The sequence below is a fragment of the Salmo trutta genome, chromosome 22 (genome assembly GCF_901001165.1).
Source record: "Salmo trutta chromosome 22, fSalTru1.1, whole genome shotgun sequence".
NCBI classification, from domain to species: domain Eukaryota; kingdom Metazoa; phylum Chordata; class Actinopteri; order Salmoniformes; family Salmonidae; genus Salmo; species Salmo trutta.
Genome location: NC_042978.1, coordinates 14,049,790 through 14,120,845, shown reverse-complemented (window position 1 = coordinate 14,120,845; position 71,056 = coordinate 14,049,790). Strand labels below are relative to the sequence as shown.

At 43.0% G+C, this 71,056-nt stretch overlaps 4 protein-coding genes across 15 annotated transcripts; 1 reads left to right on the top strand and 3 right to left on the bottom strand.

Moving 5' to 3' along the window:
- The first annotated feature begins 2,671 nt into the window (after positions 1–2,671).
- On the top strand, positions 2,672–5,277 carry klf2a (Kruppel like factor 2a). Its single transcript, XM_029706770.1, has 3 exons — positions 2,672–3,063; positions 3,281–4,208; positions 4,335–5,277. Exons 1-3 carry the CDS (start codon positions 2,992–2,994, stop codon positions 4,508–4,510), a joined length of 1,176 nt encoding a protein of 391 aa, XP_029562630.1. The 5' UTR covers positions 2,672–2,991; the 3' UTR covers positions 4,511–5,277.
- A 10,780-nt stretch (positions 5,278–16,057) lies between these two features.
- LOC115158151 (epidermal growth factor receptor substrate 15-like 1) lies at positions 16,058–51,240 on the bottom strand. Of its 12 annotated transcripts, none has more exons than XM_029706760.1 (26): positions 51,148–51,239; positions 49,996–50,037; positions 49,725–49,814; positions 49,150–49,197; positions 48,935–49,030; positions 48,653–48,718; positions 48,283–48,468; positions 47,887–48,132; positions 47,631–47,788; positions 47,372–47,549; positions 46,749–46,811; positions 45,579–45,667; positions 42,243–42,315; positions 41,893–42,054; positions 40,028–40,225; positions 38,438–38,602; positions 36,229–36,334; positions 35,760–35,816; positions 34,983–35,122; positions 34,817–34,889; positions 32,679–32,833; positions 32,373–32,466; positions 26,267–26,287; positions 22,205–22,413; positions 20,180–20,196; positions 16,058–19,737 (listed from the first exon to the last, which is right to left on the bottom strand). In XM_029706760.1, the coding sequence occupies exons 1-26, from the start codon at positions 51,172–51,174 to the stop codon at positions 19,668–19,670; spliced, it is 2,829 nt and encodes a 942-aa protein (XP_029562620.1). In that variant the 5' UTR covers positions 51,175–51,239; the 3' UTR covers positions 16,058–19,667. The 12 variants fall into 12 exon arrangements, with proteins under 12 accessions (XP_029562620.1, XP_029562619.1, XP_029562614.1 ...); XM_029706759.1 differs by having other exon boundaries at positions 22,252–22,413; XM_029706754.1 differs by lacking the exon at positions 20,180–20,196 and having other exon boundaries at positions 40,028–40,210; positions 51,148–51,240.
- A 134-nt stretch (positions 51,241–51,374) lies between these two features.
- LOC115158152 (UV excision repair protein RAD23 homolog B) lies at positions 51,375–62,141 on the bottom strand. The gene is made up of 10 exons (XM_029706768.1): positions 61,892–62,141; positions 60,305–60,386; positions 60,130–60,209; positions 59,491–59,876; positions 59,318–59,364; positions 59,086–59,213; positions 58,617–58,758; positions 54,633–54,886; positions 54,275–54,421; positions 51,375–54,146 (listed from the first exon to the last, which is right to left on the bottom strand). The coding sequence occupies exons 1-10, from the start codon at positions 61,958–61,960 to the stop codon at positions 54,033–54,035; spliced, it is 1,449 nt and encodes a 482-aa protein (XP_029562628.1). The 5' UTR covers positions 61,961–62,141; the 3' UTR covers positions 51,375–54,032.
- Positions 62,142–62,784: 643 nt separating this feature from the next.
- On the bottom strand, positions 62,785–67,298 carry LOC115158153 (calreticulin). Its single transcript, XM_029706769.1, has 9 exons — positions 67,112–67,298; positions 66,254–66,355; positions 65,768–65,971; positions 65,443–65,537; positions 65,134–65,343; positions 64,475–64,588; positions 64,086–64,229; positions 63,906–63,998; positions 62,785–63,756 (listed from the first exon to the last, which is right to left on the bottom strand). Exons 1-9 carry the CDS (start codon positions 67,296–67,298, stop codon positions 63,553–63,555), a joined length of 1,353 nt encoding a protein of 450 aa, XP_029562629.1. The 3' UTR covers positions 62,785–63,552.
- Between the last annotated feature and the right edge of the window lie 3,758 nt (positions 67,299–71,056).

The window sequence follows — 71,056 nt, the reverse complement described above, 5'->3', positions numbered from 1 at the left end:
CTATTTACTGCAATATTCTATTGTCATAGAGATGCCTTGACTTTGTGAGTCACTAATATGACTTCACATCACTGATGTTTCACATCAATCTAACCACTATACCAATCACAAGTTTGAGGTGACCCGGGAGACGTGCAGTTTTCACCAACCCTCTCATACACTGGAAACAATGTCTGGCCGTCGAACAAACCGCTTCCCTTGCATAACCGCTCTGAATCATCAAACAAGGGGAAATAGGATCAGGATATTCTTCAATGCACTCTTACTAATGCCGGGGGGGGGGACTGAAAGTGTAGAGAGGGGAGGTAGGTGTGTAAATAGCCGCAGGTCTACTGGGGACGATGTTCATCCATTAGGCCTAGAGTTCCTGTAAGACACGGACTCCGATACTTTTCTGTGCTGTGACCCACCGAGAGCCTTTTAAAAATGTCTTGATAGAGAGTCACAGTAGGTAACGAAATCTTTTCTAATTATGTTGGAATGTCACACATGTACGTGCAGCGTATGTAAACCACATCATCCCAGATTTCCAACCTATAATTAATACACAGAATGTACGTTGGCCTGAGGAAAGAACAGGTTGTAAAGTACAGATTAAAGCCACACCCATGTTTCTTTCTGTCCATGGTGGTTGTTCACAATATAATTACTTGTGTAACTGCTGCTTCTTTCATGCTGTGGGATACAGTTGTATCTGACAATCAGGTCATATGCATATGGATTTTATTCCCTTTTCTCATTTGTTGACAGACTTAATGAGGATTTTCATCCATGGTTGGCTGTATTTAAGGTTATTTAAACAGAGGAACGGCAGCAGTAACATGCATCTTAAATAAATAACAATATTAGGCAGACATTTGCCAGAGCCCAACTGTGAAACAACCAACCGGTTAGCCAAGTTGTACTGGCACAAAGAAATCCCAAATTAGTACCAGTGCTTTTGCAATTTAATTGAGGTTCAACAGATAAACAGGCAAATAAAAGACTAATGGCAGTGGTTACTGGTTGTAGACTTTGTGGCATCGGAATGACCATATTTGGTTGACTGATTAGGGAAGCTCAGATGAATCATTACACGGCCTTTATGGTTAAGACCCAGAGGGATATGAATTATGTAAGGTGGATAGTAAAGGTAAGCCTATTCATGTACTGCCCTTCCTCAACTACTATGTAAACACACAAACTGATAGAAAGTGAGAATGGTTTGACACATGCACACAGTTGACACTTCACAGAAATAGAAACAAAAACACGTTGGTTCCATTGTGAGAAAAGAAAGGTATCGTTCTCATCATTCTGGTGCACCTGCAACTAGCAGTGCACTATTATGAATGTAACAACATAGGCAGTATCAATTGACAAGCAGTGAGGACTAGGACATTTGGATAACAAAATGAAGGTCCACATCCTACTCAGGGCATGTCATTTGAGGATGATATTTGCCGTTTACCTTATCCTTAACTGAAGGCTGTTTGTGAAACTGGCGCAAGAGACCAGATACCAACGTGAATACCTCGCTGGACAAAGCAGGCTCAGCAGCTGCTCATTCAGCCTCATTATTTGCACCTGAATGGGGCTTCCTAGAGGCTAAACGCTTTTTTATCGCGTGTTTACGGGAGAGTTTGAAAGAGTGAAAAGATTCAGATGTAGGCATACTTGGCGCCTGGTGGCTGCAGCGTTGTTTAAAGCCTGCTGCGCTGGGAGACTGGGTTTCTCACAGGCTGACGATGATACGCAAATGAGCTGAGTAGAGAGATGAGTTGGTCAGGTGATGGGAGAGCCAACTTATCTGCCAAATTAAAGCTGTTATCATATGATAAAAGGAATATGGGGTTATCCTTCTATATATATATATATGTTGAGATATTTTACATTTGACTTGAAGTGTAATCGCATTACAACGTGTAGTCTTTTTTACCTTTATTTAACTAGGCAAGTCAGTTAAGAACAAATTCTTATTTTCAATGACGGCCTACGAACAACTGCCTTGTTCAGGGGCAGAATGACAGATTTTTTTACCTTGACAGCTCAGGGATTCGTTCTTGCAACCGTTCGGTTACAAGTCCAACGCTCTAACCACTAGGCTACCTGCCGCCCCAGTCTAGTATCAATAGCACAACACATTACTAAAGTCTCCATATAGCCTATCCTGTAATCACACTCTAATAATCTATTAGTCTACAACTGAGAGGATAACGCACTGTTTCCAACGTCTCCATAACCTACCCTGCAGTATACCTCTTTCAACACGGAGTGCGTTATGCTCTATGCTGCTCGGAGAACTACCCTGCATGTGTATGCGCCTTGGACATGTCTTTCACATGTGTTTGGAGATTAAAAAAAAACGCGTGTTTTGGTTTTTGTGTATGTGTTTTGGTTTTTGTGTATGTGTGTTATATTGGGTTGAAGGAGAAGGTATGTAATGCATTGGGATGTAGTAATATTAGCCTACATTGAAATACAATGCGTAATATTTTATCCAAAATGCGTAACTTTGACTCTCGTACGGTGCGTGCATCTTTCGGTATCATTACCCTATTCGTAATGTGTTAATTGTTTACTATTCTTTTTTCAAGGGGGCGGACTTTGCCAAGCGCAGCATTACGGTTATACTTGTTAAACTCGTTTCTGTGCAGGAGGGGCTTGTATAGAGGTGTCTTTAAAGCTCGCACGAGTGCAAGAGGGAAAGCAAAGAGACTACAAGCGCTCACTGGGCTCACTGGCTTTATATAGGGCTAAATTTAGGGACGTGTAGTGCGTGTTTCCGCCGCTTCGTACAATTGGTCCAGCTTTTCAGCTGCAATATTTATAAGGTATAGGAACTCCTACCAATCAAACTTTCACATGACTCTGAAACAGTACTTGAAGTGAGAAGTAGTGGTTTATACTGCTACAAATAGTTTCTCGTGTGGACTCCAGTCTACATCGTGTTTGCTAATATTTTTAGACAGAAATAACGTTTTTTATTCAAGAAAATTACGACGTATAGAAATGGCCTTAACCGGGACCATTTTACCATCCATCGCTACATTTGCGAACCAAAAGGAAAAATGCTGGGAAAATGTAAGTATATTGGATTATGTATTTAGAGATGTTTGTTGGTTGTTTTACATGTTGTTGGTCAATTTATGTAAAAATAAAGAAATAGCATTTCAGTCCAGATGTAGAATCAACCCATATTTGTTGGTAAAGTTTGGCAATTTAACAGTTAGCCGAAATATATATAGAGTTGTATTTTTTTATATTATAATTTCACTAATGGTATCCTTTATTATTTCAGAGGTGGAAGGGAGAGATGGACAGGTCTGTGCATTCCAGCTGTGCTGTGGTGGAGAGCATGGACAACTGCATGGGCAGAAAAGACGAAGAAGAGCTCGATAAATTCCTGGATCTGGAGTTTATTCTCTCTAACACCACGGGCACAGACAACACTCCATCCTCCGGGACGGGAGTAGAGTACAGGCTAGGAGAGCAGAACAACATGTATCACTCCGGGATGCAGTCTAGCTACCCGCTGCCCGAGATGAGCAGCCCACCTCCACCTTACAACAGCCTGATGGCTGAGCTCCTGCGCACTGAGCTTGACAGCAGCTTCTGCCACCAGCTTTCCGGCAACAGCATCCATGGGAGATTTCTAGTCAGTTCCTCTGCCTTCCCAAATCAGGACTTTGTAGACAACATCAAGGTCGAGCCATCCATGGACAGTTACGGACCGCTTATGGGCATGGTGCCACAGAGCTGCCCAAAGATCAAGCAGGAGGGGAACGTTTCGTGCATGATGTCCTTCGAGCAGCCGAGACTGGCCAACTCTCCACAGGCTGCGGGGAACATGACACCGCCTCTCAGCCCAGACGACCTGATGAGCTCCGAGTGTCAGCCCCAGATGTGCCACTCCATGACTTTCCCCCAGAGCTACCGCTCCGCAGCGGGATACCCTCACTCTCACCCGCCCCAACAGATGCAGCTCCCGTACCAGAGCGCACACCAGTTCGGGATGTATGAAGACGGAATGGGTATGCAGCCCACCAACCAGAGAGTGCTACTCACTCCACCGTCCTCCCCGCTGGAGATGATGGACTCAAAGCCAAAGAGGGGTCGGCGCTCCTGGCCAAGGAAGCGCACTGCGTCTCACACTTGCACTTTCGCTGGATGCGGGAAAACCTACACCAAGAGCTCGCACTTGAAAGCGCACCACAGAACGCACACCGGTAAGGAATATTCCTCATTTTCTCTTTATGCTTATTGCAAACGTGAACTACTTGGCTCTATGTGTTGCAAAGAACTGCGTTTTATGTCAGTATACTTATGGTATTTTCCATTTTGTAATTCAACAGGTGAAAAACCATACCATTGCAGTTGGGAGGGTTGTGGCTGGAAGTTCGCCCGCTCCGACGAGCTGACACGCCATTTCCGTAAGCACACTGGCCACAGGCCGTTCCAGTGCCACCTGTGTGAGCGCGCCTTCTCCAGGTCCGACCACCTCGCGCTGCACATGAAGCGACACATGTGAGAAATCACATACGATTGAGGACTATGCCAAATTATCCAAGAACAACATCAATTAAGATGTCTCCAAAATATGTATTTCGTATTTTAGTTTATTTAAATTTCGGGGGGGGGGGGTGTAATAGGAAAACAGCATGAGAACATAAAACGTGGTCCGACTTGACCAATTAACGAATTCTATATACAAATACTATTTTTGAAATATGTAGCTGGTACTACTTTGTTATTTTTTATCGAATAATATTTCTATAAAAAGGCTTTAAACATGCATTACACGGTGTTTGCATTTGTGAATTCAACTCAAAATATGAGGCTGGCCCTATACACCTCTGAAGCAACTGGAATCTGACAATTACATTGTTTAACATGATGTGTTTTGATAGCCACGATAGTGCCTTCTATTATATGCATCCTACGAGTGCCATATTTTCTAATGGCAAAAAAAACAAAGTTTATGTAAGTGTTATAACTGTAAACAGAACATGAAATAAGCTTTAAGACAATGTTTTGATCTAAAACTGCCTTTCAGTCTTCAGAGGCTAGAATTGAATGTTCTGTGTGTGCATTTATCTGTTGAATAACATTATGTCAGGGTCTTTAAAACTATGGAAATAGTTGTCCATCTCAACATGACAAAGGGCTAAACGTCTTGTGACTTAAAACTGTTCTGTTTGGTTTTCTGAGGAAATGTATTAATGCCATGTAAATACATTTTTATATAATGTAAATAGTTTATTTTAATGTACATATTAAACTAATTGAACAACATTATTCTTGACTTTGAGTGAAATCCTTGTGGCTTTCTTGTCTATTATCCTGACAAAGGAAAATGGAACAGCCCTGACATCTGTGTATCATCATCACACCACACTGTAACATGACACCAGTCATAAACTCCTCAACAATACTTCCTGTATCTTTACATCAACCATAAGCTATAGTTGTCCCTGTGTGAATGGCTTGCCAGCTATCCTATAGGCCAGTTCAGGCCTGAGCAGTTTACAATATGAATGTGAGTGCAATGTTTTCCATCTGTCACAGGACCACTGCCAGAGTCTTGTGGCTCATACAGCCTATAAATACAAACATTACATTTACATAATTACAGAGACTTAATATAGATGTCCCCTCTCTGGGTCTGGGCACAGGGGCACACCGCACTGAAAGAGAAAGGAACCCTAGTCCCTGCCTCAATGAGAAGACCCAATGGGACAGGGTGGAAAGTTCAGTGGGGCTTAGAAGAGAGTGACACGAAGGTTACACATCTGTTAGCCTGGATTTGAGTCTCACAGTGAATGTACTTGTTCCTTAAATATTCTATAGAATCAAACCTCTCACTTCAAGTAGTGCCTGAGTTAGGCTCTATTGTCTTATTTAAATGTTGATAAAAGCATGAAACAGTATTAAGCAGCTATCACTTAAACATGGTTGCACATTCTTGAAAGTACATTTTTAGGTTGGTATGCTCTCCAGAAACGAAGCACCTCCACTCTGGAAGGAGCAAGAAGTTAAAATCACATGAAGTGGCCCAGAGTACAACAACATTTTACCCATGATCCATCTCTTAATCAGGGGCCTTCAGCCTGTGTATTTGGGTCACATGACAACATTCCTGCACAATAAGTCAGGTGTAGTTAGGTGCCTTCAGAATAAACGCTTCTTTACTGTGTTATGGGCCTAATTATGTACTTTGGCTATGTATAAAAACAGACAGAGAGAGAGAGAGAGAGAGAGAGAGAGAGAGAGAGAGAGAGAGAGAGAGAGAGAGAGAGAGAGAGAGAGAGAGAAGAAATGGGCCACCTTTGTGAACTGACAAGCTCACAACAATGTCTCTACATTGGCTCTATGGGGAAGCATAAAAGACCACTTTCTCTTCAAGTGTTACAACTTCTTAGGGACCGTATCGTCTTCTGGGTGCCCATGCCAGTTTAGAGAAAAGAGGAAGTAAGAGTGCCACTATGATTAGCCAATTTACTCAAGTGAAAAATTAAACATTCTCATTTCACTTTTTGCTCAGAGTGTAATAATAACATCTCGAAGTGAGTGTGGGAAGATTGAAGTGTGAGTTAGGGGACAGAGGTCATGTATCCAGATGTTTCATGCATTCTGTCATCCATGCAAGCTGTCTATCTATAAACAAACAAAAAAGAGTGTGTATTCCACAGGCTTTCATTGCTATCTGGTTTCCCCTTTAGATGGCTCAAATTACAGGCTTACAAAAAGGAATTTCCTTCATTACAATATGTTTACATCTATTCCACATCACATACAGAGCACATCATTGTCATTCAGAATTATCTCTGAGTCTGATCTAACGGATGGTGTTTTTCGAAAGTGCATGCCTTGCTTTTGAAACTCCTTTCGGCACAATAACACTCAAGTTACTCTGCTCCAGATTCAGCCGAAAATGTATCTGTATCTCTTACTATGAAACCATTCATAACACACAGCGTTCACTGGCTCTTTGCCATGGCACACCTGAAACTGCATGCTAGAGATCAAAATCAAAGAACATTTACAGAGCCAAGAGGCACGAATGCTGTTATGCCTACTTTGTTGTTGAATTTAGGGTTGGTGTATCAGAGCTGTTCATCTAGTGATAAGTACTGTTCTAAAAGGTCACAGGGGATGATTGCCATAGTTTTAGGACTATCTCCTAATGTTACCATCCTTATGTGCAGATGTACAGGTAACTGCCAAAATAAAGGAAACACCAACATAAAGTGTCTTAATAGGTTGTTGGGGCACCACGAGCCAGAACAGCTTCAATGCACCTTGGCATAGATTCTACAAATATCTGGAACTCTATTGCAGGGATGCGATGCCATTCTTCCACAAGAAATTCCATCATTGGTGGTGGAAAAACTCTGTCTCAGGCACCGCTCCAGAATCTCCCATAAGTGTTCATTTGGGTTGAGATCTTGTGACTGAGACGGCCATGGCATATGGTTTACATTGTTTTCATTCTCATCAAACCATTCAGTGACCACTTGTGCCCTGTGGATAGGGGCATAGCCATGGTAGCCCAAATAATGGCCAAAATAATGGCCTGCCCAGCATTGTTATACACAACCCTAAGCATGATGGGATGTTAATTGCTTAACTATATCAGGAACCACACCTGTGTGGAAGCACCTGCTTTCAATATACTTAGTATCACAAGTGTTTCCATTATTTTGGCAGTTACCTGTATGTAGGCCTATTTCAAGTTATTTTATATTAGGTATACTTTAGTCTGCAGTGAGCACTTTCAGCATTTCTGCCAGGTCAGAGCAACTATCCATAAACATGGTTGGCTGCATTTAGCTGTAGTTTATCATGCATAAATGCTTTACACAGAGTATCTTCACAAGCAACAGCATAATTGTATACAATTCTACAGGGGATGGTTCCATAAAAAAGGTCAACAAAGTAGTAAGTCCATAGAGAGGACATGGAGAAGACAGCTTTTTAAAGCTCTACAGTACAAGCTATAGACACATGTTTGAGTTTTATATTAAAGCTCGGAAAGGGGGAAAGAGCATTGAGTGCTGAAAATGAAGGGAAAGTGAGTGAGTCAAATAAGATGTTATTTGTCACATGCTTCTTAAAACACACAAGGGGTAGACTAACAATAAAATACTTACGGGCCCTTGAGTGAGTGAGTGAGTGAGTGAGTGTGTGGAGATCACTATCACAGCTGGCCTCCAATGGGCAACCCGAGCACACACACATTTCAGTTTCCAGTAATGACGATCGACAGTATATTCACCAAGACTCTGAGAAACACGATAGTCCTGGCCTCCATATTCAATGTGAAGAGCCGACATCTCACATCGACATCCTGTCTGAGTCAAATGTACAACATCAATCATACCAGGAAAGAGTTTATCTCAGTGGATTCCTAGACTTCACGGCAGCCAAGGGCCAATTACCACGTGGGGAAAAGTGGGAATGTCGTGGGATGAGTACACCATCTACTGGAGCTGTTTGGAAGCTCCTCAGTGGAAGACAGTCATCCGGTCTATGGAGGAACAACATGGATTAACTTTGGCACTGGCTAAAGACAGGCCTGTGTAGAGTGATACTATATGTAGAGTGAAGGAGTTGGGTCTTTTCCCAACAGACACATGATATGATGGGTCACCTTTCCTGAGGATCGTTATGCGCTTGAGGTCGGAAATACACAATTCCATCTGTAAGGCACTTGATATATACAGTGGGGGGAAAAAGTATTTGATCCCCTGCTGATTTTGTACGTTTGCCCACTTACAAAGAAATGATCAGTCTATAATTTAAATGGTAGGTTTATATGAACAGTGAGAGACAGAATAACAACAAAAAAATCCTGAAAAACACATGTCAAAAATGTTATCAATTTATTAGCATTTTAATGAGGGAAATAAGTATTTGACCCCTCTGCAAAACATGACTTAGTACTTGGTGGCAAAACCCTTGTTGGCAATCACAGAGGTCAGACGTTTCTTGTAGTTGGCCACCAGGTTTGCACACATCTCAGGAGGGATTTTGTCCCACTCCTCTTTGCAGATCTTCTCCAAGTCATTAAGGTTTCGAGGCTGACGTTTGGCAACTTGAACCTTCAGCTCCCTCCACAGATTTTCTATGGGATTAAGGTCTGGAGACTGGCTAGGCAGCTCCAGGACCTTAATGTGCTTCTTCTTGAGCCACTCCTTTGTTGCCTTGGCTGTGTGTTTTGGGTCATTGTCATGCTGGAATACCCATCCACGACCCATTTTCAATACCCTGGCTGAGGGAAGGAGGTTCTCACCCAAGATTTGACAGTACATTGCCCCCTCAAATGATGCGGTGAAGTTGTCCTGTCCCCTTAGCAGAAAAACACCCCCAAAGCATAATGTTTCCACCTCCATGTTTGACGGTGGAGATGGTGTTCTTGGGGTCATAGGCAGCATTCCTCCTCCTCCAAACACGGCGAGTTGAGTTGATGCCAAAGAGCTCCATTTTGGTCTCATCTGACCACAACACTTTCACCAGTTGTCCTCTGAATCATTCAGATGTTCATTGGCAAACTTCTGACGGGCATGTATAAGTATTCTTGAGCAGGGGGACCTTGCGGGCGCTGCAGGATTTCAGTCCTTCACGGCGTTGTGTGTTACCAATTGTTTTCTTGGTGACTATGGTCCCAGCTGCCTTGAGATCATTGACAAGATCCTCCCGTGTAGTTCTGAGCTGATTCCTCACCGTTCTCATGATCATTGCAACTCCACGAGGTGAGATCTTGCATGGAGCCCCAGGCCGAGGGATATTGACAGTTCTTTTGTGTTTCTTCCATTTGCGAATAATTGCACCAAATGTTGTCACCTTCTCACCAAGCTGCTTGGCGATGGTCTTGTAGCCCATTCCAGCCTTGTGTAGGTCTACAATCTTGTCCCTGACATCCTAGGAGAACTCTTTGGTCTTGGCCATGGTGGAGAGTTTGGAATCTGATTGATTGATTGCTTCTGTGGACAGGTGTCTTTTATACAGGTAACAAGCTGCGGTTAGGAGCACTCCCTTTAAGAGTGTGCTCCTAATCTCAGCTCGTTACCTGTATAAAAGACACCTGGTAGCCAGAAATCTTTCTGATTGAGAGGAGGTCAAATACTTATTTCCCTCATTAAAATGCAAATCAATTTATAACATCTTTGACATGCATTTTTCTGGATATTTTTTTGTTATTCTGTCTCTCACAGTTCAAATAAACCTACCATTAAAATTATAGACTGATCATTTCTTTGTCAGTGGGCAAACGTACAAAATCAGCAGGGGATCAAATACTTTTTTCCCCCCACTGTACAGTATGTTTATATTCATTGATATATGTTATATGTCTCGGTTCATTTTATAGAAATGTATAAATGAAGGATACATTACAGAAAAACATACATACCAACATCAGCTGTGTTAAATGGTGAACATCTCCCCTCCCCAGCTGCATGTAGGCCTAGTATTGCTTCAGTGCATAGACCAAATGATAGATTTCTCAAAGATAAGCGTCAGACTATGAATTACATGGAGTGAGAGAGTACTACAGAGGGTCCATCTGGACTGTTTTAGCCAGCATTCCTCCCCTGACAGTCAGTCCTATTGGGTTTGTTTTTATCCACAACATCCCTGGGGCAGCCCTGCTCCGGAGCAGCAAGCCCCACTCTCTCCCTCACAACAGCTGATTAAATAGACTGGGCTAAGGGGACTGGGACTGCTGCTCCTGCTCCTGAGGACCAGGGCTAATTATGTATTAACTATAGCAGATTGGTTACAGGAGGGGTGGTTCTCTTAACTGTTTTCCTAGCCATTCCTAGTTCTTGGAGCTGAGGCTGAGAAACACTATGGCCACCAGCTAGCTAGCTGTCAGAGAGTTGGGGTCTCTGTGTATCAGCCCCAGCAGGGAGAAGGTCCCCTTACAGATACCTCTGACAGCTAAGGACCCCCAACTCCCCTAAGGGTGTGTGTGTGTGTGTGTGTGTGCGCACATGTGGAGTGTAAACATTCTCCAACATCATGAGGCATTAAACTAGCACTCCAAGCCCCTCCACAGCTGGAAAGGAATATCCTATTATTTCCCAGAAATCTCTTTAAAAGGGGGGGTGTGGTGCCACTATTTGCCTGGTGAAAACACTTGTGTTGAAATATGCTGCTAGTGACAACATGACTACATGTGCAACCTTTCTGCTCATAAAATGTCAAGTGCTTGCTAAGAAAACATGTCAATTCAGTCACTCTCTTTGTAAAAGTAAATGTCAACACTAGCAAATACCCGAAAAAGAAGGCACAAATATGGATACAAACACTGAAGGGACAATTTGTGAGGCGATCATATCTTCAATAAGTCTCCATGACCCATTTTCCTCCTTAAAAGCAATGGCCATTTCATTTCCACACTACCATTAACATAAGGTAAATAAAAACGTACCTAGGAATTTCCTGTTATTTCATACGGACACAGTTAACATTCCAAACACAGGACTTGCTTAGGTTTCAAGTAATATGTCCAAAAATGTAGTCTGTTGACGCAGAATTATTTTCACACTTGCAGCTGTATCCTTGAAATATAGACGACTGTAATTCACTGCACATTTTACTGCCTGGTGTTGCTTTTTTGCAGGTCTGGCGTTTGGGGGACCATCAATGAGCATCTTGTCTAGAGCTTCAGATGTAGTATTTAGTAGTTTGAGGGAGTCTTAATTCAAAAGGTCAGGAAGTATGAACCAACACACCTGGGGGGGTAAATAAAGTCTATGAACCTTTCGTTTGTTTATGTAGATTTACTGTACATACCGGTACTAGATCATAGCAGACTGAGGTTGACATGAAACAGCTAGGCTATTATTATTTATTATGGATCCCCATTAGCTGCTGCCAAGTCAGCAGCTACTTTTCCTGGGGTCCAGCAAAATTAAGGCAGTTTATACCATTTTAAAAACATTACAATACATTCAAAGATTTCACAACACACTGTGTGCCCCTACTCCACTACTACCACATATCTACAGTACAAAATCCATGTGTACGTGTATATATAGTGCATATGTTATCATGTGTGTGTATGCATGTGTCTGTGCCTATGTTTGTGTCCCCACTGTTCCATAAGGTGTATTTTTATCTGTTTTTTAAATTGAACTTTACTGCTTGCATCAGTTACTTGATGTGGAATAGAGTTCCATGTAGTCATGGCTCTATGTAGTACTGTGCACCTCCCATAGTCTGTTCTGGATGTGGGGGCTGTGAAGAGACCTCTGGTGGCATGTCTTGTGGGGTATGCATCAGTGTCCGAGCTGTGCCAGTAGTTCAAACAAACACCTCGGTCGATTCAACATGTCAATACCTCTCATATATACAAGTAGTGATGAAGTCAATCTCTCCTCCACTTTGAGCGAGGAGAGATTGACATGCAAATTATTAATGTTAGCTCTCTGTGTACATCCAAGGGCCAGCCGTGCTGCCTTGTTCTGAGCCAATTGTAATTTTCCTAAGTCCATTTTTGTGGCACCTGACCACACGACTGAACAGTAGTCCAGGTACGACAAAACTAGGGCCTGTAGAGCCTTGTTGATAGTGTTGTTAAGAAGGCAGAGCAGCACTTATTATGGACAGACTTCTCCACATCTTAGCTGCTGTTGTATCAATATGTTTTGACCATGACAGTTACAATCCAGGGTTACTCCAAGCAGTTTAGTCACCTCAAATTGCTCAATTTCCACATTATTTATTACAAGATGTAGTTGAGGTTTAGGGTTTAGTGAATGATATGTCCCAAATACAATGCTTTAAGTTTTAGAAGTATTTAGGACTAACTTATTCCTTGCCATCTACTCTGAAACTAACTGCAGCTTTTTGTTAAGTGCTAAGGGTCATTTCAGTCGCTGTAGTAGCTGGCATGTATAGTGCTGAGTCATCCGCATACGTTTACTCAAAGCCAGTGGCATGCCCTTAGTAAAGATTGAAAAAAGTAAGGGGCCTAGATAGCTGCCCTGGGGAATTCCTGATTCTACCTGGATTATGTTGGAGAGGCCTCCATTAAATAACACCCTCTGTGTTCTGTTAGACAGGTAACTCTTTATCCACAATATAGCAGGGGGTGTAAAGCCATAACACAAACGTTTTTCCAGCAGTAGACTATGATCGATAATGTCAAAACCGCACTGAAGTCTAACAAAACAGCCCCTACAATATTTTTATGATACATTTCTCTCAGCCAATCATCAGTCATTTGTGTATGTGCTATGCTTGTTGAATGTCTTTCCCTATAAGCATGCTGAAAGTTTGTTGTCAATTTGTTTACTGTAAAATAGCATTGCATCTGGTCAAACACCATTTTTTCCAAAAGTTTACTAAGGGTTGGTAACAGGCTGATTGGTCAGCTATTTGAGCCAGTAAAGGGTTTTTTATTATTCATAGGTAGTCAAATGACTTTTGCTTCCCTCCAAGCCTGGGGGCACACACTTTCTAGTAGGCTTAAATTGAAGATATGGCAAATATGAGTGGCAATATCGTCCGATATTATCCTCAGTAATTTTCTATCCAAGTTGTCAGACCCCGGTGGCTTGTCATTGTTGATAGACAACAATAATTTGTTCACCTCTTCCATACTCACTTTACGGAATTCGAAATGACAATGCTTGTCTTTCATAAATTGGTCAGATATACTTGGATGTGTAGTGTCAGCGTTTATTGCTGGCATGTCATGCTTAAGTTTGCTAATCTTGCCAATGAAAAAATCATTGTAGTAGCTGGCAATATCAGTTGGTTTTGTGATGAATGAGCCATCTGATTCAATGAGTGATGGAGCTGAGTTTGCCTTTTTACCAAAATTTAATTTAAGATGCTACAAAGCTTTTTACTATCATTCTTTATGTCATTTATCTTTGTTTCATAGTTTAGTTTCTTCTTCTTTTTATTCAGTTTAGTCACATGATTTATTAATTTACAATACGTTTGCCAATCAGTTGTGCAGCCAGACTTATTTGCCATTCCTATTGCCTCATCCCTCTCGACCATACAATTTTTCAATTCCTCATCAATCCACGGGGATTTAACATTTTTTACAGTCATTTTCTTAATGGTTGCATGTTTATTAGTAACTGGAATAAGCAATTTCATAAATGTGTCAAGCAGCATCTCTTTGCTCCTCACTACACACCACGGACCAACAAAGACTCAACAACATAGGAATCATTACAAAACCTTGCAGCACTGATGGAATCCCTCAGATTCATACTAAGAAAAAACACAATTTCCACTACCTGTATGGTATGTACAGTGGGGGGAAAAAGTATTTGATCCCCTGCTGATTTTGTATGTTTGCCCACTTACAAAGAAATGATCAGTCTATAATTTTAATAATAGGTTTATTTAAACAGTGAGAGAAAGAATAACAACAAAAAAATCCAGAAAAAACGCATGTCAAAATGTTATAAAATGATTTGCATTTTAATGAGGGAAATAAGTATTTGACCCCTCTGCAAAACATGACTTAGTACTTGGTGGCAAAACCCTTGTTGGCAATCACAGAGGTCAGACGTTTCTTGTAGTTGGCCACCAGGTTTGCACACATCTCAGGAGGGATTTTGTCCCACTCCTCTTTGCAGCTCTTCTCCAAGTCATTAAGGTTTCGAGGCTGACGTTTGGCAACTCGAACCTTCAGCTCCCTCCACAGATTTTCTATGGGATTAAGGTCTGGAGACTGGCTAGGCCACCCCAGGACCTTAATGTGCTTCTTCTTGAGCCACTCCCTTGTTGCCTTGGCCGTGTGTTTTGGGTCATTGTCATGCTGGAATACCCATCCACAACCCATTTTCAATGCCCTGGCTGAGGGAAGGAGGTTCTCACCCAAGATTTGACGGTACATGGCCCCGTCCATCGTCCCTTTGATGCGGTGAAGTTGTCCTGTCCCCTTAGCAGAAAAACACCCCCAAAGCATAATGTTTCCACCTCCATGTTTGATGGTGGAGATGGTGTTGTTGGGGTCATAGGCAGCATTCCTCCTCCTCCAAACACGGCGAGTTGAGTTGACGTCAAAGAGCTCCATTTTGGTCTCATCTGACCACAACACTTTCACCAGTTGTCCTCTGAGTCATTCAGATGTTCATTGGCAAACTTCTGACGGGCATGTATATGTATTCTTGAGCAGGGGGACCTTGCGGGCGCTGCAGGATTTCAGTCCTTCACGGCGTTGTGTGTTACCAATTGTTTTCTTGGTGACTATGGTCCCAGCTGCCTTGAGATCATTGACAAGATCCTCCCGTTTAGTTCTGGGCTGATTCCTCATCGTTCTCATGATCATTGCAACTCCACGAGGTGAGATCTTGCATGGAGCCCCAGGCCGAGGGATATTGACAGTTCTTTTGTGTTTCTTCCATTTGCGAATAATTGCACCAAATGTTGTCACCTTCTCACCAAGCTGCTTGGCGATGGTCTTGTAGCCCATTCCAGCCTTTTGTAGGTCGACAATCTTGTCCCTGACATCCTTGGAGAGCTCTTTGGTCTTGGCCATGGTGGAGAGTTTGGAATCTGATTGATTGCTTCTGTGGACAGGTGTCTATTTTACAGGTAACAAGCTGCGGTTAAGAGCACTCCCTTTAAGATTGTGCTCCTAATCTCAGCTCGTTACCTGTATAAAAAACACCTGGGAGCCAGAAATCTTTCTGATTGAGAGGGGGTCAAATACTTATTTCCTTCATTAAAATGCAAATCTATTTATACAATTTCTGACATGCGTTTTTCTGGATATTTTTGTTGTTATTCTGTCTCTCACTGTTCAAATAAACCTACCATTAAAATTATAGACTGATCCTTTCTTTGTCAGTGGGCAAACGTACAAAATCAGCAGGGGATCAAATACTTTTTTCCCCCACTGTATACTGGTTGAAATTAATACAAAGGAGATTTTGAACAGAGCCTAGACAGACAGGGGTATCTATTTGTACATTTGTATTAAGACAACGAACCATATGATATACTCTATAAAACATGTGAAATTAAATGTGATGTCCTAATATAAGTACATAAGTAAAATCAATGAAATTAAGAGAAAAAAACACAAACCCGAGACCTATTCATTTAACTGAAATGTTTATTCTAGTAAACAATGACCATGTACAGGGGATTAGCATTTCAAATAAATCCAAGCGTTTGTATTTTTGCATATATCCTGTTTTAAGTTACACACATTTTTTCACTTCTCATGAAACAAATATAACAGACATAATATACAGTTTGTATACATCTTATACAATGCAGAAAGACAGCAGGATTATTTCTTATTTTCATCTACAGAGGGACAGTCAAAGGCAGGCCAAATGGAAAAGGAATGCACCAAGCTTTAGAAGTCAGATCAGTTGTCAGAAAACCAGAAAACCAAAAGAAAAGCCCTCTACAATCTGTTTGGCTTGTACAATAGATATACAGGCCTCTGCATGTATCCCTATATACACGATCAAACTCGAACACCCGAACAACGAGAAAATAAGAAATAAAATCTATTGCACAATGGCGGTATCAAAGACAAAATACAGCATGAGTGGTAAGTACGTAGAGAACACTAGGTAGTGGATGAGAGAACACTTGGGCTCTGTTTCGATACTCTCAAAATGCATCCTTCCATCCTGCCTCCCTAATCTGACATGATTAGATGGGTGATTGGGATACATCATGGAACCCTTTCTTTCACCAATCTAATAGTGACAAATCAATGATAACTTCAAAGAATGGAGTAAGAAAGGATGGGTTTTTAAGGTATAAAAAGGGGCATGAAGTGACCAATGAACAGGGAGCTGTGGCCTGGCCAACCAAGCACCCTCACTGTGGATTTCCCCTAAACCGAGGACACATTACAGGAGTTCTGACACAGAGCATTCTGGGTAAGGGCGGGAGTGTTGGCATTCCAAGCTTCGGGCGTCTGACCTGTGATTAAAACACCACAGGTAGGGTCGAATGCAGACGACCACAGGTTACCTCAGCTATATACAGCAGCCCGGTTAAAGGTCAGATCTGTACCAGAACAGGTTCTTCTCATAGAATATTATACCACTGTTGTAACCACTACAGCAAAGAAGTTTGATATGTAAACATAAACAAATAAATATCAGGGAGAGATGGTTGCAATTTCCACCTAGTGGCAGTGTTCATGGTCCATACTGCGGAATTGTAACTTAAATCATGTCCTTCCCCAACCCAAAGGGGAACGTAGCTTTAATAATAAATTTTCACAACATATGGCTCAGGATAGGTCTTTTCACTCAGACTACTCCAATAGTAGGGGACAACAACGCATTACATGGAAGCTTATTAAAGGTAATGGACACATGTACAGTAGGACACATATAGTTCAATACAACAGGAGAACATAAAACAAAGGGGCAATGAGTGCGACTGTCATTTTCATATGAGCTACTATTATCATCATCTCTATTCAGTTCAATTCAAAGCTTAAAGGGCAATTCTGCCACTTTTCAACCTCATATTCATTATGTCCAGCACCATACAAGTGTCTACATATGTGAAAAGGACGCGTTTCTATGATCTGTGGTTAAAAAGTTAAAAAATGCTTCTCTGTAGCTAGGTTTCCATCCAATTGGCGACAGATTTTAATGTGAATACTCAAAAATCTGCATAAAGAAAATATGCGCATTTTCCCACTAGTGGTGTGTTTCCACCAAACGGACTTGTTGTGGACAAAAGTCAGTACGTAATGCACATAAAATGTAATTTTTTCGTTTTAAATGTACTGAATAAAAATCAAAAGTTGAATGTGTTTTCATCGCATTTTCAACTCTTCCGATAGTTTTGTCACAAAAACTGTTGCGTTAAATAGCAAATTTGCCCACTCCGGTCTTGGCACGAGCGCTCTAGCCAACAGCTCGCAAGTACAGTGCGGGTAGGCTAGTTTACATAACGAGATTATTATGGATAACAGCGAGAATATTTTTACTTGTCAAACGGCAGACAAGCATCGATCATCATGTCACCAGAATAAGACCCTCGATATTTATTGGAAAGGAGCATCAAGATCACCGTGGCGTGCACTTTCACCACTCTGTGAAGTTTATCAGAACTTATTTCATCTGTAGTGCCGTTTTGACATATGTAGACACTGGTATTGCGCTGTTGATAATGAAAATGAGATTGGAAAGTGGTGGAATTGCCCTTTAAGTTTGAAAGTGAAGTAAGAACCACAGGTTTAATGTGCTAGGCAGTACCATCAGCAAGAAAATCAAGTAAAAGACAATGTGGCTAAAATAAAATACAAGTTGTAACAAACTATGACACACTGTAGCGCAAACCATTGAATATTCACGTTATAGCTGTGAAACTCACGTGACCTAATGAATTTGCATATCATTGATGGTTAGCCCGAAGAAAACCACAAGCCATGTCTTACTTTCTTTGACCTCTCTGCAGCGTGTGCTTGCAGGTTTACCCATTTTTGCAGCGCTTACAACTAGAATTGTAATTAACAATATTGCTTCAGTCCTTTAACAAATACTACATAAAATAATAAAATAACACTTATCACATAATTAAATTAAATAAAAATCGTACATATCTGCAATTAAACCCTCTATAATAAAACATAGTAAAACTTTAAAGAATTTCCCTCATCTAGTCTTTTTTGTGGTTGTTTGATGTAAATCACAGCCTTTTCAACTTACTTAAACTGTCAGAAGAGGCACAACTAAGTATCCATTCCTTCTCCCTATGTTTGCTGAAAAAGCACTGAAATATTGTAAAAAACATCTACTATCTCACACTCGGCGAGAAAGAAAATATATCTGTACAATTTGTTCTGGTCCAAACAGACCTCTCTCTCACACAACACTTACAGTAACCAGTCAGGGAAGCACCCAGCACTGCTCCCATGGCTCACCACATTCACATAATAAACCAATACTCAAATAATGTCTCCATCTTAAAAAGCAACCCGCCGTAACCTTTAGCTATTCCCTTGTTTACGTCTGTCAGAGCTCTAGTCGGTCAGGTGAGGGGATCCACGCTCCCTCACCAGACAGACACATATTCTGCTCATCTTTACATGTTAAGCCAGCCTCTACAGTGCATTTAAACAGTGCATCACTTCCTTCACAAACCATGGGTCATCATCCGTTCCCCTCCCCACCTAGTAAGAGAGGTTGTGATTGCTGGCTCCCAGCCCCCACTCCAACCTCCCACCGTAAAGTCAAATCCAGTTCCGTTTCCACATAAGTTCTGTTCTGATATTGTTTTGCTTTGAGAGTTTGTCGGTCTGGGGAATGTGTGGCGAGGTGTGTGTATCTGTGTGTGCGTATTAGGTGGAGTGTGTATGTGTGTTGTAGCGGTGGTGTGTGTCTGCATGCGTATGTCTGTGTGTGTGTGTGGTTGAGGAAGCGGTCATGTCTTGGGGCACATCGGAGGGAAATGGCCAGCTATGGGTCCTTCACAGTGTGTGGGGTACGGTTTGTGAGTTGTATACGAATGTGTTATGCGTGTGTGTGTGTGTGAGTGTCTGTGTATGTTTATGTACTAGTAACGCTAGTAAGAGTATGTCTATGTGTCTGTTTGTCTATTTGTGTATATCTCTATTTATGTGTGTCTGTGTGTGTCCAGTCCAGGTCACCCGTGGGACATCTCGGCCTTGCTGAGAGCGATGGCCAGCTCTAAGTCCTCTTGCTCCTGCTGCCGGAGTCTCTTCAGCCGCTCCCGCTCCGCTCGCTCACTCTCTCGCTTCGCCCACTCCAGTTGCTGGGCCTCATTTCCAAACTACAGAGAGAAAGAGGAGAGAGGCATTTAACAATGGATTCATCCGTCACACCATGTACAAAGCACACATTAGGAGGTGTTTTGCCAGAGTATTAGATTTGAGTGAACCTTATCCTGTACATTAAGAGTAAACTTCCATTTCTGCCTGGCTACCGTAAGAGGACATAGATGACTGTAGTTTACTATTATAACTATATCATGTACACACACATATTAACACACACAAAAGCATCAACACACACACAAAATATACCCACTACACAGACAATCTAACTGACCTATCCCTATCGGTACTTTAATGTCCAATTTATTTGTTGTTTGCAGTTGGAGGAAAGGTGCTTCTTATTGTTAAACCTGAGTGGTTGTGCTCAGAGCCTAAGTACGTGGGCGAAATACAAAACAAAGCCCTTTTCAATTTGACTGCGTTATTAAACATTCTTACCTTAACTTTTTCTGGTCCTGCGAGAGAAAAATGAATTACAAAACACCAAATAAACAATTCACTAATCGTGTATCACACCATCCATTTTACACCGAGCACACTACGAAACAGCATCACCACAAGGTACAACTAACTATGAGAAGGCGACATGGAGGACCGTTTTCGTTCGTTTCCCAAATGAAAATGAATGAGCAACTAAAAGCCTATTTGAACAACATGCAAAGACGACATGTAGAGAGAAAATGGGAAGGACAGAAATGACATTTTTGATTCTCTGTTAAAGTGATAGTATGAGATCTAACCTAAATCAAGTAGAGCTAGGAACTCTCCCATGCATATCAGAACGCACACACATTCTAAGATACTGCTTTGCCACCATTAGATCTGATTCAAATGAGGCCATTCAATTCTTGGAATCATGCTGACCAAAATAAATATGGAACTGAGTCCATTGAGGCATTTAAGTTCATCTGGTATTTTTCTAGATAATATCTTCAATGTGGAACACAATACCTCTTTAGTTTAATTAATGTATGGGCAGTTGACTCTGTTAAAATAGTTTTAGCAACTTTGGGAGTAGTTTGGTACAAGTCAGAGATGGTAAAGCAGGATCTATGCTACCGATGTCATGCAGCAGACCAACACTAAACAGATTGAGCAAACTAAGCCTAAAGAAAAGACAAAACACTGATGCACACTAATACTGTATCTAAACACTAGTAGGACATACATGACTGACACACAACATAGGCCTAAGGGGTAAGAACTCAGGACTGAGAGCTGAGTAGTGATACTACTGCTTCCCGTGTCAACAGATCCCACCGCCAGACCAGTGGCTTGGAGCTGTCAGTCACTAAACCACACAGGACGGGCTCCCCTTTCCGGCCTAACCTGGCCTAGGGTACGCACCGACTGAGTGACTGTCTGGCTGGCTGACTGCCTTACTGAGTGACTGGCTGGCTGGCTGACTGCCTTACTGAGTGACTGGCTGGCTGGCTGACTGCCTTACTGAGTGACTGGCTGACTGCCTTACTGTGTGACTGTCTGACTGGCTGACTGACTGAATGCTGATGCCGGAAGCTGAGATGGAAAAGGTCAATACTCAGATAAGAAGATCCTGAATACATCCTGGATTATCGCTACACTGTGTGAGACACCCATTGGTTGTTTGAGACAGACAGCCCAGGCCATAGCACCGCACTGGCTGGATTATTCAACCCTAACCTTAAAGAGCCGACTGGCTAGTTGAATAATACTTCACACGGCCAGAATCCACTTATTGGACCGCTAAGAGGTGATGGAAATAATACTTCTCATTTGTGCTTGTTTTGGGAAGCCTCTAGCATTCTACATAACAAACCACATGGCAAAATATAGATATAGATATTTTTATGTTCCAATCGCGGCGTATACATCAAACCACAAAAAGGGCTGACACCCTTTCCTGCACGAGCACCGGGGACCACTTCTGCAATGCAGCTCTGCACTTGACTGCACAATACCGAATGCATTGTAGGTGGTGTGCAACCAACTACAAAGCATAGGTTGAGAACCCCCCCTCAAAAAAAATCATAACACAGTATAGATAAGTGAGTCTTGTGGAACCTTTGACAGGCTTACACTCAGAAAACAGCTAGACGGCAGAAATGTGTGGGAGTTCAGTCATCATTTTAGATATGAGGTAGGGTTGGATCACACAATGAATTAAAGTGACGATCAGATGATCAGTGATCATGAACAGTAGTTATTGCTAGTGATTATGCCATAGCCAACAGTTAGCCTACATGGTGGTTCATTTGCCATGGGTCTGAGCGGGAAGATGCCTGGCTCTGGTCTTTGTGTGGAGTGATGGTAGGTCATTGGGAGGCCAGGACGCAGAAAGATGAGCAGATTAACAGCCAGGGCCTTGTGGTTAGCTCCTCTCTAGATCCTTCAGTTAACGTCGTGGGAACTTAAGCAGAGGTAGTGGCTAGGTATATAAAGACTGGTCTGGACAGAGAGAGAGTATCACTGAGCTCAACTTACAGAACTGAAGTCTGCAAAACCCAAGGAACAGTCTTTAGAGGCTTTACTTGAGGGAGTTGGAGCAAAAGGATCTTTGCCACTAAAGGGGTCTCCGACCCCCTTTTTACTCTGAAAGGGGTCGATGACGTCACTGCCGAACGGCTGGAAGGGGTCGCAGGGCTTGGTCGAGTCGCCCGCTCCTCCAGGCATGTTGACGGGGGTGCTTTTACCTAAGGACATTAAGACAGTAAGGACAGTCATTTCCCCTGCAGAAGAGACCACAGGGTGTGTGGTTATGAAGTCAACTACAATTATTAGGTGATGGTTTGATCACTTTCACCACGGAAATTTGAAGTTTTTCCTGATCAACGCCTGCTCGCTATAGCCTTCCAACCCCCACAAATGCTGCCCCCCCCCCAACTCCACTTTTCGTCTCACGAGAAATAGAGCATTCTATCATGAAAAGCTTTGAAAACCACAGCAGTTTCAGCTACACTCGTGGTGCACCAAAACCACACGCAGCTCAACTTAAACAAAATAGAGAGCACACAAACAATGTATAGATACAAAATTGTGCTGAAACAACATGCCAGCATGGTATGAATTAAACACGCATTTAATGACATGGGGAAATATAGTGCATAAACCCAGTATCAAAATACATGGCGAGAGCTATTTTCTCTTTTATGTTGGGTTTTATGGTGAGCAGATGGGTAGAGTTCATGCCCGCATTACCAACACAGGATTCAGTTCACAAGTTCATCAGATCTCTCCTCAGTGGGTGATTTTCGAGTTTTTGTCAGGCCTAGATGCTACATGCCTAGGGCCAGGAGTTTTTAATGACCACATGACCTGCCCAAGAACAACTAACTATGGCCCAGAGTTATACCTGTTTATCTCAGGAAAAACTCCTGGCCTTAGTTATGCCAACTCATTGTATTCTCTATCTTAATTTCCACATAGCTTAAATACATCAATTATTTCACTGAACCGAGACTACTCTAAAATGAGCCCATGTTAACATGGTAGAGATGTTTCCGAGCTGTTTCTCTGTAGGCCAGTCTATGCTGGCAGAGTCAGTGGGCCGTGGGAATGTAGTACTTACTGGTTGTTGTTGCTTCTGAAGGTGTTAACCACGTTGTCAATCGAGCTGTTATTTATACCAGGCCTGCCAAGGTTAGCAGTTCACAGGCCCACTGAACAGCCAGGCAATCAGTTTCTCTCTTTCAGTAAATGGCACATGCTCTTCACCACAAACCGTCAGCCCCACCCAGCTCCAAAATACCAGCACATTATCAATGCTGTCTATCAATGTGATGCACAAGGCACATCTCAGAGCCCCACAAATAACGTTTCTGACATTATTCTCATAACATATATCCTATGTCCTATTCATGATTGACTGTATCTCGCAGCACAAATCTAAAGTGTTGCTTTGTAATGAATTCAGAAACTACCTAGAAAAATGAGAGATATCTACATCAAACTATCATATGTCGTGACCTTTCGCTTGTTGCAAATTCTGCTCAACCCCTCTAATTTGGATACATAAACCCAGGTGTGAAAGCAGTTTAGATATGGCATTGGCCAGGGCACAGAGTGTGACCAGAGTCGGGCAAGAGGTTGCCAGAGAAGCCACACTGCTCACCCGAGTGTGTGCACACAGTGGAAACAGAGGAAGTGGGGAAGGGTGGAGCTGAGAACATCGGGGGATCTGGTGTCAGCATGGCCAACCACAGATCATCTGTGTATTCCTGAGGCATGTTGCTCTGTGTTCTCACTGCAGCCTGGCATCAGGGTTGATCTCTCAAGCAATAGTCATACAGTCATACAGTTCTACTCATCTAACACTAATCTCAAGCAAGGATTTTACAGATAGGGGATGATTAGCGACAATTCATTTTTTTTCTTTTTCGAAATCTAATGGAAAAGTAAGTAAGCACACAAACCACACACATGCATCAAAGTTGCGACTACTATGCTATAACGTGTACAGTGTACCTAGGCTACAGTGAAATTACACTGCATATTGCATACATGGTTTTACCATAAAGCGGGGCCGCTTTAATAATAATAGGTGGTGAACTCTTGATTATCGTGGCCCATTCAACTTCCTTTGTGAGGTTTAAATGGTGAAATAAGACTTTCACTCAGTAACTTTATGGCTAAAAAGCACATTGAGTGGCTTCTATGTTGAGCAGAGTTACTGCACAGGCAACAACAAAATGGTTCTGTTTATTCAATCTTCAAAAGGAGAATGAAAAGGACACTTGTTTGGCAGAGATGATGAACGTATCTGTACCCTATGAAGTGCCTTTCCTGTTTACAACCTAGCAGAGCTCACGTTGGAGGAAAAAAAAGGGTTTCAGGCCAGTCAAAAACAATGTTTCGGAGCTGCAGCGAGCATTGCTGTTTGATCTATGACTAGCGTATCCTACTTTCATCATGCTGAGGTAAGAAGGCAACACCAGCTGAGTTTAGGCTTCAAAGATTATACAGGTCCCTTACAACAGCTTCTAGTGAACTATGTTCTAACAGTCAGAAGCCCGTATTCAGACCCCTTTTTCCACCTTTTGTTACGTTACAGCCTTATTATAAAATGGATTAAACAAAACGTTTTCGTCATCAGTCTACACACAATACCCCATAATGACAAAGCAACAACAGGTTTTTAGAAATGTTTGCAAATGTATTACAAATAAAAAACGGAAATACCTTATTTACATAAGTATTCAGACCCTTTGCTATGAGACTTGAAATTCAGCTCAGGTGTATCCTGTTTCCATTAATCATCCTTGAGATGTTTCTAAAACTTGATTGGAGTCCACTTGTGGTAAATTCAATTGATTGAACATGATTTGGAAAGGCACACTACTGTCTATATAAGGTCCCACAGTTGACAGTGCATGTCAGCGCAAAAACCAAGCAATGAGGTCAAAGGAATTGTCTGTAGAGCTCCGAGACAGGATTGTGTCGAGGCACAGATCTGGGGAACGGTACCAAAAACCTTCTGCAGTATTGAAGGCCCCAAGAACACAGTAGCCTCCATCATTCTTAAATGGAATAAGTTTGGAACCACCAAGACTCTTCCTAGAGCTGGCCGCCCAAGAACCCGATGGTCACTCTGAGAGAGCTCCAGAGTTTCTGTGTGGAGATGGGAGAACCTTCCAGAAGGATAACCATTTCCGCAGCACTCCACCAATCAGGCCTTCATGGTAGAGCGGCCAGACGGAAGCCACTCCTCAGTAAAAGGCACATGGCAGCCCACTTGGAGTTTGCCAAAAAGCACCTGAAGGACTCTCAGACCATGAGAAACAAGATTCTCTGGTCTGATGAAATCAAGATGGAACTCTTTGGCCTGAATGTCAAGCGTCACGTCTGGAGGAAACCTGGCACCATCCCTATGGTGAAGCATGAAGGTGAAAGCATCATGCTGTGGGATGTTTTTCAACGGCAGGGACTGGGAGACTAAGATTGAGGGAAAGATGAACGGAGCAGAGAGTACAGAGAGATCCTTGATGAAAACCTGATCCAGAGCGCTCAGGACCTCAGACTGGGGCGAAGGTTCACCTTCCAACAGGACAACGACCCTAAGCACACAGCCAAGACAACGCAGGAGTGGCTTCAGGACAAGTCTCGGAATGTCCTTGAGTGGCCCAGCCAGCCATGTCCTTGAGTGACCTCAACCCGATCTAACATCTCTGGAGAGACCTGAAAATAGCTGTGCAGCGATGCTCCCCATCCAACCTGACAGAGTTTGAGAGGATCTGCAAAGAAGAATGGGATTAACTCCCCAATTACAGGAGTGCCAAGCTTGTGGCGTCATACCCAAGAAGACTCAAGGCTGTAATCGCTGCCAAAGGTGCTTCAACAAAGTACTGAGCAAAGGTCTGAATACATGTAAATGTCATATACCTGTTTTTGCATTGTCATCATGGGGTACTGTGTGTAGACTGATGAGGAAAAAAAACAATTTAATCCGTTTTAGAATAAGGTTGTAACGAAATAAACGTGGAAAAAGTCAAGGGGCCTGAATACTTTCCGAACGCACTGTATGTGATAAGCCATGCCATCCATACTCACAACGTTCTTCTGTGTGTTTCACTAGAAGAACAAAACAAAAGAGGGGAACACTTATAGTGAGGTGACAAAGACCACAGAGGGGAAAAGACAAAGGGATAGTAAACAATTACAATTCTATAACACAGATGTCGGATCATAATTTGATCACTCTTTTGTTGCTGAGAATTTTCCTGCACAACAGGAAATACAAACTTGTAGTGTATTTCAGTTATAAAAAGGATTCTAAAGTTTGTAATTCCCAAATTTCAGACTTGATTTGCCCTAACGGAAAATGTATCAACCCCTACAAAAATGTCAATTAAAGGGGAATGGAAACACTTCAGGAAGTTAAGCTGAGCAAAGCGATGTATTCAATCCACTAATAACAAACATGCTTGTAACATAGAAACATCTTTATTTTAAAGTAATTTGATCTTGAACAACGTTTATTAGAGGTATGGGTTGCTCCATCTTGAATTGCCATAGTAACGACTGTTGCTAGAAGTGAGCAAATTGAGTTTTGTCATGGAGACTGAAAGTGAATGCTGCCACCGGGAGACCAAAACGAGGCAAGGTAACTAGCTAGCCTACTTGATTTAGCTCTTCTCTTGTCTTTTTGATGTAAATGTTTTCATTGATAACTGTACAAAATAAAATAGAAGAGCATTTATCATTCGGTATGAGCAAGACCTAGCTAAAACAAACTGGCTAGGGATTAGATTTAGCCAGCTAGGCAGAAGAGAGGGCTGCCGCAGGAGCTACGATCCCCATATAGCTAGGTAGCTACAGTAATTATTAGCTAGCTAGCTAACTACATAGCTAGGTATCTTTGATATATTATGAGTCTTTATATCTGTGATAGCTATGATTCCTAAAAATAGAAAGCCTTCTGGCTGTTGATTGCAAGAATGAATGTACCTAAGCCTGAAGCCTAACCCCATAGCTAGCTTTAATAACTTTTGAAAGCTCAGATTGGTAGTCAATTTGGTAAATTATCCTGGTTCTTTGCTACTTACAGGCATACATTATAATATTATTTCAGTTATTTTACGTTTTCTCAAATGTGAGTGAAAACCTTTGGATAATAAAATATAACTTTGTCACCTTGCATGCCGATTGATAACTTGAACAATTCCCTTCCAGTCATGATACCCTTTTTAATTTGCAGAAGGTTCATCGCTACTTGGGGAAGACGAGGACAAAGAGGATGACATTGAAATGGAGGAGCCAGAGGAAGTTGGAGCCACCACGTGATGCTGCTGCCTCTCAACCAAGCTTTTTGACTGGAAGGTAACTGTCAATGATGTATTATTGTTATGTACTAATAGGCCTATAAATGAGATATTTTAAATACTCTCCCTCTCTCTGTCTCTGTTTGCAGGACACTGTGGTGGACTGTCAGTGCTCAGACCTTTTTGAGAAGATTGACATTATAGACATGTCACCTGTGCACCAGGCAGTCAATAGCTGCCACCACGGTGGCAAGGATAGACAAGGGCTGCAGAGACTGGAGAACATGCTGCTGAGGCTGCAAACAGGGCTGCGGGGAAATCACACCCTCATCCTCACATGACACATAAACTCAGCAAAAAAAAGAAGTGTCCTCTCACTGTCAACTGCATTTATTTCCAGCAAACTTAACATGTGTAAATATCTGTATGAACATAACAAGATTCAACAACTGAGACATAAACTGAACAAGTTCCACAGACATGTGACTAACAGAAATGGAATAATGTGTCCCTGAACAAAGGGGGGGGGGACAAAATCAAAAGTAACAGCCAGTATCTAGTGTGGCCACCAGCTGCATTAAGTACTGCAGTGCATCTCCTCCTCGTGGACTGCACCAGATTACCAGTTCTTGCTGTGAGATGTTACCCCACACTTCCACCAAGGCACCTGCAAGTTCCCGGACATTTCTGAGGGGAATGGCCCTAGCCCTCACCCTCCGATCCAACAGGTCCAGACGTGCTCAATGGGATTGAGATCCAGGCTCTTTGCTGGCCATGGCAGAACACTGACATTCCTGTCTTGCAGGAAATCACGCACAGGACGAGCAGTATGGCTGGTGGCATTGTCATGCTGGAGGGTCATGTCAGGATGAGCCTGCAGGAAGGGTACCACATGAGGGAGGAGGATGTCTTCCCTGTAATGCACAGCGTTGAGATTGCCTGCAATGACAACAAGCTCAGTCCGATGATGCTGTGACACACCGCCCCAGACCATGACGGACCCTCCACCTCCAAATTGATCCCGCTCCAGAGTACAGGCCTCGGTGTAACGCTCATTCCTTCAACGATAAACACAAATCCGACCATCACCCCTGGTGAGACAAAACCGCAACTCGTCAGTGAAGAGCACTTTTTGCCAGTCCTGTCTGGTCCAGCAACGGTGGATTTGTGCCCATAGGCGACATTGTTGCCAGTGATGTCTGGTGAGGACCTGCCTTACAACAGGCCTACAAGCCCTCAGTCCAGCCTCTCTCAGCCTATTGGGGACAGACTGAGCACTGATGGAGGGATTGTGCATTCCTGGTGTAACTCGGGCCGTTGTTGTTGCCATCCTGTACTTGTCCCGTAGGTGTGCTGTTCGGATGTACCGATCCTGTGCAGGTGTTGTTACAAGTGGTCTGCCACTGCGAGGACGATCAGCTGTCCATCCTGTCTCCCTGTAGCGCTGTCTTAGGCATCTCACAGTACGGACATTGCAATGTATTGCCCTGGCCACATCTGCAGTCCGCATGCCTCCTTGCAGCATGCCTAAGGCACGTTCACGCAGAAGAGCAAGGACCCTGAGCATCTTTCTTTTGGTGTTTTTCAGAGTCAGTAGAAAGGCCTCTTTAGTGTCCTAGGTTTTCATAACTGTGACCTTAGTTGCCTACCGTCTGTAAGCTGTTAGTGTCTTAATGACCGTTCCACAGGTGCATATTCATTAATTGTTTATGGTTCATTGAACAAGCATGTGAAACAGTGTTTAAACCCTTTACAATGAAGGTCTGTGAAGTTATTTGGATTTTTACAAATGATCTCTGAAAGACAGGGTCCTGAAATAGGGAAGTTTATTTTTTTGCTAAGTTTAAATAGATCTACATACCATACATACAGTTGAAGTCGGAAGTTTACATACACTTAGGTTGGAGTCATTAAAACTCCTTTTTCAACCACTCCACAAATTTCTTGTTAACAAACTATAGTTTTGGCAAGTCGCTTAGGACATGTACTTTGTGCATGACACAAGTAATTTTTCCAACAATTGTTTACAGACAGATTTCACTTATAATTCACTGTATCACAATTCCAGTGGGTCAGAAGTTTACATACACTAAGTTGACTGTGCCTTTAAACAGCTTGGAAAATTCCAGAAAATGATGTCATGGCTTTAGAAGCTTCTGATAGGCTAATTGACATCATTTGAGTCAATTGGAGGTGTGTACCTGTGGATGTATTTCAAGGCTTTCCTTAAAACTCAGCGCCTCTTTGCTTGACATCATGGGAAAATCAAAAGAAATCAGCCAAGACCTCAAATTTTTTTTGTAGATCTCCACAAGTCTGGTTCATCCTTGGGAGCAATTTCCAAACGCCTGAAGGTATCACTTTCATCTGTACAAACAATAGCACGCAAGAATAAACACCATGGGACCACACAGCCGTCATGCCGCTCAGGAAGGAGACTAGTTGTGTCTCCTAGAGATGAACGTACTTTGGTGCAAAAAGTGCAAATCAATCCCAGATCAACAGCAAAGGACCTTGTGAAGATTCTGGAGGAAACAGGTACAAAAGTATCTATATCCACAGTAAAACGAGTCCTATATCGACATAACCTGAAAGGCCGCTCAGCAAGGAAGAAGCTACTGCTCCAAAACCGCCATAAAAAAGCCAGACTACTGTTCGCAACTGCACATGGGGACAAAGATCATACTTTTTGGAGAAATGTCCTCTGATCTGATGAAACAAAAATAGAACTGTTTGGCCATAATGACCATCGTTATGTATGGAGGAAAAAGGGGGAGGCTTGCAAGCCGAAGAACACCATGCCAACCGTGAAGCACGGGAGTGACAGCATCATGTTGTAGGGGTGCTTTGCAGCAGGAGGGACTGGTGCACTTCACAAAATAGATGGCATCACGAGGTAGGAAAATTATGTGGATATATTGAAGCAACATCTCAAGACATCAGTCAGGAAGTTAAAGCTTGGTCGCAAATGGGTCTTCCAAATGGACAATGACCCCAAGCATACTTCCAAAGTTGTGGCAAAATGGCTTAAGGACAACAAAGTCAAGGTATTGGAGTGGCCATCACAAAGCCCTGACCTCAATCCTATAGAACATTTGTTGGCAGAACTGAAAAAGCGTTTGTGAGCAAGGAGGCCTACAAACCTGACTCAGTTACACCAGCTCTGTCAGGTGGTATGGGCCAAAATTCACCCAACTTATTGTGGGAAGCTTGTGGAAGGCTACCCGAAACATTTGATCCAAGTTAAACAATTTAAAGGCAATGCTTCCAAATACTAATTGAGTGTATGTAAACTTCTGACCCACCGGGAATGTGATGAAAGAAATAAAAGCTGAAATAAATCATTCTCTGTACTATTATTCTGACATTTCACATTCTTAAAATAAAGTGGTGATCCTAACCGACATAAGACAGGGAATTTTTACTAGGATTAAATGTCAGGAATTGAGTTTAAACGGAGTTTAAATGTATTTGGCTAAGGTGTATGTAAACCTCTGACTTCAACTGTAAGTACTAGTAATGGGTCTCTTAGTCTTCACCCAGTAGACTAAATGTTATTTGTAATATGTTCTAGTGCATATATGTGTTTAATATACTATCCAGATGAGAAAGTGTCCGATCACAGAACATTCCATAGAATTCTAGAAAAATACATCCGGTGACTAAAATGGATGTAACTCATTCACAGTAAAAGGTTTTACTATTCTGATCTCAGATGATCAATCCTTAAAAAATAAGGAAAACTCAATATGCTCTAAGTTTTTTCCATTTTCATTAGGAAGTTGTGTAAATGGCAGTTGTTTGAGAAAAATGTCACGTTTACACCCACTCCCCCCCACTCCGGCACTCGACGTCGCCAGCTGTCTCATCATTACGCACACCTGCCACCATCATTACGTGCACCTGTGTCTCATGACACTCACCTGGACTCCATCACCTTCCTGATTACCTCCCCTATATCTATCTCTCTCCTTGGTTCTTTCCTCAGGCGTTATTGACTCCGTTTCTGTTTATATGTTTCATGTCTGTACGCTACTTCTTGTTTTGTTACATGTTTTACATTTTTTTTTAATTCACTCCCTGTACTTGCTTCCCGATTCTTAGCGTACACCTTACAAAAAAACATTTATGATACACATCTTTACAGGTGTTTTTTCTTGACCGATTACGATTTGATTGATGTGGTTCTATTGAATGTCATATCATTTGAACGGGCCGTTTCTTATCTTTCAAAATATGTACCATGTTTTCATACATGTATATGGTTTGAAACATGCAAAGTATGTTCATTAATGTATGCAGAGGTCATGGTCTCAGTAAATTCAGGAATTCTAAAACTCTCCTACCGATGATGCAACAATGCCAATATGGCGAGTTACAGTTAGCTGGTGTTCTATAGCCTAGTGTTTCCATTCCCTTTCATTATAATCCACATAATAATTACAATTTTTGTTGCTGCAGGATTATTTTTCTGCTGTAGCAAACTGGTTCAAATTAAGATCCTACATCTGTAAAATGAAATGGACCTTTGCAAAGAGTAATGCTGCTACAATAATTCATGTAAAACAGTAAATGAATCTATATGATGACATGGCACAGTGAAAGTTGTAGCTGAATCACCCAGATGTGCAGGGCGTTGTATTATTCATAGTGAAACCTAGGTTGGTGGCATATGTCCTTTGTTAACCCACTACCTCCGCCTCATTAAAAAAATGTCTCCTTTCCCTCGCTCTGTTTCTCGTTCTGTCTCTCTGTGGCACAACAATTCTCTTCGTCTCTCTCTCTCTCTCTCTCTCTCTCTCTCTCTCTCTTTCTTGTACAATCACTCTCCATCTCTATTTTCCCACTTACTCCCTCCCTCCACTTCTCCCTGTTTTTCCTCAGGCCTTACTCACCACTGGGTGGTTTGGGTCTGGGTGGAATGCTCTTCTTGGGCGGCAGAGCTGGGCCGTCCTGCTTCCTACTGAAGGGGTCGTCCACGAACCCAGACTGGAGAGGGGGAGGAAAGGACGGCGGGAGAGAGAGGGAGAGACAACTGTCAAGTGCCAACTCATATCAAGACTGATGCATGTGCATTGAAGACGATGAATCAGGAAATTAGTAAAAATACACAAACGGTTCTTTGTGCACCCCTCGGTAGGAAATATGCAGTCTACTGAACGAATAGATGCTATACAGTTCATAGTCCTTGGTAGTAGTACCTGCTGGTACTCTGGAAAGCCTCCTCTTCCTTCCATCGGGTCTCTGACCTTTGACATTTGGCTGAAGTCTGCGAACCCACTGTTACTGCCAAATGAGCTGTTACTGCTTCCAAAGGCAGTACTGCTTCCAAAGGGGTCGAGCGTGCCAAAGAGATCTGAGAAAATGTCAACGTGAAACATTCAAGGATGTGTAGGTTATCGAGAACAAATACACACATATTCAAAAGGATTCTCCATGATACACACGACTGATATGAGCTGTGCGTCCAGAGTCATTGCTCAAAGGTTGGCACACTGTTGCATCAAGGTTTCACTGTTTGACTCCTGAGTGTATGTATATAAATCCTGTACAGTTTCAGTCAAGAAAAAGGAAAAGCTTGAAAAAAGGCAAGACAAAATGAGCTGGTGAAAAAAGAGAGAATTTGAAGTAGTTGGCGTGACACCTTTTCTCTCAGCTCATCATGGTAATAAGCAAACTAACATGAAAACGTGATCCTACAAACATTTTTACATTTAAACTTTATTTAACTAGGCAAGTCAGTTAGGAACAAATTCTACCCCGGGCCAACGCTGGGCCAATTGTGCACTGCCCTATGGGACTCCCAATCACATCTGGATGTGATACAGCCTGGAATCGAACCAAAGACTGTAGCGACGCCTCTTGCACTGAGATGCAGTGCCTTAGACCGCTGCGCCACTCGGGAGCCCAATCATCCAACTGCCACAGTCAACCCAGTGTTCTAGCATGGCTATGGGACTTCAATACTGCATGGCGTAATGTGTTTATATGGACTACAGCAATTTCCTAGGGAAAATAAAGAGAGGACTTTCTTGTGCAACCCGGTAGAAATGAAGAGTTGATTGAGAATGGGACCTACACACTTACACAGTTACAGATCGCCCTGTCCAAGGCCTCTCTAGGCTACAGTATTTCCACCCTTTACAGTTACAGATCGCCCTGTCCAAGGCCTCTCTAGGCTACAGTATTTCCACCCTTTACAGTTACAGATCGCCCTGTCCAAGGCCTCTCTAGGCTACAGTATTTCCACCCTTTACAGTTACAGATTGCCCTGTCCAAGGCCTCTCTAGGCTACAGTATTTCCACCCTTTACAGTTACAGATTGCCCTGTCCAAGGCCTCTCTAGGCTACAGTATTTCCACCCTTTACAGTTACAGATTGCCCTGTCCAAGGCCTCTCTAGGCTACAGTATTTCCACCCTTTACAGTTACAGATTGCCCTGTCCAAGGCCTCTCTAGGCTACAGTATTTCCACCCTTTACAGTTACAGATCGCCCTGTCCAAGGCCTCTCTAGGCTACAGTATTTCCACCCTTCCACAGTTGCAGATTGCCCTGTCCAAGGCCTCTGTAGGCTACAGTATTTCCACCCTTCCACAGTTACAGATTGCTCTGTCCAAGGCCTCTCTAGGCTACAGTATTTCCACCCTTACACAGTTGCAGATTGCCCTGTCCAAGGCCTCTCTAGGCTACAGTATTTCCACCCTTACACAGTTGCAGATTGCCCTGTCCAAGGCCTCTCTAAGCTACAGTACTTACACATTTGCACAGTTGCAGATTGCCTTGTCCAAGGCCTCTCTAGGCTATTTCAGATGCCACAAGCCATCCTCTGGGCCCAAGCCACAATGCATCTCCTGTTTTTACTGGGACTATTTCAAGTGAATTTTAAGTGATCCATGTGCTGCTTGGAATGGGAACCTTCGTAAAAAAATATATATATATAACATCACACAAGAACCTCAACTGTTTCCCAATCTTAAAACCGTTTAGGGTCATTATTTCACCCATCTTATCCATACAAATTCTATCTGAGGCATTGATGTCTTTGAACACTGATATTTGTTAACCACCACACTTCCTGGCATTATGGGAGATTTTTTTACTGAGACCTATGCTAGGCCTAAAAACGTGAGAAAAACAAGGATTCAATGGTTGAAAACGGATGTTAAACATGGGAACACTTTTCACAGCTATTTGACACCTGCGCTGCTGTTAAGACAGCTCACCAGCCCACAGGCCTGTAGGCCGATATAGTCAAAAAGGTGTGAAAAGAAAACAAATGCATTGTGTGTGGGGGGGGGGGGGGGGTAGAAGAATAGGAGAAAGACATTTGAGCAAGTACCTGGTCCTGGGCCTCTGGTGGATTTTGGGCTAATGGATATGAAAGGGTCTGCGCTGGTTGTAAAGTGACTAGTCTTCAAGAACAAGCAGAAAGAAACGGTTACATACATATACACCCATATATAAACTGAGTTTAATATAAATATATCCAAACACATTCCAAGTACCTTGGTGGGGAGCGTGGCACTTTTACTGAAGGGGTCTGCCTTGACGGTGGTCTTCCTGAAGAAGTCTTCCGACGAAGCCTTGAAGGGGTCCGTCTCTTTGAATGGGTCCCCCCCAAAAGGGTCTGGGTGGTGAGAGAGATCTAGGACAGCTCAGTGTAGCAGGCTGTGGATCAGACTTGACCTTCCCTTCACATAGGCTAGACTGACGGTACCCTATCCTTGGCATAAGGACGCGATGTGAATTAGGTTCACTGTAGTCTGGAGCATCCGGACCGTAAGTCATGCAGTAGCTGAGATAATGCGAGTCCAATTTGGTTAACCTCTTCAGCAGGAATCATATCATCCAGTTAGTCACTATGTTCAATGTTAATTCCCCTTATGACAGTTCCATTTATTGTCGGTAAGGAAACTGTTTGGAAATGATGCATATTCTTTTAATCAGTTTTAAAAGTGCTGGGTGTTCAACTGTCCTTGGCTTTGCTATTGTCAACATTGAGAATGTAGGCATTCTCCATTACGCCAGACAAATGCAAGAAGTGTCTACAGACACTTGGCTATCACCATTAAGATAACATTCAACAGCCAGCAAATATTTTCTATGGAATGTATGTGGTATATTACAAAGAGAGAGAAGTGGGACGTTGAAGGTAGCCCGGTTGGACCCTGTTTTTCAAAGTTCCAGAATGTCATCAACTTAACAGGAGGATGGCATTGTATGGAAGTCCATGTATAAGTTTAATTGTGTGTGGCTCTTTCTGGTTATGAATAAATAAATACCTGCAGCCGCTGGTAGTGATGGCTGCTTTGCAAAATGGTCGTTTTGGAAGGGGTCACCTACAGGAGAGGAGTTGAGATGGGGGATGAGGGGGAGGGGGAGAAGACAATCAGAGGCTATGGCACAGAGGACAAAAGCTAAAATGTTGGAAGGGGGAATCTAAACACAGAAGGATCAAAAACAAATTATAGAGCACACTTAAGGCAAACAAAGACAGAACTGCAAAAACAACGTCTTAGCCAAGCTGCAGAGGAGTCCACATTGCTTCTGGTGAAACTACAAATCATGTCGGGATAGGGAGGATGGGAGCCCTGTGGGAACATTTGAGCGAGGAGGAGAGGAAACTCAAGCAGGACTATCTGAGGAGAGGAGGAGAGGAGGGAGGGATGACGGGGAGAGATGAGCGATTGCAGAGGTCATTGAAAGAGAAGGAGAGCAAAGGGAGAGAGGGAGAGGAGAGAGAATCGGCACCTTTGAACGGGTCTGTCTTGAAGGGGTCTTCGGAGTGGAAGGGGTCTGTGTGCATCTCCTGAGGGACGCTACTGAACCCAGATGTCTTCACCTTAAACGGGTCCTCCTGAGAATGGGAGAAAAACATATCTGTCTGTTTGGTTCTGGAGAGCCTTGGTTTATTTACACTTAAAACGTTGCCACCATCTCCAACCATTTTCCCCCCAGACAGGCATTAAGGAGAAAAACCAACGCACGTCGACTCGATTGCTTATTCAGTCGGCCGATAAGTCTTGCAGAGCTGTCAAACACGACAGCTATCAAATCAAAATACTTCGTATTTCAATAAGGGCCCACTCAGGTTCAAGTGGAGGAATGTGAGTTCAACAACACTAACAGAGACCTTGACGAGAGAGGAATGTGTGCCTGAAGAAAAGCCTCCACCGTTGCTGCTCCCAGACTTGACCAGACCAGAGAGCGCCCCGGGCTTGAGTTTCACTTTAATAACACAAAGGGAATTTTCATTCTTCTGCAATTTGCCCATTCTGTGTCTGCTGCGCCCCACTGCACTCAGCTGGTCCCAATGAAAAAGCCCCCCGCCCCCCCGAGTCGGTAGGAAAGAACCATCTGTTAGGGCCCACATTCTTCAGGGGGGGGGTCGGGTTTCTCTAGAAAACCTGCCTTCACGTGCCAGGCGAGCCCTGGCTATGAAAACGCTAACTTGTTATGTTTCATTAGCAGGACTTCTCCTCGTTTCAATAAGAGGCCTGTCCGTGATCCCTGTATTCACTCTGCCATGACATCCAACGCTGCCCAGAATTAGGGCCAAGAATAAGCGCTAAGTGTTCGAGCCCTTTCAAAACGCACAGGTAATAAAGCTTAAGACGGAATAACAGAGGGCTGCCAGGTAAAATAACAGCGTGCAAGACTATTTAAGCCAAGATAATTACATTAAATAAGATATAACCAAACTATGGGATTAATATAAACCGCTTAAGATTCTGCATGCCTCGGAGCCGCTCGTTTGAACAGAACATTTCTGACGCTAAACAAGGGAAGTGATACCTCTTTTCTTTACAGGCAAAGGTTTAGCATATTCCACTTATCGTTTCTCTTTATCTGATCATCTCCGGTGACACACAAGTCAATTTCACACCCAGGCCAACAGCCGACAATGAATCATCATGTTACCGTGATCTGCAGATGTGGCTGAAATGAACTACACCTTAGCTGCCATCCATTGTTCAAGTCTAAATGTACCAGTTCTCCACTAGACACCAAGCATTCAACCTCAATTGACCTCTTTTATATACACCACACGGTCAAAAGTATGTGGACACCCCCTTCAAATGACTGGATTCGGCTATTTCAGCCACACTCATTGCTGACAGGTGTATAAAATAGAGCACACAGGCATTCAATCTCCATAGACAAACATTGGCAGTAGAATGGCCCGTACTGAAAAGCTCAGTGATGATCAACGTGGCACCGTCATAGGATGCCACCTTCGCAACAAGTCAGCTCGTAAAATTTAGACCCTGCTAGAGCTGCCCCGGTCAACTGTAAGAGCTGTTATTATGAAGTGGAAACGTCTAGGAGCAACAACGGCTCAGCCACGAAATGGTAGGCCACACAAGCTCACAAAACGGGACCGCCAAGTGCTGAAGCGCGCAACGGGTAAACGTCCTCTGTGCTCGGTTGCAACACTACCGAGTTCCAAACTTCCTCTGGAAGCAACGTCAACACAAGAACTGTTCGTCGGGAGCTTCATGAAATGGGTTTCCATGGCCAGGCAGCCGCACACAAGCCTAAGATCATCAGGTGCAATGCCAAGCGTCGGATGGAGTGGTGTAGAGCTTGCCGCCATTGAGCCCTGACCTCAACCCCATTGAACACCTTTGGGATGAATTGGAACACCGACTGCGAGCCAGGCCTAATCGCCCAACGTCAGTGCCCGACCTTACTAATGCTCTTGTGGCTGAATGGAAGTCCCAGCAGCAATGTTCCAACATCTAGTGGAAAGCATTCCCAGAAGAGTAGAGGCTGTTATAGCAGCAAAGGGGGGACCAAGTCCATATTAATGCCCATGATTTTGGAATGAGATGTTAGACGAGCAGGTGTCCACATACTTTTGGCCAAGTAGTGCATTACCTCTACATGCTTAGGAAAAACTCTGGGTCGTAGTTACAGGGCCCAGAGTTTAACCTCCTGAGCAATGTGTTCTCCTCACCATGGCTCCGAAACCTCCATTCTCCCGGTCGTGGAACCCCTCGCTCATGTCAGCCAGGTTGGTCATGCTGCCTCCGTGGGTCCCGTTCAGGTTGCTGTTGCACTGCTCAATGCTCTTAGTCATCTCCTGCTGGCTGTCCTGGATCTGAGACAGCTTACTGCGAGCCTGGAGGAACAGCGCAGCACAACACAGTAGGTTAATGTAGGGTTTCTTTCAACAGAGGATATTATGGCTGTTCGGGCAACAACAGTTATATGTGAACGCGTGTGTTTGTACATCAGGTTGTGATGACTTTCATTTGAATGTGTCTTTGAGTGACTCCGTCAAAATGAGCCACCGTCCCAAAAGGATCTCTTTCCGTTCAATATAGTGGCCTAATAGCTTTTCTAAGGAACGGAGAGTGAGTGCATATTATTGCAGGTGATCGTTGAGGAAATGATCAGCCGGCGTGGCTGAATGGCCTTTTGGCCGCGGGGTTTCATAAGACGGTACGCACGGCTCCGACAGGGCCTGAATGGGACCAGTCATTTGTGAAGAGAAACCCTCTCACAATATGGCCTCGTGCACGGCACCCTGGGAGGAGCGTCTCAGTGCAGGCGTCACATGGTTCCGTTCACATTGCAGTGGCTACAGCTGATTGCGGGTATTCCCCTTAGCTCCTCACAGACGGTGGTCTTGGACTACAATACTGCAATCTCAGTATGGTTTGAATTCAATGAGAGAAGAGTGCTGAATGAGGATATTAGTCAACATGATTCGGTGCTGCGGGGTATGGGAGTAGCTAAGCGCTGCTATTTGTTCATAATGAGAGTAGATCGGAATGGATTTTCTCTCACGTTCCTCAACGTAACGTAAGGGAAGCCCCCCCACCTATAAGAGAGAACACAGCCATCTATGTCTCCGCATCCTTCCTCAGGGTGATGCGAGAGAGTGATGTGAGATCTGAGGTGTGGGCTGGGGCTGTGGAAGTCATGCCAGATATGATGATTAGTGTGGTGCAGAAAGCGGAGGTAGTACATTTGATACTGAAACTGCCACACCCAAATCTGACAAGAGGACGGATATCTCCAAATGAGGGGTTAACTATGATGACATACACTTTAAAAACAACTTCACTAGAATTTCACTGAAAATGTGTTAAGTACTTCTTCATTTCCCAGTCTGTGCTGAATATCTTCCAGAAGGGAAGACCAAGCACATATTGAAACTGGTCATTCGCATCAATTCGTGATACAAAAACTCCCCCTGGTGGTCACACTAGGAAGTGTCTTGCAACAGGTCCTCTCACATCCCAGGCACGTTAGCCTGAGTCACACTCACTATAGGACAAAACAGAGCCATGCCGAGCTGAATTGGGCTGGCTTGGTTATGCATCCACCATAGCTGTGCTGGAACCATCTGGAATGGACAATGTGACGACAAAATATCAAACGGCAGGATAGCTCGAGTTGGCCTTATAGCGTGAATCAGGTGTGATGAGTTGTACTTAACCCTAACCGCAACAGGCCATCACAGTGTCTGGGACTTCTGCATATCTGACTGGGGGCATGTCTGTTGCCTCTCCTCTCCTTCTACCTGGTTCTCTCTCACCTGGTTGATCTCGTCCTGGGTGGCTTTGAGGGACTTGATGATGGTCTCCAGTTGGAACTTGCCAGCCGTTAGGCTCTGTTCCAGCTGGTTCTCCTCCAGCTGCAGCTGGTTCAGGTCTGCCTTGGCTCGACTCAGCTCCTCTTCTTGGCTCTGCAGGTCAGTCTCCTGGGAGTGGATCTGGTTCTGCAGGGATGAAATCTGAGGTAGAGAAAGAGATTGACAGCAAGAGACAGTAGGAGAGACAGCGAGGGAAAAAAAGAAAGTGGAGGATGAAAGCGATGCCTACAGATTGATAGTGAAGGCTGTAGGGGTGTAACGGTGCAACACATAAACATATAAAACACCCGGCCTACAGGCTATGTCTACACGGCATTGTAGGCTATGCCTCTTGAGTAAATCTGAGCTGAATTCTCTCTCTCGGGCTATTCCGTTCAAACAAATAGAGCCGATGCGAACATTGTAATCAAAATTCACATTTTAATTGGGGCATTTCAAAGTGTTCTTTTGTGAGGTCGAAGCCGGGAACGACCACTGAACAAAAATAGAACCGCAACATGCAACAATTTCAAAGATTTGACTGAGTTACAGTTCATATAAGGAAATCAGTCAATAGAAATAAATAAATTAGACTCTAATCTATGGATTCCACATGACTGGGCAGGGGCGCAGCCATGGGTGGACCTGGGAAGGTATAGGCCTACCCACTTGGGAGCCAGGCCCAGCCAACCAGAATTATTGTTTTCCCAATAAAAGGGCTTTGTGCACAACATTTGAGAGAGCTTTTTGTGCATATTAACATTTTCTGGGATCTTTCATTTCAGCTCATTAAACATGGGACCAACACTACACATGCTGCGTTTATACTTTTGTTCAGAATAGTTCTGTACGATGGCGATAAACCAGAATTGGAGGATCCTCTATCATAGTTGAAATCTTCCGTTCGGGAACATTTTGGCTTCCCTGTAGGTTCCAACGGCGATGGACGGAGAGTTGTGGATAAAACATTAACGGTATGATGCCACGCTCAACGACAATAGCCTATGCAGCTGCCAACACCTCAAATACGTTCACGTTTACATCGACATTGTCCCAGTATACCGTAACAAGCAGGAAACGCTAAGATAACACAACAACACAACAACGTCTCCCCTCTGCATTCATGCAGCCCTCGGCAGCTGATTCTGACCGGGCCCAAAAAAATGACGAGCGATAGCTAGGCTATGTTTATATTTTGTACAGTCTTTGGTTTCTAGCCGCAGATATGTGGCCATTCTCTGTGGTTGATGATAGCTGGTTTCAGGCAGCGCCTTGTCAGAGTGCTCGAGCCACGTTTACGAACTTCCCTCTTGCACCCTTTTCAGCAAACAGGTAGTGGCCGCTCTATATAAGCAAACCAAAGACCAAGTTTCAAATTAATTGAAATGTGTTGCGCTTACTTATTAACAGTGGCAGCCCAACGCATTACCCCAGAGCGGGAGATGTACCCCCTTTATGAGAGTCACCAGTGCTCATCTGGTATTGAAGGAGGCAGTGACATGGAAGTGGGAATTTACCACATACGAGTGGGGGAAATCCTCTTGAACGGCCCTCAAACTGGTCATTACTAGTGGGAGACTCGTCTATCATCCTGAGCACCCACTTCTCCCACATGGTGACCGCTTGATGTCACCTACTAAGGAAATGGCCTCTATAACAGTATTTTCATCAGTTAAATGCAACAACAAAATATTATTTATCAAAAGCAATCTATTAATGTGTTTTTTGAACTCTATAATTTGTTTACAAGCATGATAGCTATATTGCTTCCACGATTACTACCGGACCACTGTCAAACCCCTCTGCTTCCCATTATCCCTTACTCTCACCATTTGGGACTCCTCGTTGCACTTGATCCGGACGTCGTTGAGCATGTCCTCCAGCTTGGCCTTCTGCTGGTCCATCTCCTCCAGCCGCTCCTGGGCCTCCTGCTTCTGGGCCTCCAGCTCCTGCAAGCTGCAAGTCTCTCTGTCCAGGTCGTTCTGCATCTCCTGACGAACACGCAGACACACATGTAATCAGCACAACAATGACAATCAGGGAAAAGAGATGGGAACTCTGAACACAGTGCTGCACTACCTCGTACCATTTAGAGTAGCAGTATACGGCATTAAAAAACACATGGTATGTCCAAACCCCCAATTCCCTTTTTTCATGAGGAAATGGTACGCCTGCTCACCTGCACCTCCGAGGACTTGTGTCTGATGGCCTCCTCTGTCTCTCTGATGTCCTGCTCCAGGGTGTACTTCTCCCTGAGAGAGAGGAAAACACCCCCATCAACACACAGGGTAGGAAAAGACAGCCGCCCCCCTCCTCCTCCACCTCCCTCTCCTCTTCCTCATCCCTCTCTCCCTCCAGACACAAAATGACGACAAAAGAAAAAGGACAGACTGGGACAGCCAAGAGAGGGTTACCTGAGCGCACTCCAGTGTGTAAAAGCAAGAGTGCTGACGCAGCATGAAGAGTAAGTGGTGAAAACAAAAGATTGATCAAATACACACATTTTAAAAAAAGAGGTTGGAGTGACGGATGAGGTGGGATGAGGTTGAGAGGGGAGGACTCATCCACACCCGGCTGTTACCATCCTTCTCCTTTGAAGTGTCAATTTGATCACCTATTCTACTGTGTTCCATATGCAGTATCTACTAGTGTTGCACGGTATACCGGTACCACGGTAATTTCACGGTACAAAAACGCCACGATACTTATGTAAAACGTTTTAGAACCCCGTTTCATATGAGACGACCATTTATCGGCCATACAGATCTAAAGAACCCGCTTGTGCCTGTTATAAAATGTTTACAAAGTCCGTTTTGTTGAGAAATTCGGTTTGAAAAAAATGTAAGCAACAGCAACTAGTCTCTTGTATGCGCAGGTTCAATAACGTCTACTTCACGTTCATGTGCATACTGTGATCAGCCAGCCTCATCCCCTTCCAGCCATCCCTCCCCTACTTCTCTCCGTCCACTCTTCCTACACATCTGTTCCTACATCACTTTTTTTAAATATCATTTTGGCGTGGTGGCGAGCGGGGATGCAGCTCAAACGGTTAAAAACAAATGACTCATATTGCTAAAGCTACCTTTTTTTTGTTCTTCCTCTGCAATTGCGCGAGCATTTTGATATCATTTCACAGGCCGTTTTAAACTAATCCCAGGCCATGTATTACTGTTATGATAACAAACAGCGTTGTGCAGTCATGTTACCTGGCTAGCTAACATCCTGGTAACTTCCCGGCAGGTCTTGGCTAATTTGATTGTCACAGAAAGAAACGAAGAGGATTTGCTACTCATGAGATCTGCTTCAAAAGGTAGGATTCATACAGGCCTAAACGATATGACAAATATATATCTTTCTGGTGTTCCTTACATTCTGTTTGGTGCCTAACATTTTTAAAGTTGGGAGCAGTGTGTATGTTGTTTCTGGGAGAGAGAGAATGGAGTGTGTGTGTTTATGAGGGAGACAGAGGGAGTGTGTGTGAGGGAGACAGAGGGTGTGAAGGAGAGAGAGAGTGTGTGAGGGAGAGAGTATGTGAGGGAGGGAGAGAGAGAGTGTGTGGGAGGGAGGGAGGGAGACAGGGGGGAGGGAGGGAGGGAGGGAGGGAGAGAGTGTGTGAAGGAGGGAGAGTGTGTGAGGGAGGGAGAGAGTATGTGAGGGAGGAAGAGAGTGTGTGAGGGAGGGAGAGTGTGTGAGGGAGGGAGAGAGTGTGTGAGGGAGACAGAGAGTGTGTGAGGGAGACAGAGAGTGTGTGAGGGAGACAGAGAGTGTGTGAGGGAGGGAGGGAGAGTGTGTGAGGGAGGGAGAGTGTGTGAGGGAGGGAGAGAGTGTGTGAGGGAGGGAGGGAGAGTGTGTGAGGGAGGGAGGGAGGGAGAGAGAGACTGTGTAAGGGAAGGAGAGAGTGTATGAGGTAGGGAGAGAGTGTGTGAGGGAGACAGAGAGTGTGTGAGGGAGACAGAGAGTGGGTGAGGGAGACAGAGAGCGTGAAGGAGAGAGAGAGTGTGAGGGAGGGAGAGCGAGTGTGTGGGAGAGAATGTGTGAGGGAGGGAGAGAGTGTGTGAGGGAGAGAGTATGTGAGGGAGGGAGAGAGAGAGTGTGTGGGAGGGAGGGAGGGAGGGAGGGAGAGAGTGTGTGAAGGAGGGAGAATGTGTGAGGGAGGGAGAGAGTATGTGAGGGAGGAAGAGAGTGTGTGAGGGAGGGAGAGAGTATGTGAGGGAGGGAGAGAGTGTGTGAGGGAGGAAGAGAGTGTGTGAGGGAGGGAGAGAGTATGTGAGGGAGGGAGAGAGTGTGTGAGGGAGGGAGAGAGTATGTGAGGGAGGGAGAGAGAGTGTTAGGGAGGGAGAGAGAGTGTGAGGGAGGGAAAGAAAGTGTGAGCGAGTGAGAGAGTGTGTGAGGGAGAGAGTGTGTGAGGGAGGGAGAGAATGTGTGATGGAGGGTGGGAGAGAGAGTGTGAGGGACGGAGAGAGAGTGTGAAGGAGAGAGAGTGTGAGGGAGGGAGAGAGTGTGTGAGGGAGAGAGTGTGTGAGGGAGGGAGTGTGTGTGTGAGGGAGAGAGTGTGTGAGCGAGGGAGAGAGTGTGAGGGAGAGAGTGTGTGTTAGGGAGAGAGTGTGTGAGGGAGAGAGTGTGTGAGGGAGAGAGTGTGTGAGTGAGAGAGTGTGTGAGCGAGGGAGAGAGTGTGAGGGAGGGAGAGAGTGTGTGTGTGAGAGAGTGTGTGAGCGAGGGAGAGAGTGTGAGGGAGGGAGAGAGTGTGAGGGAGGGAGAGAGTGTGAGGGAGGGAGAGAGTGTGTGTATGTGTGTTAGCTGAAGAGTAAAGGTTTCATGCAGTGTTTTCCCCTTACTGCCACAATGACATGCAGAACATTATGCATGTATATCTCTTCCTCCCATTCCTCCAGTCAAATCACAGGCCTGTGGAAGTGTGAATATCCATGACAGGTTTTTTGTATAGAACATGCGCATAATGTTTGGAAAACGGGGCCGGGGGTCGAACCGGACGCTAGGACACTAGCGTGGTACCGCGATACTACCGTGATACAGTACTTGTCCTGCTATCGTATGGTCAGTAAAATGACTGGCATCATGACAAACCTAATATCTATAAGGTGCCTGTTTCAAATGGAATGCTCACTTTAATTTGTTTAGTAGATAGTCAATATATTTATGAAAAAAACACAAGAGTATAGTTGCGCTGTTTATTCCATTTAGGTTGAACTATTGCTAAAACTGCACTGACTTAATCAAGTTGTTGAGTGATGATTGACGAACAAGGAAATGAAAGGTGGAACTCATACAGGGTGATATAAGCTAGATATGACAAAGAAAAATGACTAGACATCTGGAAAACCACATCCTTTAAGACTTTCTGTGATATTGTGTGTTTTAAGATTCTGGATTTGCTACATCTTTGTCAGTAGCACAAACAAGGCACAAGCAACAGTGAATAAATTAAATCAAAACTATTTTGTGATCACTTTGAAAGAAAACTACACATTTCATATCTCCCAGTGTTGTGAATTACCTCTGCAGCTGAGCCATTTCTTGACTGATGTCGTCCAGCTCCTTGATTCCAGTGAACTCTGACCCTGACCCCACAGAACTGGAGCTGTCCTGTGGATGGACGGACAGAAAGAGAAAGAGAAGAAGAGAAAGAAAGTGAGCCCCATTCTTCAGCTGACCTGAGAGAGAGCCAGAGTTGCCACGACACCAAACCATCCAGACCAAACCATGGTAAAGAGACGGAGACAACAGGGAAGGAAGCACCACAGAGGGACGGGCGACGGGGCGAGGGCGAAAAAGGCCTGAGGGGAGTTGTTCACCGCCGCCACGGTCAGAAAACTCAGGAGGTCAAGTCACACCACCGTTCACAGTCACTGAGTTCTCACAAATGCTTTGCATCTCTTTGGGTTTCTGTCTGGTGAGCCATCGAAAGCATTTGTCGGGTTTTCGCCAGTTACCTACCCAGAACTTGAACATTATTTGCTGATAGAGAGATATAACCCAGAAAGCGGCATTCAGCAGCGTTTAGGTTAGGGTAAAGAAGAAAACAGTGTGCGGTAAGATCTTGGTGGGGTCTAAGCACCAGACTAGAGCAGGACAGCAGCAATCAACGCAGTCACAGAAAGAGAGGTTTAGGGGCCTCCAAACACACAAAGCACATCACCTCACAGAGCTCCAGGTTGCAAACCACATAAATATAATTTCACAGCAAATCAATCAATTAATAGTTATTGTCCATCAAGAAGATACTCTCTCCACAGCACAATACTGTAGTTACATAACACTTCCCGGCTGCCTAGGGGCAATGTCTTTGTTATCAGTGTCTCAGATGTAGGATCTTAATTTGAGCCAGTGTGCTACAGCAGGATAATAATCCTGCAGCAACAGGAATTGTGAATTATTATGTGGATTATAATTACTGGACCTTTTTGTAGGGGTCGATCCATTTTTCGCAAGGCAAAATCAAGTCCGAAATTTCAAAGTGGAAATTACGAAGTTCAGAAGCCTTTTTAAACCTCAAATACACTACAAGTTTTAAATGTCCTGCATTGCAGGAAAGCTCTCCTGCAACAGGGTGATCAAATGAAGATCCTACAACTGTGTAGTCCCTTCACTCTTTTAAACCATGCACCTGTAAGCAGGGCCATTGGAAATTCCGACGCATTTTCAACAAGCTAAATATGGGACTCACCCGCCTCATCTCAGACAGAGCAGCCACCTCAGAGCCCACGGGAGTCATATACCCAGACATACTCTGTGGATAGAGACAAGAGATGAAGAGCTACTACTGAACACAAGAATGATTCCTAGCCATGAGACACGCTGAGTGTCAATCCCAGACATTAACACGCCATTAGACCTCCCTAAACTGTCATTTGTCTCAAAGTGTATGAACAGAAAGGAAGTTGTACTCTATATATGCTCCCAACAATTGAACAGGTAAACCTAATAACCTTTGTCACAAAGTGGAAATACAAGCACTTTAACTGTGTCTCCGCACGAAAATAGAAAGTGTGTGTGTGTGTGTTTTCCTACATTATCAGGACCAAAATGTCTCGACAAGGTAGAAAAACAAGAATAATCCAAGTCCTGAATTTGTTCAAATGTTAGGTTAGGCTTAATGGTTAGGTTTAGGGTTAAGGTTAGTGTCAGAGGTTTGGGGGTTTTGATTAGGTTAAGGGTTAGGGGAAAAAGGATTTTGAATGGGAACAAATGTTTACTCCCCAAAAAGTCCTTGAAAATTCACATAAAAGCTCTGTGTGTGTGTGTGTGTGTGTGTGGTCTTATGCATGTGTGTGGTGCGTGCATGCGTACATGGGAGGGAGTGGTACACACTGGCACGGGAGTGCCCCTCTCCGAAGGGGGGACCATTTCAGGGGTCAGGGCCTGAGGAGGGTCCATGCCTTTGCTGACTTTCTGCTGGATGAAGTGCATGGCCAGAGCAAACTGCTCCCGCGTCAGCTTCCCCATCTGCCTGGTGTCCGCCAAGGCCCTGGACACACAACAACAACAACGTGAGTAATACAGTCAACTTCAGTCCGGTGATCCGGTGGCATCAGTCAGTCTCTCCTACCATATGTGCGCCAGTAGATTCTGGGGCAGCCCTGAGTGCATGAAGATGTCCTTGACTTCCATGCCGCTGACAAAGCCATCTACATCCAAGTCTGTCTTCAGGAAGATGTCGTCATAGCGCCCTCTGTCTGTCACCGGGACCACCCAGTTCACTGAGTGCTGACGTGACACATGTTAAAACACATTACACACTAAAAAGTTAAGAGATTGCTTTGTTGCCAATCAAGATAGCTTGCTCAACGTATGTGTGTGTTCACCTGTGCAGATTTGAGAGAATGTTTGGGGGAGAGGCTGCCGGCGCTGTTGAGGGAGTTCATGCTACCGTGGGATGGGGTGGAGCGCAGACTGTCCTTGGGGGGCGGGGGGCTGGCGGGCAACATGGGCACCATGCCAGGAAGGGAGCCCACCAATGACTTCTTCCTCTTGTTTGGAGGGATGAGAGAGGAGGGGAGAACAGAGGGGACCGGTTCCTTCTCCAGGGCCCGGTAGACCAGGTGCATGGCCTGGAGAACAGAAGGAAAAGATGAGGATGGAAGTTACACTCATTACGAGTGATAAGAGACGTTACTATCTCATACACAGGCAAATATGAGCTGCGAAACATTTGTTTATTCAGATCTATTCATTCCACAATTTACTGGAGTAAACCTTACCACCGCAAATTCATCTCGATCCAGATGTCCATCTTTATCAATGTCACTGAGATCCCAAACCTTTCCTAACACGTCCAGAGGTAGTTTTGAGTTGGTTAGAACTGGTTTTACTTTGTCACCAGAGAGGAGTCCGCTGACTGGTGCAAGGCTTTCAAATATGCCGTCGAATTTACCCTTTTCTTCAGGCTGGAATAGGAAATGAACCAAAATAACAATAAGCCATTGATAAGCAAAGGTAAACTCATGATTCTCTGAATTCTGTTCTGTGTTTTTGCATAATAAAATACAAATGTTCTAATATACAAAAACTCATTTTAGTATGCTCTCATCAAACAAACACATGGTCCAGGGTGATTTCTACATGACTCACCCTCACAGCCCAGTGGGGTTCACTAGAGACGGATGATGTGCTGAGAGACGGGCTGCTAGTGTCCTTCTGTACCACAACAACCAAAAAATAACCTTCAACTTTAACACTTACTTCACAATCTCCCAACCAAACACACCAATCAAATCAAATCAAATGCTATTGGTCGCCTACACATGTTTAGCAGATGTTATTGAGGGTGTAGCTAAATACTTGTGTTCCAAGCATAAATTCCCTCATCACAAAACTATCAGGAAACCTGTGTGTAGTTAGGATTGTACTCACAAATTTGGGGGGAGGGATAGTGAGGTTCAAACTGGAGAGGCTGACGTCTTGTCCGCTCTGTGCACAGGCCACCAACCGCAGAGCTACATAGAACCCCTATAAGAGAAGATGGGACAACGGCATTGTTTATGGGTGTACAAATAGCAGCTCAATTCCCCTCAAGGGTCCCAGTATCAAAGGCATTGCACACATGGAGGAAATGATTCATTTTCTACCTGTTTGTCCAAGAACCCTTTCCCATCTGGGTCTGCCAAATCCCAGATCTGAGGGGAGACAAACACAAACAAGAGGATTAGGCCTAACTTAGAAAACATCCAAGTAACGTCTCAACGTGCAATAATCATTAGGGAATGTGAACAAAGTAAATAACAAGCAATCTGCATAAATGTCCCAGTTAACCAGCTGAGACAGGCTGCATAAATGTGGATCAAAGCAGAACTAGTATGACAAACAAAAGGTAACAATACAAAATCTGGGTACAAATGGTGCTGAAACAAGTGCACTCCCTAAAGGTTCTGAAATATAAAAGACATTGATCTGATCAGACCAGGCAATGACGTAAGATGTGGTTATCTTTTCCAGTAATATTCCTCTGGGGGTACTGAAGAATGCTTGCATGTAAGTAGATGGTCGTATTACTCCTCGATGACATAGACACTCTAATAAACATGATTTCCTGCTGGTCTGCTGCTTTCAGAGCAGTTTATCAGTCTAAAGTGTCAAGGACTGTTCCCTTGGGTATGCCGCTGCCCAAAGCTTTCAGTGGGCAGCAACACTACACAGTACCCACCTTTCCCAAAGTGACATCAGGAAGACCCGATTTCTTCAGGAACAACGCAGCTTCCGTGGGCCCTACTCTCCCTGTGTTTCCTGGGTCCACCTTGCAAAAACCACACAGCAAACCAAACTGTCAACATGTTTCTATCTACACCTCCACTATACTGTTGAATGTGTTTAGTGTTGTCTAATGCGGCCACTGAAAAACAAAGAAGTTGAATTCTCCTCAATCTATGTTGATATGACTAGCCTATGTAATAAGCAAACTATAAAATGTGTTTTACCTGTCTATAAAAGTTCTCGTACACAGGGTTCCCACTTGACAGCTGATTGGGAAAGGTTTTTCAGATTAGTCATATCATTTCAAATAGCTGCTGGAAACCATTGTCTTAAGTCAAATAGCGTGACACACCCCACCAAACCTACCACTGACATCTGGACTTCCCCTTTAAAAATCCACTTAAGGGTTTATCACAACCAAAAGCCAGAGAGGGATTTCCTGTCCCATGTCATCAAATATTCATGTCATCTAATAGGCTTTAAATCTTTTGAGTACCTTTTGAGGAGCTCTTTAAAGCATAACGTAACTTGTAAGATGGCAAAAAGCCTATGTTTGTCAGGGTTGAATTCAATGAAAAACTAGAAGCATCATGTAGCTAATGTGATTGAACCAAAATTGGTCCTCTGTGACTCCTGATGCAAACTCTGAGGTTGTGATTCCCGAAATTGGCTGAAACAACACATAGCTTGTGTTTTGAAAAACTATCTACAAGTTAGGACAATACATTGCGGCATCTTACTGAAGCAAAAAAAACAGCCAATGTAGCCAGCACCGTGAGCACACAACCTGATCAATCATCATCCATCTTCACATAACCACGTTATACCCTAGCCATTTAGTTTCACTACTCACTAACTAACGTTACACACCTATCGCCTTTTAGTACATTCTTATACAGCTACTATGGTATTACATGAACTGTTCGTGTGACTGTGTTATTACACTGATGCTGTAGTAGTCAGACCGTTTAGCTAGCTATTATTGTTTAGCACTAACGTTACAATATGTTGGTCTTTCCTGGTTGCATAACTCTTGCGCCTTTGTCTTGTGTCAAAATGTAAATGTTAATTAAAAATTCCTAGAATGATATTTCATCTAACGATCATTAGCTAGCTAGCTAAATTGTTCATTTTTGCAAGCAAGCTAACCGTAGCTAGCCCACTAGCTAGTCTACGGTACTATCTGCAAGCTTATCGTTACTGATAAGGCCTTGTCCCATCCAGCTAATACTAGTAGCAAGCTAGCTAAACACCCCCTTCTTTCTTTCAAATTAGATTAAAAGCACACCACTAAAAAAACTGCAGCTCGTTCATCGGCATGCACAACAGCTTGACTGAATGTCCTCCGCCTATTTACTTAATTCCTGTTACATTACCTGGGTGAGAGATGTGAGTGCAGCCATCTTCCCTGTTGCTGCGGGAACGCACACAGAGCCCCCTGCAGCTCCTAGACAACACCACCTCCTAGTGGACACGCTTGCGACGTGCAAGGCCCTGATGAATGACGTGAGTTCACTGACATGACAGTCTCATTCAATGTGTGGAAATTGTCATATTGTTTCCAGATACAAGGCCTTTTGTAATCAATGACACCATTTTAAAGCTCTGTAAAAGCTATTTATTTGACATAACACTGAAATAATAACCTTAAATAAACCTTCAAGTGGTGCATTTAAGGCTAAAACCCTTTTGCTTTATTGTAGTTTCAAAGAACAAAACAAAAAATACTAAAAGTTAGATGCTGAAATCATCACTCCTGTGGTTCCACAGCATGCCATAGCTCAGCTAGAGCCTCTGTTATAAACTCATGCAATTAACCAACCTTACATATCTCAGAGCATCAGTCTTCACATTAAAGTGCCTCATTTTGCAAAAGCAGAAATCAACTCCATGTACAGTCAGAAACTCTGCTGGGTCAATCTTTCCCATCTACACTCAAGAGAAAAATAAAAAACCAAGGCCAGTTTTGTGGGATGTTTACTTGTTTTCTTTTGGCTTATAGCACTTCCAGAACTTACCTTCACTCAAGCACCTTTTATGAGATGGGTGTTTACTTTTGATAGGCAACATAAATCCTATGGCACTCATCTACGCAAAAACAAATGACATATTGACTAACAATAGACCTTTGAAAGCTGTACATGACTTTGCACAAACAAACAATTACTCTTCAACAAAACGAGACAAACCACGAGGCATGAAAGAGTAATTACATGGATAAAAAACTTGCAGCATGATTTCGTTTGATATAATACATTAAGGATCAGGGGCAATCAAAACACACACAAAAAAGTGTCCAGAGAGAACAGAATCCTGTTATATGCTTAAAGTGATTATAAAATAATATTAGGGACATGGCTCAATTGACTTTCAGCTTCAACTAGCCTTCAACTGTTGAGCAATGATATCGAAAAAAAATAACAACTATGTGGCTAAAACGTCCTTTTGTAAAATCATTTGGTACCTTACAGTGAAAGTACACCGGGGCACATCTGGAACCAAATCCAGTATTACCTCCCATGTCTCATTTTACAGTGTTATAACATTTCAATATGATGACAAATCAATCACAGAACATCCTTCTTTTACAAAGAAATGTTCCCTTTGTAACAGTCAAATAAAGTGACAAAGCAACTCTCCAACATTAATATGACACTTCATTGGCAAAATATCCCAGTTCCCTTTGTCTGAAGAAGACAAACATATTGGAAAAGTTGGACAGTAATGATCAGCTGAGAGAAATAAGAAGCTTTGTGGAGACAAATAATAAAACAACGGAGTGGCTGCGGACTCTGGAACCCTCTTCCCAACAGCTAAAGGTCCCGAAGCTTCTGCATGTGTGTGGAATTCTCTACTTTACGTAGTCTCTGCTCTACTCATAGAGAACAGGCTACTCTCTGCTCTGGTGAACGGGGCTTTATTAATAAAGTTAGATCAATGCTGAATCAATGTCTGCAACATCACATAATGACAGTATTCTACATAACAGAACCGAATATAATAGCATAGTATAACGTTACTGTAAGACAAAAAACACAAACCTAATTTCGTATGAGATTTTAAGATGATTGTGTGAAGGGTTGGATTTTTCTCTCATGTGGCCAAAACACAAGTGTGCGCCACTAGGCATAATATTTGCTTTGATTGAAACTAAGCACCATCTGCTCTAAAATTCAATCACTGTACATATTTCTAAACAACACTGTAAGCTATTTCTAAACAACACTGTACATATTTCTAAACAACAATGTACATATTTCTAAACAACACTGTAAGCTATTTCTAAACAACACTGTGCATATTTCTAAACAACACTGTACATATTTCTAAACAACACTGTAAGCTATTTCTAAACAACACTGTACATATTTCTAAACAACACTGTAAATATTTCTAAACAACACTGTACATATTTCTAAACAACACTGTAAGCTATTTCTAAACAACACTGTACATATTTCTAAACAACACTGTACATATTTCTAAACAACACTGTAAGCTATTTCTAAACAACACTGTAAGCTATTTCTAAACAACACTGTACATATTTCTAAACAACACTGTATAAGAAAATCCAACCATGAAACTGATTGAGATCACAAGGTTGGTATGCAGATGCTGCATGGGCATTTCACCGGTAAAATTTTAAGAATTCACAATTGACAGTGAGAAATGTGAAGGGGGGTTCTGTATTAGAAGAGCAGACTGTGAGTAGAGTAAAGAATCCCACACATGCGCAGAAGCTTCGGGACCTTTAGTAGTCAGAAAGGAGGGTCGAGAAATGTCGGATTAGCAGCCTCGGCCTATAAAACAAACAACACACTTGAGTTCCATGGCCATTTTGTTGGTTATGTCATTTTATCACAGGACACTCAATTATATTTTCCCAGGAGATGAGGCTCACATAACAAATATGAATCAACCAGCTAATGTATGTTTGGGGTTTTATTTGCGAGGGGGTTGAAAAGCAATATATGGTGAGGGCAAGGTGCCACTGTAACTCTATAGATGGACACGGCACAAGGAGCAGTAATAGCAGCAGTGAGAGAGAGAGAGAGAGCCCACGGAGATCTAACACTCAGAATGGAGAAGGCCTAGCTCACAGTAACAACACATCACGTCTTTGTCCAATGAAAAGCATCCTGGAAGACCAGTCACTTTGGGTAACCTTTTCCACTCCTTCCTTCAAAAGCACATTCTGGAGCACTATTACTCATTCTCTAGCCCTCCATTCTTCCCCTTCATGCCAACGCAGGCACGTTCACTCGTCATCAAATGTTTGTTGGAGCAGAAAATTGGCAGCTAGATTCTCGTTCTTCTCACATGCAAAATATGCTTGAATGACAAGTCCCTCTGGAAATCCCAAGGCTTTTAACTGTAATGAAAACACATTGGCAACAGTCAGCTCAGAAACACATAACCAATAACACACAGGGAGCTTACCAATAGATAACGTAATATGTAATGAGTTAAATCATAATTAGTAACCATAAATACCCCTACCCTCTCGATGGCCTCCTTCTCTTGTGGGGTGACCTGGATGTAGTTAGTCTGTGGCGCCCCCTGGGCCTCTGCTCCCTCCTCTACCATCTCTCCTCCTTGAGGCTCGTTCAGCATCTGCACAAACCTCTCCTGGTGCTGGGTAATTTGCTGCAAAGAAAGAACGTCTCCCTACTAACCCTTACGAATACAAATAGGATTTCCTTTTTAGTAGGCTAAAACAAAACGGAATCTAAACGACAGAATATCCCCAGCCTTCCATCAGTCCAGCTTGTGTCTGGAAAGCCAAGCTGATAAGCATGGCTACGTGGATAGAGAGAGACAGTATGCAGACACTGGGATGTCCGGTCTCCCCACTAACCTGCAGCAACTGGGGGTTATCTCTGCCCAGCTGCTGGAGCAGGGCAGGAAGAAGAGCTGGGTTCTGCTGGATGATCTGTCTCATCTGCTGGAATTGTGGCTGGTTCCTCAGGAACTCGAGAGGGTTCCCACCCCCAGTACCGCCACCAGTAAGCCCACCAGTAAGCCCCCCAGTTAGCCCACCAGTTAGCCCACCAGTTAGCCCACCAGTCAGCCCACCAGACGAGGGGGGCTGCTGGGTTGAAGACACTGCGCCTGTTGCAAAACAAGAATGGGCACAAAGTTCAAAAACTTCTATGAAACAGAGTACTGAGCTGACAGCAGGGGCTGGCCTGCCCATTAGGAAGGATTAGGCGGCCACCTAGGGTGGCAGATTGACGAGTGCTGCATTTTCCAAACTAAACTGACCAAGACACACCTCCAACACATAACACCAGACATAATTCTGCCTAAAAACTATGAAAACGTATATATGGTGCCTTCAGAAAGTATTCATACCCCTTGACTTATTTCCCCCAAAATTGCGTTATAGCCTGAATTCAAAATGGAGTACTTTTTGTTCTACCCATCTATGCATAATACCCCACAATGACAAAGTAAAAACATATTTTTTGACATTTTTGCAAATGCATCGAAAATGAAATAGAAAATAGAGACTTTACATAAGTATTCACACCCCTGAGTCAATACGTTGTAGAATTACCTTTGGCAGCGATTACAACTGTGAGTTTTTCTAGGTAAGTCTCTAAGCGCTTTCCACACCTAGATTGTAAAACATTTGCCCATTATTATTTTCAAAATTCTTCAAGCTCTGTCAAATTTGTTGTTGATCATTGATCATAATTTATACCCATCTACCTAAAGGTGCCCTTTGCAAGGCATTGGAAAACCTCCCTGGTCTTTGTGGTTGAATCTGTGTTTGAAATTCGATTGAGAGACCTTAAAGATAATGTGTGGGCTACAAAGATGAGGTAGTCATTCAAAAATCATGTTAAACACTATTATCGCACACAGAGTGAATCCATCCAACTTATTATGTGACTTGTTAAGCAAATTTTTACTTCTGAACTTATTTAGGCTTGCCATAACAAAGGGGATGAATACTTATTGACTCAATCCATTTCAACTTTTCATTTGTAATTAATTAGTAAACATTCATTTTTTTTCTACCCCTTTTTCTCCCCAATTTCGTGGTATCCAATTGGTAGTTACAGTCCTGTCTCATCGCTGCAACTCCCGTATGGACTCGGGAGAGGCAAAGGTCGAAAGCCGTGCGTCCTCCGAAACACAACCCAACCAAGCCGGCCTGCTTCTTGACACAATGTCCACTTAACCCAGAAGCCAGCCGCACCGATGTGTCGGAGGAAACACCGTACACCTGGCGACTGTGTCAGCGTGCACTGCACCCGGCCCAGCACAGGTGTCATTAGACTGGACTAACAGTGAAATGCTTACTTGTAGCCTACAAACTGGAGACCATATTTATGAAAATGTTATGGGACAGACCTTTTATTTTTACATCACGCACATCTCTGATCAAATAGTCTAAATGTTGCCCTATCAAATAAAAAACGTGTTTTGATTTGAATATTACTTTGCATGGTAGCCCTTTCCTGCAGTCAACGACCAAAAGTGCCCTCTTTGGTCTCATGGGTGGAATATTATTCATATTTTTCATAATTTTATAATTAATAAATAATTATTGTTTTTTACGACAAAATGTTTGTTATATTTCAGTCTTCTGTGATTTATATGAAGTCTAATATTGGGATGCGAACTCAAATGTAATACATTTCAACTCTATATCTGACATGGTACAGGTGTCTTCTTTTCTTAACCTCTCTGGGGCATGTGGGACGAACTCGTCCCACCTACGTAACAGCCACTGAAATCCAGTGGCGCGATTTTTGAATCGTTAGAAATGCTATAACTTCAATTTCTCAAACATATGACTATTTCACAGCTATTTAAAGACAAGAATCTCGTTAATCTAACCCCACTGTCCGATTTCAAAAAGGCTTTACAACGAAAGCAAAACATTAGATTATGTCAGCAGAGTACCCAGCCAGAAAAAATCAGACACCCATTTTTCAAGCTAGCATATCATGTCACATAAACCCAAACCACAGCTAAATGCAGCACTAACCTTTTATAATCTTCATCAGATGACACACCTAGGACATTGTGTTATACAATACATGCATGTCTGTTCAATCAAGTTCATATTTATATCAAAAACCAGCTTTTTACATTAGCATGTGACGTTCAGAAAAAGCATAACCACCGCAAACTTCCGGTGAATTTACTAACAGTTTGCTAAATTACTCACGATAAACGTTCACAAAAAGCATAACAATTATTTTAAGAATTATAGATACATTACCCCTCTATGCACTCGATATGTCCGATTTTAAAATAGCTTTTCGGATGAAGCACATTTTGCAATAATCTAAGTACATAGCCCGGCATTACAGGGCTAGCTATTTAGACACCCACCCAGGTCAGCCTCCACCAAAATCACATTTCCTATAAGAAAAATGTTCTTACCTTGCTTGTTCTTCATCAGAATACACTGCCAGGACTTCTACTTCAATAACAAATGTTGGTTTGGTCCCAAATAATCCATCGTTATATCCAAACAGCGACGTTTTGTTCGTGAGTTCTAGAATGCTTCTTCGCGGTGTCGCGCATGGCGCATTGGCGTGTCAAAAATGTCTAAATATTCCATTACCGTACTTCGAAGCATGTCAACCGATGTTTAAAACCAATTTTTATGCCATTTATGTCGTAGAGAAGTGTTAATATTCCGACCGGGAGTATGCATTGAGCCTAAACAGCCGAATAAAATTTCTCCTCAGAAGCGACTCATGCACGCGCATCATTGAAAGGTCCTCCGAGCATCCACTTACAAAAGGCGATAATATATTTCAACCTGAGGTTCCCTCGTAAACCTTCAGTTATTTCGCGGGCTCTGAGAGCCTATTGGAGCCCTGGGAATTGTCACGTTACAGCTAAGATCCTTACTTTTCAATAAAAAGAGGTAAGACGCACGACTCCTTGTCAGACAGGGTACTTCCTGCTTGAAACCTTGTCAGGTTTTTGCCTGCCATAGGAGTTCTGTTATACTCACAGACACCATTCAAACAGTTTTAGAAAATTCAGAGTGTTTTCTATCCAAACCTGAACAATAATATGCATATTCTAGCTTCTGAGTTGGTGTAGGAGGCAGTTAAAAATGGGAACATATTTTTTCCAAAATTCTCAATACTGCCCCCTACCCCAAACAGGTTTTAAGCCCATAACCATGTGTGTGAGGTGTATACTTTAGTTTCAAAGTAGATTTGTTTAAGACTACCAAGAAACACTCTGTGTGACCCTGATTTAGCCCACTGCACTAAAAGGTTAACAAACACCACATCCTAAAAACAGATCAGGTTAAAATAAAATGTACAATATGGAATAAAATTAAGTTATTCACGACTGCTGTCCGAGAGTTTCACTCCGTGGGCTAAATTGTAACGAATCAGTCATTTCAATTGTAGGCCTATTCGTCTGATCATAGCGAAGAAAATACTTCTGCGTTTCCCGCTGTGTAAACACATTGATTCTGATTGCAAATAGGTGCAAAATAACTCCTGATAAATTTGGGTAGATGATATGCAGATCTTAAATAGACAAAATTATTGGTTTTAATTAAGCCTTGATTAGGAATCAGGACTAGGCTAAATAAAGTAAATGCAACTGCCTGTTTTACAAACTGTACGACATGGATTGGCTTTCATAAAATTGCATTGCGGGCCGACACCGTAGGCTACACTATTCTAGTTTTGCGGGGAAAGGAGGGCGTCAACTTTTTTGTATCGCCTAAGGCGGCAGAACAGCCAGGACCGGGCCTGGCAGTGTGTGTCCAGAGAAATGATTGGTTGGTATGAGAGCAACATAGGCCTGGTAAAAGAACAACAGAAGAGGGGGGGGGGGGTCTCACTGGTGGCTGCTGGTGGGGGCTGGGCTATATCTGTGGCTGGAGCAGAGGCTGGGGCAGGAACTGGGGCAGTGGGATTGAGGTTGGCCGGAGCTGTGGGTTGGAGCGCTTCCACTGGTGGAAGGTCAGCCTCGGACGGAATCCCCTGGAGGATGTGGAGAGAAGAATTTATGATCCCTCAGGAAAATGAAATAATACTAATGAAGTGCATTTATATTGCTCTTTTGCAAGTGATCAAAGAGCTTCTCATTGTAAGGGACATAGATGGATAAACACACCGTGAACTGTGTACAGCTTTGGGACTGAAAATCCTTTTGTATTATGTGTGCATTCTGCTGTCAGATTGTCAGTAGAGTCTGGCACTGAGTTTTCAGATGGAAAAGAATGTGATGTAAAGTTAGAATTGTCTCCACTGCTTCCAGGTAATAATACACTAATTTACCATGAAATCACTGATAGGAGAGAAATTCACCATTAGCAGGTACTCCACGGCTCTGTCTGGGTTGTTGTAACTGGCTCGCAGCGCTGCAATAACCTGTTCCCTTTCATATCCCATAGACATGATTTCAGACACCAGATTCTCATACGCTTGTCCTGTCACTGGGCTCGCAGCGAGAGAGGGGAATAAGATACAGGGTCACAAATCAACGGGAAGACGAAGAACGATATTGTGATGTGAAAGATTAGACTAGACTCTTCATTACCCAGTATTGATGCTGCTTCTTCCAAGAGGCTTAAGTCATCAACAAGGCTGTTGAGAGAAAAAGCATTGATTAAAACAGATCCCATTTATATATAAAAAAAGCATTGATTAAAACAGACATTTATTAACAAAAAATATGGTAGCCATCTAAAATATGTTATCATATGTCAATACCTAGAGGAGGAGAGGGCTGGCGCTGTGGCGAGGGGCAGTTCGGCGTGCTCCCCGTGAGGCTTGTCCTCTGAGGGTGAGACAGGGACGGGGCATGCTGCTGCGGCAGGTGCTGCACTGGCCCCCAGAGCTTCAGGGGGAATAGAAGCAGGGGCTGGTGCAGGGGATGGGGGTGTGGAGGGCTCCACAGATTTTGTGGGGTTTGAGGCAGGGGCGGGTGTGGGTGTAGGGGAGAGGTTTGAAATCTCCATGGGGGCAGGAGAGGTAGAACAGGTAATGTCTGACAGGGACAGCCCAGAAACAACAGGAGGTGCAGGGGAGGGAGCAGGGCTAGAGGCTGGGGCTGGGGTTGCCTGAGGAGAAATCTGTGGAGGAGCTGGAGGTTTGGGCTGTAGGGAGACAACAAAAAGGACTGCCCAGAGATGACCACAGTGACTACAAACAACTATCTCATCTTTAGATAATACAAATGATAAACTCCTGCTTTTACTATCATTAACGCTGTAATGACAGTATTATTATCACATTAATGGCTGTCTTGTTTGTCCTTTATTAAAGTTTACTATAAAGGAATCATTTCCATATTATCCTCACATATGAATGGTTACCAAACAATTCATTCAAACAGTGTTGAAATCTTACCTTTGTAACCATGACCACCACAAAGTTTTTCTCATCAATTTTGTAGTCTTTTAAAGGTATGTCATCATTCAAGATTTTGCCTATAATAACCCAACAAGAAGAACCTGTTAAATTAAATACATAGGCTACAACATTCCAGATGACAACGCAGTTAGAGATAAGATGCCTCGCTTACCTGAATAAATGAGCTTTTGCCCTGCAGCTGGATAGCCGACCTTCCCTTTCTCAACCTCAATCTTCTCCTTCAGGGCTTTTACCTGCCAATAACAGAATGACATAATGACACACTGTTAAACAGGACTAGAGATAGAGCCCATTTACTTGTATCTCTATGGGCAGGACATTCTGATCATCTCCACTGAACCTAACATGGTGACACATGATATGTCTCATCTCAGTCATAAAGCAGAGGATTATGGGATTTGGAGTGAAAAACTGTCATTCACGTTCAGTCATTACTTCACCTTGTTGTGAGTGCTTCGAGGAAGTATACAGATACATTCTTAGACAGATGCATTTCAATCGATCTACATTCCCTTATGTGATACACCATTAATGTATTTTTAAAGTTGACATGCACTACACACATTAATGATACAGTAATAAACGTTCCCGTTTTAAAACGGAGCTGTAGAGTTGCTAACCACAGTGTTGTTGCCAGTAATGTATTCTACCTGTCAGTCAATCAGCGCTAAAGGCCTAGAGAAAGAGTTTATAACACAGATACCATAGCTTGTGCACAGCCATACTTAAGGCCTTTAGTGGGCACTTTCAGTACTACTATTTACATCTAAAGGTTACACTAAAGCAATCCTGATCCCGTGGATCCTCGGGGTATGCAGGCTTTTGTTCAAGACCTGTGCTACTGCTAACACACCCGATTAAACAAATCCGGGTCTTGCTAATCAGGTGTATGTAGCTACACCTTTTTACCAGGTGAGTTGACAGGGAAAGCATTGTCATTGACAGCAGTGCTATAGTAGAACGCAACTCTTAAGGTAGAACCCTAGAGGTTACTGCTAGGTGAGGTGTTCTGGTAGTTGCATTCTAAACGGGAAACATCGCCTGTAAATTAAGCCAAGCATATAGAGCAGATGAATATGCAAAGCAGACTATGTGCTGACACTAGAAAAGTATTGAAAACAACAATCAGTCATAATATTGTGTAGTTATCATTTTTTTAAATAAATTGTAATAATCGATAGCCCGCTAATTGGGTATGGCGTTATTTCTATAGAGAAAATGAATAGTTGTAATGTAGATGATATCAAATGCATATTTGTATTCATTATTACTATCATTATTATTCTAATATTATTAGTCTACTCATTTACTGTTATTGCCAGAGGTGGGTAATTTAACAGCCTCAATTATACAAAACATTAATTCGATATAGGCCTAAAGTGTATAAACAAATACACACCTTTGTCATAACAAATGTACAGAACGCCCCCCTCCACCCGATTCCTACAGTCCAGAATTAGGGGTACACGAGTGCGCCTCCGAGGTACCTATACCAGGCTCGTGAAATCTTGCATCGTCATTCATGAGCATACAGCCAAGTAATCTCTCAAACGCAACGAAAATCGCGATTTGACACCAACACCAAACAGTTACAATGTGACATGAACAACGAAAACATGATCTAAAACAGCACCCCCCTCTCCTGATTAGATCGCATTGGCCAAGGCCCTGGTTGCTCCTAGCCCCTGTCCCCCGGCCTCAAGCGTATTTACCGGAGTCACTAACTTCCACTACTCACCGTTAGTTCTGGATCTATTTCGATGTTAAACGTTTGCTGCTGAAGCGTCTTCAACGTTATGGACAACATCTTCAAGACGATTCCTGATAATTGCCAAGTGCTTCTGTAACCGTGTTCACACCCGTTTCTGTACTGTTGCTTTTTCCACAGTAGCCTACCTAGTTCTGTGACTCAGCTATCTCGCTGTATTGGTTGTGTTGTAGTGTAGTCAGACGCCATCTACTTGCGACCTGAGACAAGACATACTGCTAGGGGGTATACTGTACCTCGTGGATCTAAATAACCACCCATCGATGGCACGTGCCTGTGATGGTTTACCCAATATCAAATGCCGTCTAGTCCCACCTCTTAAAACAAAGTGACTTAGTCAATTATTTTGGGGGATTTAAAAGAGCATTTAAAACATGACTGACAGAGAAATATTCATTCATTAAAGTATCAGTCAGGGAATTGTAAACTTAGAATGGAAACAAAGAGTTTTTATATATATATATATATATATATATATATATATATATATATATATATATATATATATATGTTGAGTAATGTCAAAATTGCATGCATTTAAGTATCCGTGTATGGATTGTCCCAGAATACAGTTTAGGCGAAACGGCCGTGTCCTCAGGATGGGAAAACACACTCAAGCATGGTCAAGAGTGTCTCTACTCATTTAAAGGTTTTGCTACTGTGTCAACTCTACTTGCCTTAGTAGTATCTCGGCCTTCAGGCAAATGTCCAGATCAGCATCACAAGACACATTTAGAGATATCCACTTTGATACTGTTGACAGCGTGTCTACAGTAGGTCTTCAACCCCATTTTAGAAATGCTAAGACCAACCCATATCACAAAATCAGAAGCAATCTAACTTTTCTAGAAATACTTACAGTGTTGTTGAAAGAAAAAGCTTCATTTATTTACTGAAACTCAAAGACAGTGTGCCATGGGGACAGTCGCATGTTTTGAGAAACAAACAAAAAAAGACTGAGTCACAGTTTAGATCCTTAAGTCTCATACAGTCATCTCTGCAGCTGCCATACAACTAAAGCAAGGCCTGCGGGCCAACACGTACAACACAGAGCATGGTGGACATACAGAGGATGATCGTGGGAATAAATTAAACAGATGTTAATAATGTATAGTACAGTACTGCATACAACTGTATAAAAATAAATCATTTAGAAAAAAAGTAAAGAAAGGACAACTGATATGCCCCTGATTTGTTTCCCAACATAGACAACATCTGGTAAGATTGATGACAAATATGGGGAAATAATCATTTTCTTTGACACTGAAGGGATGAACTGATGGTAGCTGATGATAAAAGCAAGGGAGCCGGTGGCAGCAGCACCTAGAGCAACTGTAGGACACATGGACATGATAGACCACATTCTGAACAAAGGGGAAAATATCTTAAATTAAACTGACAGAAACTAAAAACTTAAACCCAGTTCTTCAACCCTAAACTCTTTCAAAAAAAAAAAGTGAACCTCTAAAAAAGGCAAACATTGCCTGCCCCTTTCCCACCCCTACACCTGAAAAATAGGTTTCCACAGGAGTGCCAAGTCCATAGGGTATTACTCAATGTGATGATGCACAGCAGTCACTCCATCGGCGAGGAGATTGGGCAGGACAGACACGTTCTCTATCCGGTTTCATTTACAACTCGTCCTTGTCCTGCTTGGGATCTTCCCCTTCCTCCTCTTCCGTTGGGCTGTCATCGTCCTCCTCCTCTGGCTCATCCTCATCTTCGTCTTCATCCCCCTCATCATCAGCAGTGTCCTTCTTGCTCTTCTCCTCCTCTTCTTCTCTCGCTTTCCTCTCCTCCTCCTCCTGTGCATCCTTCATTTTCTTTTCTGGTTCCTGTTTTGCGAAGAAGGAAAATGGGTCATTGAGAGAGAGTGCTGTGGGACTGGTGTATTTCTGTCTTACATTTGAAAATGAATATCAAACTGAACTCATACTAACTTGTGAAAAACAGAAACATATTATGAAAATAAAAAAAATCCTACCTTTGTAGCTCCCCATGTCTCGTTTCCAAACTCCTCAGCCTCTTTTATATCATCACCGATCAGGAAGTTGTCAAAGATGGTGCCAGACTTCACCTATAAAGAGACAAACAACTTTAACGTCAAGCCCATAATTACCCTTCACCAACAACATTCACATTCATTGTCTGAAGTCTAACATACCTGCCACAGGTCCAGACCCAATACTCCAATGTTGTCAAACTTGTAGATGGAGGCATCGGCTGTGTACTCAGGGTTATCGATCTCAGGGTGCACCCAGGCACCTTTGTACTCAGGGTTGTCAATCTGCTTTGCCTTCCACTCTCCCTGGAAAGATAAGGCCAGATATAAGACTACCTGTGGTGCACTAGCTGTATAATGCAGATTTAAATCATGGAAGGAAAACACTATGATAACTTATTCATAAGAATTAAACTATTTATAAGTATATGCTATGCATACATGAGTATTCTAGAACGTATTAACATAACAGGTTTAATAAGCATTTATAACTTTATTCATGAAAGTTATATTTAAATGTTATCAGCAACTGGTACAAACTCAGTGTGTACCTGGTACTCCGGGTTGGGGATCATAGGAGGCTCCCACTCGCCATCCATGTCCACATCCCAGTCATCAGGGATCTTAGCATCAGGGTCAGGGATGTTCTCGGGCTTCTCCCAGTCCTAGAGAGAAAGTTCAATATTAGTTAGAACTTGGTCAGTGGTAGAACTAAACAATGTGCTTTGGACAAAAGAGATCACTCCTGAAACTAAACCAGGACCAAATAAAACTCATGCTCATTGGCCTTAGTCCATTTACTGTTAAATGCAGGAAGACCATTTGTTAAACACAATGGGTCCATACTGTGGCAAAATCAAAAGTGATACCTATCAACTAGTTATAGGCTGTGCTGATTCCATTTTGTGGCCTTTATGTAAGAGTAACTAGCCTTGGGGAAACTTTGGCATCATCTGTCCATTTTACGAAGTGGATTGATGGAACTGTGTTTTCTGACTAGATGCACTGGGCTGAATAGCGAAACAGTACTGCCTGGACACCAATGAAAACAAGTACCCCACCTCTTCATTACTTTGTCATTCCCAATAGCAGTACCTCTCCTTAGATGTTACTGTGGACTTTGCATAACATTTCTCAAACCTGATTGTGATAGGACTTATATCCATGCTGGTTTATGTTTGATCAAATCTCTTCATTCAAAGACGCTCACCTCTGGCTTGGTGTCGGTAGGGTCGTCGATTTTGGCCCTGTCGTCCCAGTCCTCTGGCTTCTTGGCCTCAGGGTCCTTGACAGTCTTTGGGGGCAAAATGTCCCAGTCATCCTCCAGAGTGCCTGACTCCACCTTCTCATTGTTGATCTTCACCTCGTATGTCTGGTCCGGGTTCAGGATCAGAGTGTACAGATGAGTCAGCTCGTCATCCTGAAAAGACAAAGGGGAGAGCAGCAGAGGTTAGAGGTAAGGCCTGGCAGGTAATATGCAGTAAAGGAATGCAATGCTGAGGGATTTAAAATGGCACACCTTGCATTTGATTTCTTTCTTGATGAGGTGGTTCTTGCCTTTGTAGTTGAAGATGACATGAACCTTCTTGGTGCTGTAGCCACAGATGTCAGGCCCTGTGGGACGGATGGGTAAAGAACTTAATCTATTGATTGCTAGGTCAATAAAATACAGAATCTACCAGTAAAATTCAGGCATTTCTAAAAATGTCTCACTGAATGAATGTCTCTGCTAAATGACTAAAATGTAAATGACCGAGGGTCACGAAAATAACAGAGAGGGATTCATCTCTGACTTAAAGTCACTCCTCAGTCAGAAAAACTAGTGGTGCTCTGCACACACTCACCAAACATGATGTAATACTGCGAGTCCCCGTGCATAGCTGCCTGGTCTAGGTCTGCTGGGAAGATTTTGACATATCCGCCCCCACAGTCAATCTTCTGCTCGTGTTTGACAGTGAACTGGACCACCAGGGACTTTCCCTCGTTGCTGAAGGGTTCAAAGCGACTGGAGACAGCATAGAAACGGGCATCCTGGCTGGTCTGGAGACCTGCGAGACAGGTAAGACACATTAGCATCAGTAGGTTTAATTGAACCCAGGTATAGGAAGTGAGTGATGCATAGTGATACTGTACTGTGTGTCATGTGGGTTACATTTTGATTAGGGTTGAGACTAGAGAATACATTTTACATTTAGAACAATCCACAATCTAAGGAGCCATTTGCAACCATTTGGCATATGCAAACTCAGACTTAGTGAAGGATCTGGAAAAATCTCCATATTGAAACATCTTGCCGTGATCAAACTACAATATATTCCCATTCAGCTCACCTTTATCGGCCTCAGCGTCACCATAAAACTTCCCAGCAGTCAGTTTCCACTCGCCATAGTCTGACTTGTGCTCTGATACAAGCCACCGACTCTTCCATGCATCTGAAAACAACATTTACAATCTGATTAGTCAAGATCTAGGGAAGTCTCTCGAGTGGCGCAGCAGTCTAAGGCACTGCATCTCAGTGCTACAGGAGTCACTACAGGCCCTGGTTCGTTCCCGGGCTGTACCACAACTGGTCGTGATCGGGAGTCCCATAGGGTGGCGCACAATTGGCCCAGCATCGTCCGGGTTAGGGGAGGGTTTGGCCAGGGTAGGCCGTCATTGTAAATAACAATTGTTTTTTAACTGACTTGCCTAGTTAAATAAAGATCACATGATTGAATAAATACTGCAGGCTGTCAAAGTAGCCAAGTGAAAGAACTTCTTATGATCAGATCAGTGTACTGCTGAATCATATACTTTGAGAAGAAAAACACAAATTTGTTTCCCTTTGATACTATTACAAAATGTGTTTTTCTAAATAAAAAAAGGTGTGTGTCTTCTACACAGTGATCAGTGTAAAAAGGCTGACCATAATGATATTTTATGATATCCATTCCCTTTAAAGATGCCCTGGCGAACAGGGTGTACAGCTCATGTTCCACATTACTGAAAAGTTGTTTCAACAATAAAAATGACATAATGGAGTCCATAGCCTGGATATTGACTATTCCACACATAAAGAACATAGATGGTTGATTAAAATATCAAATTGCTCTAGAAAAGAGGTACGGTATGGGCCCTTGATCCCCAAACCATTATCTATCATATAGAAACATTTTAAGAATGATCAGAAAAGCAAAAGGCACATTTACCTCCATCCTGAAATTGTTCCTTGAAGTATACAGTAGCGTCAATGGTGACAGCTACCGATGCAAAAACTGCTAATATTGCCACTGCGACCCTCATGCTTTCACCGTCCCGCTGTACAGGTAAACTGTGTGTGTTGCTTTTCACTGAAAGTCGGTTATAAACGCTGAAGGAAACAGGTAATATGATCATTTCTAACTCCCTATTCCTGCACAGATGGCCGTGGCTCATTGGACGAGATCTTGTCCAATGAAATGAGACCACGATTTATCTTTCGGAAGTGCTCGGATTACACATCGGCTCGAGGCCGAAGTAGTCGCTCACCACCGGTCTGGCGTCAAATTGCCCAATCCCAAATTTTAACCTATAACCGCTGACCCTGGACGAGCGGTTATTGGCAAATTCTAAAACTCCTCCACATCGAAGAGCGGGACATATTTGAAATCATTTCTCTGAATTTGCGAGGAGCAATGATAGTGGACAGAAAATATTGTTTTATGTTGTGGAAATTTGTAAGATTGTGTATGAACATTAATTTATTTTGGGAACCAAGTGTGATTATTCAAATGTGAATTATGTCCAAATGTTTCCCTAAAATCCTAATAAAATACAACTTTCCACACCGCAATAAAGTAAATTGAACGTCATACACCCTTGCTCAAGGTTGACACACACACCACGAAATAATGTAACACAATAAAGGCTGTCTTGGTCACTAACCATAAAACTCTCATGACTTCATAGGGATAATGTCAGTTGCATCCTCCTCGTGTCCGCTCTCCTCGCCTCCTTCTTAAACCCATTGGATGAGAAAGTCAGAGGTCCCGCCCCTCTAACCTTCTCCTCTAATGGGTTTTGAGGAGGCGAGGTGAACGGACGCACGCAAACTGCCTTTTCTCAAAGAAGACGTTTTCCATGCAGGTTTCCGTAGAATGTGCCGACGCGTACAGATTATCCATTATTTTCACCAGATACTCTAGGGGCCGCTCTAACAATGAAAATAAATGTATTAACAAATGGAAGGCAGTCGGGAGGAGGCAAGATCAGGTGGGACAATTCCAGCCAAGGAGAGTGAAGATAGGCGTATAAACAACAGCCACAAAGTCAAAATTGGCTAGGCCTATCGTAAAAATGAATGAAAACAAAAATTCGTTTTGGTTAGGCATAAGTTTAGCACTGTGGTTAAGGTTAGGTTTAAAATCACATTTTAAGAAGAGAAACGATAGAAATAGGCGGGTTAATGACTTTATGGCTGTGGTAACTAGTGACGACCAGGCCCAACTCCGATATAAAGTGTTATTTCTCAAAGTTGCCTGGATGTCATGTGTCCTACTTATATCAGTGCACTCGTAACAACCTAATCATTGCGAAACTTATATTCGATCAAATAAACCACACTTAGGAAATAATTACATTCCATGTTTTATTAACCAAATTCGACACTCTTTGACCTCCATACAAAAAACGCCACCTACTGGAGAAGACAGATTTTGGGCCCAATTATCCCTCTGGTAAACCACGACTCGTCCCATGGGTATGAGGGTCGCTGTTTACTGTGAAGTTGGACACAGTGTAATTGCTACAAGGTTAATCTCAAAACGGATACATCTAATCAGGTGGATACATTGTAACTAAGCAATTGTGTACGTGTTGTAGTCTACGTGACCCAGTGTACTGTACATTTAGGCGTCTTAGTAGGCTAAGTAGCTAATTTACTAGATTTTCTTTAACTGCCACGAGAGGCATAGCTTTGCTGTTTCCAAAATTCTCGATTCATGCATTTATTATATGATCAAAACGACGAACAACAACTAAAATTATAAGCAGACAAAATGTATTATTGAATAGTTAGCTAGTTGAACCAGCTAACATACACTTTACGTATATACAGTTGAAGTCGGAAGTTTATATACACCTTAGCCAAATACATTTAAACTCAGTTTTTCACAATTCCTGACATTTAATCCTAGTAACAATTCCCTGTTTTAGATAAGTAAGTATCACCACTTTACTTTAAGAATGTGAAATGTCAGAATAATAGTAGAGAGAATGATTTATTTCAGCTTTTATTTCTTTCATCACATTCCCAGTGGGTCAGAAGTTTACATACACTCAATTAGTATTTGGTAGCATTGCCTTTAAATTGTTTAACTTGGGTCAAACGTTTTGGGTTGCCTTCCACAAGCTTCCCACAATAATTTGGGTGAATTTTAGCCCATTCCTCCTGACAGAGCTGGTGTAACTGAGTCAGGTTTGTAGGCCTCCTTTCTCGTATACACTTTTTCAGTTCTGCCCACAAATGTTCTATAGGATTGAGGTCAAGGCTTTGTGATGGCCTCTCCAATACCTTGATTTTGTTGTCCTTAAGCCATTTTACCACAACTTTGGAAGTATGCTTGGGGTCATTGTCCATTTGGAAGACCCATTTGCGATCAAGCTTTAACTTCCTGACTGATGTCTTGAGATGTTGCTTAAATATATCCACATAATTTTCCTACCTCATGATGGCATCTATTTTATGAAGTGCACCAGTCCCTCCTGCAGCAAAGCACCCCCACAACATGATGCTGCCACCCCCGTTCTTCACGGTTGGGATGGTATTCTTCGGCTTGCAAGCATCCCCCTTTTTCCTCCTAACATAACAATGGTCATTATGGCCAAACAGTTCTATTTTTGTTTCATCAGACCAGAGGACATGTCTCCAAAAAGTAGGTTCTTTGTCCCCATGTGCAGTTGCAAACCGTAGTCTGGCATTTTTATGGCCGTTTTAGAGCAGTGGCTTCTTCCTTGCTGAGCGGCCTTTCAGGTTATGTCGATATAGGACTCGTTTTACTGTGGATATAGATACTTTTGTACCGGTTTCCTCCAGCATCTTCGCAAGGTCCTTTGCTGTTGTTCTGGGATTGATTTGCACTTTTTGCACCAAAGTACGTTCATCTCTAGGAGACAGAATGCGTCTCCTTCCTGAGTGGTGTGACGGCTGCGTGGTCCCATGGTGTTTATACTTGCGTACTATTGTTTGTACAGATGAATGTGGTACCTTCAGGAGTTTGGAAATTGTTCCTAAGGATGAACCAGACTTGTGGAGGTCTACAATTTTTTTAAGAGGTCTTGGCTGATTTCTTTTGATTTTCTCATGATGTCAAGCAAAGAGTTTGAAGGTTGGCCTTGAAATACATCTACAGGTACACCTCCAATTGACTCAAACTATGTTAATTAGGCTATCAGAAGCTTCTAAAGCCATGACATAATTTTCTGGAATTTTCCAAGCTGTTTAAAGACACAGTCAACTTAGTGTATGTAAACTTCTTACCCACTGGAATTGTGATACAGTGAATTATAAGGGAAATAATCTGTAAACAATTGTTGGAAAAATTACTTGTGTCATGCACAAAGCAGATGTCCTAACTGACTTGCCAAAACTATAGTTTGTTAACAAGAAATTTGTGGAGTGGTTGAAAAATGAGTTTTAATGACTCCAACCTAAGTGTATGTAAACTTCTGACTTCAACTGTATATATTATATATATATATATATATATATAGAGAGAGAGAGAGAGAGAGAGACATTTTTTTACAGGCTAATTAGATTTGTAGAGAATGTGGAATCGTGGTGGCAGAGTTCAGCTCTGGAAAACGCACAGGCACATCTCTCAGGGAAGAGAATTACCAAAAGTGCTACTGATTCATGCAACACTGAAGCATGCATGAGAGCACCAGCTGTTCAGGACTACTGTGTGATCACGCTCTCTGTAGCCGATGTGAGTAAGACCTTTAAACATGTCAACATCCCATGCCCGCAGGACCAGACGGATTACCGGGACATGTACTCAGAGCATGTGCTGACCACCTGGCAAGTGTCTTCACTGACATTTTCAACATGTCACAGACAGAGTCTGTAATACCAACATGTTTCAAGTAGACCACCATAGTACCTGTGCCCAAGAACA

Excerpts from the sequence above, each read along its gene's own strand:
- LOC115158152 (XM_029706768.1), bottom strand. The coding sequence starts at position 61,960 with ATGTTGTCCATAACGTTGAAGACGCTTCAGCAGCAAACGTTTAACATC. Across the intron at positions 54,422-54,632 it reads ATAACCCCCAGTTGCTGCAG|CAAATTACCCAGCACCAGGA; the intron begins GTTAGTGGGGAG and ends CTTTCTTTGCAG. Across the intron at positions 54,147-54,274 it reads AGAAGGAGGCCATCGAGAGG|TTAAAAGCCTTGGGATTTCC; the intron begins GTAGGGGTATTT and ends TTTTCATTACAG.
- LOC115158151 (XM_029706753.1), bottom strand. The coding sequence starts at position 51,174 with ATGGCTGCACTCACATCTCTCACCCAG. Across the intron at positions 49,198-49,724 it reads CTGATGTCACTTTGGGAAAG|ATCTGGGATTTGGCAGACCC; the intron begins GTGGGTACTGTG and ends GTCTCCCCTCAG. Across the intron at positions 48,719-48,934 it reads CTATCCCTCCCCCCAAATTT|AAGGACACTAGCAGCCCGTC; the intron begins GTGAGTACAATC and ends GTTGTGGTACAG.
- LOC115158153 (XM_029706769.1), bottom strand. The coding sequence starts at position 67,298 with ATGATCATATTACCTGTTTCCTTCAGCGTTTATAACCGACTTTCAGTG. Across the intron at positions 66,356-67,111 it reads GGAACAATTTCAGGATGGAG|ATGCATGGAAGAGTCGGTGG; the intron begins GTAAATGTGCCT and ends TGTTGTTTTCAG. Across the intron at positions 63,757-63,905 it reads AGACATGGGGAGCTACAAAG|GAACCAGAAAAGAAAATGAA; the intron begins GTAGGATTTTTT and ends TTCGCAAAACAG.
- klf2a (XM_029706770.1), top strand. The coding sequence starts at position 2,992 with ATGGCCTTAACCGGGACCATTTTACCATCCATCGCTACATTTGCGAAC. Across the intron at positions 3,064-3,280 it reads AGGAAAAATGCTGGGAAAAT|AGGTGGAAGGGAGAGATGGA; the intron begins GTAAGTATATTG and ends TTATTATTTCAG. Across the intron at positions 4,209-4,334 it reads GCACCACAGAACGCACACCG|GTGAAAAACCATACCATTGC; the intron begins GTAAGGAATATT and ends GTAATTCAACAG.